This window comes from Monodelphis domestica, chromosome 4 (genome assembly GCF_027887165.1).
Source record: "Monodelphis domestica isolate mMonDom1 chromosome 4, mMonDom1.pri, whole genome shotgun sequence".
Taxonomy (NCBI): Eukaryota; Metazoa; Chordata; class Mammalia; order Didelphimorphia; family Didelphidae; genus Monodelphis; species Monodelphis domestica.
This window is the reverse complement of record NC_077230.1, coordinates 9,959,022-10,031,110: the sequence shown is the minus strand read 5'-3', so window position 1 is coordinate 10,031,110 and position 72,089 is coordinate 9,959,022. Positions and strand designations below refer to the sequence as shown.

General features: G+C 38.4%; 1 protein-coding gene and 1 long non-coding RNA gene across 4 annotated transcripts in view; both read left to right on the top strand.

Moving 5' to 3' along the window:
• Nucleotides 1-13,010: 13,010 nt before the first annotated feature.
• Nucleotides 13,011-36,888, top strand: LOC103106483 (uncharacterized). The gene is made up of 3 exons (XR_466914.3): nucleotides 13,011-13,343; nucleotides 16,189-16,266; nucleotides 35,614-36,888. It is a non-coding gene; the product is annotated as an uncharacterized LOC103106483 (long non-coding RNA).
• A 17,988-nt stretch (nucleotides 36,889-54,876) lies between these two features.
• SIK1 (salt inducible kinase 1) overlaps nucleotides 54,877-72,089 on the top strand; it is a 17,522-nt gene continuing 309 nt past the window's right edge. Inside the window, exons 1-15 of one of the 3 annotated variants that reach the window (XR_008911746.1) lie at nucleotides 54,877-55,012; nucleotides 56,066-56,284; nucleotides 57,202-57,318; nucleotides 60,668-60,731; nucleotides 61,074-61,235; nucleotides 61,422-61,546; nucleotides 61,678-61,801; nucleotides 62,672-62,895; nucleotides 63,185-63,334; nucleotides 63,898-64,020; nucleotides 64,130-64,355; nucleotides 65,130-65,405; nucleotides 66,166-66,397; nucleotides 67,109-67,568; nucleotides 68,448-72,089. The exon at nucleotides 68,448-72,089 is cut by the window's right edge and continues 309 nt beyond it. Coding sequence is in view for 2 of the 3 variants with exons in the window: in XM_001364746.4 (XP_001364783.2) it covers nucleotides 56,132-56,284; nucleotides 57,202-57,318; nucleotides 60,668-60,731; nucleotides 61,074-61,235; nucleotides 61,422-61,546; nucleotides 61,678-61,801; nucleotides 62,672-62,895; nucleotides 63,185-63,334; nucleotides 63,898-64,020; nucleotides 64,130-64,355; nucleotides 65,130-65,405; nucleotides 66,166-66,397; nucleotides 67,109-67,475 (2,343 nt within the window). In the remaining variant the exon portion in view is untranslated. Of the gene's footprint in view, nucleotides 55,013-55,288; nucleotides 55,372-56,065; nucleotides 56,285-57,201; nucleotides 57,319-60,667; nucleotides 60,732-61,073; nucleotides 61,236-61,421; nucleotides 61,547-61,677; nucleotides 61,802-62,671; nucleotides 62,896-63,184; nucleotides 63,335-63,897; nucleotides 64,021-64,129; nucleotides 64,356-65,129; nucleotides 65,406-66,165; nucleotides 66,398-67,108; nucleotides 67,630-68,447 lie in introns of those variants that run through there. The other 2 variants (XM_001364746.4, XM_016433147.2) reach the window with 2 other exon arrangements.

The following is a 72,089-nucleotide window of genomic DNA, read 5'->3' as shown; positions in this document are numbered from 1 at the left end:
CAGATTTTTTCCCAGATCGGACCACTTTGAGAACAGTGAAAGCTTGCAGCAGCTCTCCAACTTGCCCTGTTTGTGTAATTAGACAATATCCAAGAAGTATAAAAAGTAAAATGAACATACAATAACTAAAATATTATATTTTTAAAGATGTATGAATAATCACTAGGAGTGACAAAATCAAAAGGCAACAAAATAAAACCACATGTTCACGGCTAATCTATCTGTTCAAAAACCCTGCTCCACCACAGTTGCCGACAGGAAGCAAAGAGAGCTAGCCATGGAAGGCCACCTTATTTATTCCCCTGTCTATGTCAGCATGCCATGACAGGAAGTCAGTGGGCTCCTGGGAAATGTAGTTCAAAGGCACAAGATGTCCAACGACAGCTGAGATGTCTTTGAAGACTGGTCTAACCGGACCCATCTAGACCTCTTCAGAAGGTCAGCAGAGGAGAATGGAACCAAGATGGAGGAGAAAAGGCAGAGACTCACCTCAGCTCTCCCAAATTATGCTCTAAACAACTTAAAAATAACACCTCAAAATGGATACAAGAGCAACGGAATCCACAGAAGGAAGAAGTAAAACAATCTTCCTTCCCAAGACGACTTAGAAGGCTGGCAAGAAAGATTTGTCACACCACAAGAGTGGAGCGGTGTGGGCCATGCCAGGGGAGATCCTACATCAGTGAGACAGCAAGGCCTTGGCTGTGATTTCTAGATGTCTTAACCCACAGATGATAAGGGGGTCAGACAACAGGCCAAAGGGATCTCTTTGCTGGCACGGGATTCTGTTGCGTTGCCCATAAACAGATCTGGCCCAAGTCATGGATTGCAGTCCCAGGGTGAGAAGGAGCACTAGTATACCAGTGATTTCTACTTCAGGAGCACAGGGATCCTGGTTACAGTTCCAGTGTGGACAAGTGTACTTGTGGTCACTCACAGACCAGAGAACAGGCTTCTCAGTAGAGCATATCATGTCGGGAGCGCTTAAAATGCACAACCCCCCCAAACCATCTCTTAAGTGAGCTGCATAAAAAATATGAACCCGGGACAGTGCCCACTTCACGAGAGAAATGGAGCTCAACTATAACAATTTTTTGAAATTAAAAGTCAAGAAATGGGCTGGGAAAATGAGCTAGCAACAACAACAACAACAAAAGAAATTAACTATAAAATGTTCTATGGTGACAGATCAAAACACAAACTCAGAAAAGGACAACAAAGTCAAAACTGCTACATCCCCCCAGAAGATACCTTCTGTGAACCAGGGCAGGGAAGAGCAAAGACACTTATGGATGGGATTTATTATTATTATTATTATTATTATTTTGATTTTCAGGAAAGGGGAAAGGAAAGTTATCCACAAGGGAAGAATCACATATAATTCACATATAAATAAGATGAATTTATTAACAGAAAAGGAAAGGTAAGGGAGGATAAGGGGAAGGGTTTGCATCTGACTTATCCCAGTTATTAAACCCATTATCTAACTACCTTAAACTAAATACCTAAGTTTCCTAAGGGTAAGTCCAACAGGGAACCAGATTTCTCACTCTCAGAGAGTCCTTGGTGGATCAGGTACAGGAATCTAGCTGAGTCCTCAGATGTCCTAGGAAAGAGGTTCTTCCAAGTTTCCACTCTGTCCATCAGAGGGAATGGAGAATTTCCTCTCACCCTTGTTTGATGGAATACAAAGAGGCTGCTTGCAAGCTGTCCAGGAGAGATCAGATCTTCACCTTTCAGGCTTCACTTTCAGCTCCAGACTGACAGTTGGAAACCTGCTCCTTTCAACAGCTCAGAATCCTGACCCAGTGGCTCTTGGAATCCAGGCCTGTCAATCATACTCTTGCTACTTTTACCTTCCCTTGCTATGTTAGGCAGATGTGAAGGAAAGTAAATTAAACATATAAGAGATTTGTGATTTCATTTATGTACAATCTTCTTTTTCTTTTACATGGAAATGATGGTTTCATTTGGTTTTGTAAAATTTGGAATAAAAAACAATGAACTGCTATATCCAAAGCCTGAAAAGGTCAGCAGAGCATAGCTCTGCCATCAATTCAAAGTCAGGGAGTAGACTAGCAAGTAAACAATGCAAAAAAAGAATCCTACCCTATAGAACTAATAATGTCAAGGAAGCTAAAGACACAAACTAAGAAGAGTCAAAGAATAACTCCAAAGCCTCTACAAGCAAAACCTCAGAGAAAAACATCTTGATCACAAATTCAACTAAAATTTCTGGAAGAGAGGCAGTAGAAATTTAAAAAAGAATTTTAAAACTTAAAAAAAATGGAATGAGAATGTTTGAGAAAAAATAGGAAAAGAAAGGAGAATTATAGAAGAAAGAATTAGAAGGGGAACAGTTGGGCACAAGAAATGTAAGACTACTCAAGCAAAAAATTCTTTGAAAATATGAAGGAATCAAATAGAAGTCAGTAACTCCATGAAGCAACAAAAAATATTAAGACAAAGTCAAAAGGCTGAAAAGATAGAATAAGATGTAAAGTATCTCAGAGCAAAAACAACTGACATAGAAACAGATTAAGGAGAAAAAAAATTAAGACTCATTGGACCATCTGAACTATGATAAAAAAAATAGCCTAGATATTGTTTTTCAAGAAATATTCCAAGAAATTTGTTCAGAATCATAGAGCAAAGTGGAAGTACCTAGAATTCACCAATCGTTCCTGAAAGAAAACCCACAACTAAAACTCTTAGGAGCTTTCTAGTCAAAATCCAGAACCTCAATATCAAAGAAAAAATACACAGAAAATTTAAGTACTGAGGAGCAACATTCATGATCATATATGACTTAACAGGCTCCCTTATAAACAAATAAAGAACGTGGAATATGATATTCCAGAAGTGAAAGGATATAAACTTACAGCCAAGAATAACTTAGCAAAACCACATATAATGCTACAGGTGGGGAAATGAACCTTTCATGAAACAGGAGACTTCCAAATATTCCTGATAAAAAGACCAGAGTTGGGTAGAAACTTTGAAGTTCAAATATAGGCATGAATAGAAACATAAGAAGTTAAACATGAATGAATGATGATAAAGTGAGGATGAACTGATTACATTTAAATATGGAAATATGATGCATGTGTCCCCTCTGAACCTTATCATTAGGGTTCATAGAAGGAGTTCAATTGGACAAGTCCCAGGAGGAATTCTGTTGTGTTTTGATGATCTTAAGAGAAAAGTGGAAAGAGAGAAGAGAACACCAAGAAGAAGGAAAAGGAAGTTTAGGGAAAATTGTCTCAATAATCAAGGTATGCAAGAATACATCCATGCAAATAAGGAGTATGGTATGGGATGAAGGAGTTGACACCTGAATTTCACCCTCATCTGAATTGGTCAAAAGAAGGAAGAATGTACATACAGAGGGATATAGAAATACATTTTACTCAGGGGAGTAAAAAGGGAGAGAGAGAAGAGAAGAAGGACTAAGGATTCAGAAATTAGAGAGATTAAGGGAGACATTGAGTCCCAACTGAAACAAATTCTGAGTATATACAAAAATATTTGGGTGGATAGGTGGCATAGTGGATAAAGTGCTGGGCCTGAGGTCAGAAAGGCTCAATTTCCTGAGTTCAAGTCTGGCCTCAGATACTTTTTAGCTGTGTGACTCTAGGCAAGTCATTTAACCCAGTCTACTCCAGTTTCTCGTCTATAAAATCAACTAGAAAAGGAAATAGCAATATCTTTGCCAAGAAAACCCCCAAATAGTGTCATGTAGAGTCAGACATGACTGAAATAACTGAATAAGAAAACAAAACTGTTTATTCCTCTTTTTGAAGTAATAAAGAATAAGGATCTGATGGAGTGCTCATGAATCAGAGGATGGATAAATAAGTTATGATATGTAAATGTGATTGAATACAATTGTGCTGAATTTTTATCAACTTAATGACCAAATACGAATCCAGAGGACAAATAATGGAAAATGCTACCCACCTCCCCATGGTGAAATGAAGGATGCAAAATGTTAAATGAAACATATTTTTTGGACATGATCAATGTGGAAATGTATTTGTTTGACTACACATGATTTTGCTTTCTTGTTTTCTTTTTTAATTTTTATTTTCTTTATATATTTTTATCAATTACATGTAATAACAAATTTCAACATACATTTTTCAAATTTATATGATCTAAATTGTCTCCCTCTCTCCTTCCCTTTGTTAGGATAATTTTTGGGTTGTGACCTAATCTACATTAATTTGGTCACCAGGGAATATCCCAAATAGAATATCCAAGTCAGCTGGAAATTTATGGTGATTTTAATTAATATAGAAGAAAGAGATTAAGGAGAAGGGAGAGGGAAAGGGTGTAGGATTTCTCCTGCCTGGCCTGTGCCAGGGGGAGTTCAAAGTCTTCCGACATGAGGTCCCTGAAGAAGATTAGTGGTTTTTTAAGAGGATAATGTTTGGAAGGTAAAGGAGAAAGAATCAGTCTAAACTCTGATAGAGCTCAGTAAAGATATTTCTCCTGAACTAGGCTACTCAGCTTCTCCCAGTATAGTATCAAGGAAAACTTACCACCAAACTGGACAATAGCTGCCTCCACACCAAGATGCCAAAATTCTCAGCAGGCTGCCACCAGCCACCTCTCCACCACCAAAGAGTCTGGAGAGAGGAAATGCCTCGAAATATATAGACTGTTTTTACATCAGTTTCCTGCATCTCACATGTACCAATGATAGCTTAAGCTTGACTTAGGACAGCCCAGGGGGTCTGTCAATTGTTTCTGATTTGTCATTTGCTAGCTCATGTCTGTCATAGGCCATCCTCCTAAATACTTAATCCTTAAGTATGGGTGTAGACATTCCTGATTTTTGTTAGACTAAGTAGGGTGGAGTAATTTAAAGGTCACACCTTCCTACTCCCAGAGCTGGAAAGCAATTCAATTTGGGTTATACATGTATTGTGATGCAAAATATATTTCAATTTTATTCATTTTTGGAAGGTAATAATTCTATAAAACCAAAATCCCAAAACATATACCCAAATATACAAGTAAACAATCATGATTTCATCCTTATTCCTTCTCCAACAGTTGTTTCTCTGGAGGTGGGTAGCATTCTTTGTCATAAGTCCCTCAGAATTGTCCTGGATCATTGTACTGCTGATAATAGCTGTCTACCACAGCTGATCATTCCACAATATTGCAGTTACTGTGTACAGTGTTCTCCTGGTCCTTCTTATTTCACTCTGTATCAGTTCATGTAGGTCTTTCCAGCTTTCTGAAATCATCCTGTTCATTCCTTACAACACAATAGTATTCCATCACCATCATATACCACAATTTGTTCAGCCATTCCCCAATTGATGGGCATACCTTTAGTTTCCAATTCTTTGCTGCCACAAAAAGCACAGCTATAAATATTTTTGCATAAGTGGGTCCTTTCCCATTTTTTTTTATCTCTTCGGCAAACATACCTAATAGTGATATGGGATCAAAGGGAATGCATTGTTTTATAGCCCTTTGTCTCAGAGTTAGTAAAGGAGTCACCTTAGATCTTTGTCTGCCCAAGTGTTTGCTCCCCTTACCATATTTGAGTACTGGGGTGGCTCTTGCTGCCACAGCCTAGTGCCATTTTTGCTGTTGCATTGCACACCTGGCCACAGCCCCTAACTTTCTAAGTTCATCTGGACTGGAATAATAATTCACTGTTCCATTTTCCTTGACTTTCCCTCTCAGAATTTGGTTTAATGCGTTTCCTAGGTAGTTATGGAGGAGATTTGGAGGGCGCTGAGGCATAGTTGCAGGTTCCCACTCTGACAGCTTGACTCTTTACAATTGAAAATTTTAGGAGTTCTATTTGTTTCTATTTGTGTTAAAGCAATGGCTGAATCTGCATGACTTTCAACCCTGCCCCCCACAACACACACACACACACACACACACACACACACACACACACACACACAGAGTTCCTGAGTAAATATCATGCATATGGTCTGAGGCACTTATTCTTTGTCTTTTCTTCTTCCATTGCTAAGATCAATTTAATAATACACACTTTTGGGGTGAGTTAGCCAGTTATTTAAAAAAATGTCCAAAGTCTTTTGTGATGATTTGGTGTATCTCTCAGCTTCCTTTGTAGACTAGTCCTATCAGAGACTTTGACCTTTTTTTTCTTCTTCCTTTTTCATTTGCTTCTTCCTTTTTGTTCAGACCACTTCAAGATATGTATCATATAGTTGGTCAGAGCAAAGATGGCAGAATGGAGAAAGCACTCAGCTGAGCCCTCCCAACATTCCTCTCAACTTTAAACATACTTTAACAACTTAAACAAAACAACTTTAAAATAATATTTCAAATCAAATTCAGAAATGTCAGCCAACAAAAGGCTCCTGTCCAAGACAACTTAAGAGCTTGAAAAGAGAGATCAGTGACATGGGGGTGGAAGAAATGGAAGCATCAATGGTGGGACCACATAGTGGCCACAGAAGCAGCAGTAGCTCTGGGAACTCTCAAGCCATAGACCAGAGGGGTTCCTGACAACTGATCAGAAAGAGACAATAGGGAACCCCTGTGCTAGCAAAGGACACAGGACTAGACACTGTTTGGTAATTCCATTTCCACTTCGGAGTCATATAATTCATATGTCATTATTTATATATATGTCATTATATATATGTCATATAAATCATATAATTCAAGGGCAAAGAGGAACACTCTCTCAGTCAGGAAAAGTGGAGGCCTTGAAGAACAGTATCACTTCTGGTCTCAATGGATCAAGGACCCTTTCTATTAAAGTTCAGACCAAGAGAGAAGTGACCCTACTGCTCTGTGGACCACACTCCTCAGAAGCACCCAAAGCTTATAAACCCACCAGAACCAGCTCTGAAGCAGCAATATGAAAAAATATGAAGTTTGAAACAATACCCTGCCCCACCCCAACTGGGAGCAGAGCCCAACATTAACATAAAGTTTCAAATCAAGAAACAGAGAGGGAAATGAGCAAACAACAAAAAAAGAACATGACCATTAAAAGAATAAATAGATAAAAAGAAAGAGGATAAGAGAAGCATATAGGATGGAGAGCAATAATTGTGAATGGGATAAAATCACCTATAAAAGGGAAGGGGATAGTAGAATGCATTAGAAACCAGAATCCAACAATATATTGTTTACAAGAAATGCTTAAGAGAAACACAGAGAGTTCAAATAAGAGTCTATAGCATAATCTATTATCTTTCAGCAGAAGTAAAAAAAAAAAGCAAGGGTAGCAATCATGATCTCAGATAAACAAAAGCCAAAATAGACCTAATTAAAAGGGATAAACATGGAAACTAAATCTTGCCAAAAGGAACCACAATCAATAATATTAATATTAAATATACATATTCCAAATAGCATAGCATCTGAATTCTTAAAGGAAAAGTTAAATGAAGGATAGGAGAAGGAAGGAAAATTTTACTAGTGGAAGACTTCAAATTTCCCCTCTCAGAGTTAGATACCTCTAACCATAAAATAAATAGAAATGAAGAATTCTATTCTTGAATAGAGTCTTAGAAAAGTTAACTGTAACACATCTCTGGAGAAAACTGAATGGTCCTTCTGACTTCAGACTATGCCATTCTATCACTGTGCTACCTCTCTACTCCAAAAATTTATATTCCTTAACAAGTACACCAATAAAGAAAGAGCAGCTAATGAATTAGGCATGCAACTAAAAAAAACTAGAAAAAGAAGAAATTTAAAATCTCACAATTAAATACCAAATTGGAAATTGTGAGAATCAAAAGAGAGATGAATAAAATTGAAGTTAAGAAAACAATTAAATTAAATAAATAAAATCAGGAGCTGGTTTTATGAAGGAAAAAAAGCACAATAAAATAGACAAACCATTGATTAATTTGATTGAAAGAAGAAAGAAAATCAAATTACTAATATCAAAATTAAAAAGGTGAATGTACCACCAATGAATATGAAATTAAAAGTTATTGTTATTTTTGTCCAAATATGTGCCAGTAAAACTGATACCTAAGTGAAAAGGATGGATATTTACAAAAAATATAAACTTCTCAGATTAAAAGAAGAAATATATTACTTAATAAGTTAATAATATTTAAAAAGAATTTTAAAATGAACAATCCATCAATAGGTTCCCTAAGAAGAAATTCCCAGGACCAGATGTATTTTCAAGTAAAATTACCAAATATTTAAAGAAAAATAAATGACAATATTATATAAACAATTTGAAAAATAAGTAAAGAAAGAGTCCTACCAAATTTCTTTTATGACAAAAATTTATACTTATTACCCCAGGGAGAGAAAAAATTGAGAAGGGAAAAAAAGGTCAATTTAAAAAATATTTGTTTAATTAGATGATTTAGAATATTTTTCCATGGTTACAAGACTCATGTTCTTTCCCTCCTCTCCTCACACCCTGCTCCTGTATCTGATGCACAATTCCACTGGGTTTAACATGTGTCATTGATCAAGACCTATTTTCATAGTCTTAATATTTGCACTAGGATGATTTTTTAGAGTCAATCATAACCCCATTGACCCATGTGATCAAGCAGTTGTTTTTCTTCTGTGTTTCTTTTCCCATAGTTCTTCCTGTGGATGTGGATAGCATTCTTTCTCATAAGTTCCTCTGAATAGTTCTGGATCATTGCATTGCTACTAGTAGAGAAGTCCATTGCATTTGGTTTTATGACAGTGCATCAGTCTCAGTGTACATTGTTCTCTTGATTCTGCTCCTTTCACTCTGCATTAATTCCTGGAGGTCATTCCCGTTCACATGGAATTCCTCCAGTTTATTATTCCTTTAAGCACAGTAGTTTTCCATCACCAGCATATACCACAATTTGTTCAGCCATTCTCCAATTGGAGAGCATGACCTCATTTTCCATTTTTTTTTTTGCCACCACAAAGAGCACAGCTATGAATATTCTTGTACAAGTCTTTTTCCTTATTATCTCTTTGGGATACAAACCCAGCAGTGCTATGGCTGGATCAAAGGGCAGACAGTCTTTTATCGCCCTTTGGGCATAGTTCCAAATTGTCCTCCAGAATTCACAACTCCACCAGCAATGCATTAATGTCCCATTTTTGTCACATCCCCTCCAACATGTATTACTTTCCTTTGCTGTCATATTAGCCAATCTGCTAGGTGTGAGGTGATACCTCAGAGTTGTTTTGATTTGCCTTTCTCTGATTTAGGGCACTTTTTCATGTGCTTATTAATAGTTTTGATTTCTTTATTTGAAAATTTCCTATTCATGACCCTTGCCTATTTATCATTTGGGGAATGGTTGATTTTTTTCAATTGATTTAGCTCCTTATAAATTTGAGTGATTAGACATTTGTCAGAGGTTTTTGTTATAAAGATTGTTTCCCAATTTGTTGCTTCCCAACTAATTTGATTGCATTGGTTTTGTTTGTACAAAAACTTTTTAACTTAATGTAATCAAAATTATTTATTTTACATTTTGTAATTTTTTCCAATTCTTGCTTGGTCTTAAAATGTTTCATTTCCCAAAGATCTGACAGGTATACTATTCTGTGTTCACATAATTTACGTATAGTTTCCTTCTTTATGTTCAAGTCATTCACCTATTCTGAGATTATCTTGGTGTAGGGTTTGAGATCTAAACCTAATCTCTTCCATACTGTTTTCCCATTTTCCCAGCAGTTTTTGTCAAATAGTGGATTTTTGTCCCCAAAACTAGGATCTTTGGGTTTAATCATAGACCCTCTTGCTGAGGTCACTTAACCCAAGTCTATTCCACTGATCCTCCCATTGGTCTCTTAGCCAGTACCATATTGTTTTGACGATCACTGCTTCATAGTATAGTTTAAGATCTGGGACTGCTACGCCATCTTCCTTTGCATTTTTTCATTATTTTCCTTGATATTCTGGATCTTTTGTTCTTCCAAATAAACTTTGTTATTGTTTTTTCTAATTCAATAAAAAAAAGTTTTTTGGTACTTTGATGGGAGTGCACTAAATAAATAAATTAGTTTGGGTAGGATTGTCATTTTTATTATGTTAGCTCATCCTACCCATGACCAATTAATGTTTTTCCAATTATTTAGATCTAGTTTTAATTGTGTTCAAAGTGTTTTGTAGTTGTGTTCATACAGTTCCTGAGTTTGTCTTGGCAGATAGATTCCTAAGTATTTTATATTGTCTATGGCAATTTTAAAGGAAATTTCTCTTTCTAACTCTTGCTGCTGGGATGAGTTGGAAGTATATAGAAATGCTAATGATTTATGTTAGTTTATTTTGTATCCTGCAACTTGTGCTAAAGCTGTTGATTATTTCTACTAGCTTTTTAGTTGATTCCCTAGGATTCTTTAAGTACACCATCATATCATCTACAAAGAGTGATAGCTTGGTCTCCTCGTTACCTATTTTAATACCTTCAATTTCTTTTTCTTCTCTAATTGCTACTGCTAGTGTTTCTAGTACAAGGTTAAATAATAGAGGTGATAATGGGCATCCTTGTTTCACTCCTGATCTTATTGGGAATGCTTCTAATTTGTCCCCATTGCAGATGATGCTTGCTGATGGTTTTAGATATATACTATTTATTATTTTTAGAAAAGGCCCATCTATTCCTATGCTTTCTAGTGTTTTCAATAGGAATGGGTACTGTATTTTGTCAAAGGCTTTTTCTGCATCTATTGAAATAACCATATGATTTTTGTCAGTTTGCTTGTTAATATGGTCAATTTTGTGAATGGTTTTCCTAATATTGAATCATCCTTGCATTCCTGGTATAAATCCTATCTGTTCATAATAAATAACCCTTATGATCACTTGCTGGAGTCTTTTTGCTAATATCCTATTTAAGATTTTTGCATCTTTGTTCATTAAGGAGATTGGTCTGTAGTTTCCTTTCTCTATTTTTTATCTACCCGGCTTTGGAATAAGTACCATATTTGTGTCATAAAAGGAATTTGGTAGAACTCCTTCTTTGCTTATTCTGTCAAATAGTTTGTATAGTATTGGGATTAGTTGTTCCTTGAATGTTTGCTAGAATTCACTTGTGAATCCATCAGGCCCTGGGGACTTTTTCTTAGGGAGTTCTTTGATGTCTTGTTCAACTTCTTTTTCTGATATGGGATTATTTAAATATTCTATTTCTTCTTCTGTTAATCTAGGCAATTTATATTTTTGTAAATATTCATCCATATCACCTAGATTGGCATATTTATTGCCATATAATTTGGCAAAATAGTTTTAATGATAGCCTTAATTTCCTCTTCATTAGAGGTGATGCCTCCTTTTTCATCTTGGATACTGTTAATTTGGTTTTCTTCTTTCCTTTTTTTAATTAGATTGACCAATACCTTGTCTATTTTTTTTTTGTTTTTTCAAAGTACCAGCTTCTAGTCTTGTTTATTAATTCAATAGTTCTTTTACTTTCAATTTTATTAATTTCTCCTTTAATTTTTTGGATCTCTAATTTAGTTTTCCTCTGGGGATTTTTAATTTGTTCACTTTCTAGTTTTTTCATTTGCATGCCCAATTCTTTTGACTTCTGCCCTCCCTAATTTGCTAATATATGCACTCACCATTGCAGGGTAAATTTAATAGAAGAATAACTATAAGCATATATGAGGATGAATATCAGCATAATTGACCATGCCATTATATAATAATTAAAATGGGTTTGACAAATATAAGAATTTTAAAAATTATTGTGGTTGCTATTTATAATAATTAACTCTTAAGACAAAGGCTGTTAGGAGCTTTAGTAGCTTTATTACAGCAAGGTAGAGATAGTAAAGGGGGAAATATAGGAAGTAGATAGAAGATATTGCCTAACTAAATTAACTAAGTCCAGATCCCAGTGCCTCACCGAAGTGAGAGTCCCACCGAAGACAGGAGAAGAACCCTGGCCAGGGTCTCCTCAACCCAAGCGAGTCGTCACTGAAGTCAAAATCCAAAAACAACCAAGGCAGCAAAATGAAATCCAACTCAGAGACACCAACACAGAAGTCCTCCTTCAGCAAGAGCCACCAAGGCAGCAGAATGAATCAGAATGCCCTCGGCTGCCTTTTATAAGCAGTTTTCTCCATGTCACTTCCTGTCTCTCTGGTTTCTAGTTCCTTTCACTGTGGGCTGGTCTATCATGTCTCAGGAACCAATCATAGTCTCCCAGTTTGCTTAGCATGGGAGGGGGAGGGGCAGTACTTATGGTCTTTTAGGACTAAGTGTTAATGACTAAATAAGTGTGAAAGGTGGGGGACTCAAAGTTCTTCGTTGATTAAGTTAAAATAAACAGAAAGTTTAAATTCTCTTTCACAATTAACAAAAACAAAAGCATATGATTATATTAAAAGATGAACCTTTGATGAGATACAAAAACACAAACATAGGAATACATGGAACCTTAAAAAGAAGATCAATAGTATCTACCTAAAAATAAGAGCAAACATTATGTATAATGGGGATAAGCTTTAAGCCTTCCTAATAAGAGGGAGAATGAAATAAGTATGTCCATTATTACCACTATTATTCAATATTGTCCTAGAATTGCTAGCTATAGCAATAAGACAAGGAAGAGAAATTGAAGGAATAAAAATAGACAATGAAAAAACAAAGCTATCATTCTTTGCAAATGATATGATGGTATACTTAGGGAAACCCTAAAGAATCAACTAAAAACTAGTTGAAACAAGTTAAAACTTCGACAAAGTTACAGAATATAAGTTAAACACATATAAATCATCAGCATCTTTATATACTACCAACAAAACCCAACAGTAAGAGAGAGAAAGAGAAATTCTATTTTATATAACTGCAAATAATATAAAATACTTGGGAGTCTATCTGCCAAGCCAAACCCAAGGAATATGTGAATGTAATTATAAAACACTTTTCACTGTAATGATAATTGTAATGTAAGTGTAATTAGCTTAATTAAAAATAGAGTGTAGTCAGATGTAAGGTTTATAAAAGTGATTTGAGACTGCTTAGGGCTTCTTTAAGATTTGCCATGGAACTCTGACAAGGTCAAAGGAAGAGAATTTTGCAGTGTGCCTTGAGCATGTCAGTTGAGAAACCATCACCCACTTTTGGGACAGAGGCTCAAAGGTTGGTTGTTCCTGGCTTTCCTCTGATCAGCTTTGGAGAGTTTGTGGAAGATTTGAAACATCTTGATTTGAAGAAGTTGGAAGGTGTCAGATCAGAGAGCTGGAAAGTGAATGAGCAGTTCTTCAGAATATCTCTCGTGGCATCAAAAGGCAACTGCTGGGTGAACAGCTTATTACTCAGACTGACAGAGTTTGATCTTTGACTGAAGGGAAAAGAAGTTTGGCAGATTTCTATAAACATTAAGTTCATAAATTTTCTGGAAATACATTTAGTAAGTTAGAATTTATATTTTAGTTAGACAGTATAGATTAAGGAGGATTGCTATTTGGTGATCAAGAAGGCTTCCTTCCCGGGAAATATTGGGTTGGGAATTTATATAGAATTTATTAATTAAAGGGGATATTTCTTATCAACACTTATTTTCCTTTTACTTTCCCTTTTATATAAATTTTAATAGTTATAATAGACTTTATAAAACTGGCCTGACCAAGAGTTTTCTTCAACTACTTGAGCAGCCATTTTTTTCAATTGTCAAACTCAAGAGCCTGACCATATCAGTGACAACTATTGGTAATGCCAATACCAACAACCAATAAAGTTTTCAGCATCATACAAATAAAGTTAGATATAACAATTGGGGAAATATTAATTGTTTTTAGGTAGCCCAAGCCAATATTTAAAAAATGACAATTTTACTTAAGTTAATTTACTTACTCAATGCCATACCAATCAAACTCCCAAAGAATTATTTTATAGAACTAGAAAAAAAGAGTAGCAAAGTTCATGAAAAGGTCGAGTCAATTAAAAGGCATCAATGAAAAAAGCTGTGAAAGAAGGTAGCTGAGCATTTCCATATTTCAAACTATATTACAAAGTGACAATGATCAAAAAACAATCTGGTAATGGCTAAGAAATAGAGTGGTAGATCAGTGGAAAAGATTAGGTACACGATGAATAAATGACCATAGTAATCTAGCATTTGATATACACAGAGATCCAAATTTTGGTGATAAGGACTCACCATGTTATAAAACTTGCTGGGAAAACTAAAGAGAAATTTGACAGAAACTAAGCATAGACCAACAGCTAATAACAAATGCTAAAATAAGGTCAAAATGGATAAATGCTTTAAATATACAGGATGAAATCATAATGAATTATGGATAAGGAAAGACTTTATGACCACACAAGAGATAGAAAGGAGTACAGAAATTAAAATAGATAATTTTGATAACATGAGATTAAAAAGCTCCTGCATAAACAAAACTAATGCAACCAAATTTAGAAGAAAAACAGGAAACTGAGAAAAAATTTATAGCAAGTTTCTCTGATAAGAGGGTCATTTCTCAAATATATAAGTAACTTAGCCAGACTTTAAAAATAAGAGCCATCCCCCAGAAGATAAGTGACCAAAGAATATGAACAAACAATTTTCAGAAGAAGAAATTAAAGTTATCGATAGTCACATGAAAATATCCTTTAAATCACTGATTATAGAAGTACAAATTAGCACTCAGAGGTACCACCTCACATCCATCAGATTGACTAACATAACACAAAGGAAAAATGACAAACACTGGAGAAAATGTGGGAAAATTGGGGCACTCATTGACTGCTGATAGGATTATGAATTAGCATAACCACTCTGGAGAACAATTTAGAACTATGCCCAAAAGCTTATGAAACTGTGCATTACTACTATTAGGTTTGTATCCCAAAGAGATCAAAGAAAAAGGAAAAGAACTTATTTGTACAAAAATGTTTATAGTAGTACATTTTGTGTTGGCAAAGACTTAGAAATCAAGGGGATGCCGTTCAATATGGCTGAACAAGTTGGGATAGATTATTGTGACGGAATACTATTTTGTTATAAGAAATGACAAACACGATGGTTTCAGAAAAACCTTGAAAGGCATATAAATTCATGAAAAGTGAAGTGGGCAGAACCAGACAAACATTGTACACAGTAACAGCAGTAGTGTAAAGATGATCAGTGGTGAAAGGCTTAGCTATTCTGATCAAGACAATGATCCAAGACAATTCCAAGGAACCCATGATGAAAGTTGCTATCCACCTCCAGAGTGGATAGCAGAGTGAGACTCTCCTTTCAAAGTTAATATTTTCATTCAGAATGAAATCTTTTTTTCACTTAATTTTATTCTGATTTTGTGTTTTCTTTCAAAGCATGCCAATATGGACATGTTTTCCATGACTTCATATATGTTATTTACATAAAATTGTTTACTCTCTCAAAGAGGTGGGAGAGGTAGAAGGGAGGGAGAGAATTGGGAACTTAAAATTTCAAAAAATGAATGTTAAAATTTTTTTTACATATAATTGGGAAATATTTAGTGAGATAAAAAGAATTTTATAAAAGACATATCACGTAGACAATGACTAAAAATGACATTTTGTCACTGTGTCTTTCCCACACCTACTCACTCACAAAATTAACCTTGTACAAACTATATCAGGAAGTCATCAGTCCCCTGTGGCAGGATCAACCCTTTAACTCAGGGGTCTCCAAACTCTTTACACAGGGGCCAGTTCACCGTCCCTCAGACCACTGGAGGGCCGGACTATTAAAAAACAAACAAACAAAAAAAACTATAAGCAAATCTGTATACCCTCTCTGGGATAGCAGAGGCTGCAGCACTGGCTGGGATGGTCACAGCCCATCACCACCACCACTATACTGGGCAGCAGTATACACAGAGTGGATTCATCCTGTGCTCCTCTCACTGACCACCAATGAAAGAGGTGCCCCTTCTGGAAGTGGGGTGGGGGCCAGATAAATGGCCTCAGTGGGCTACATGTGGCTCATTGGCTGTAGTTTGGGGACCCCTGCTCTAACTCTTCCTTAGGCAGATTTGGCTTGGTGGAGAAAAGACCAGAGAGACATTATCTGGTTATTTGTAAACTAAAGGCCAGAATTCAAGTCCTCATTTCCTTATCTCTAAAATTTTGTTGATCCTTCTGCTATCGACTTAGGATACTGCTATGGTGTAAGCATCTAAAGCACTATGTAAATATGAATTATTTTTATTATTCTTGTTGTTATACCTCCACTTTTTAAAATCGTCAACTAAACAAAATGCTTCTTATTTCTCTACCAGAAACACGGAATATGTAAATAATGAGAATTGGAAGCTGCCATTTACTGCTAGGTTACTCGCTCCTTTTCTAGTTAAAAGGTAAGTTTTTAAGACATAAAAGGGCCCCAAAAGTTATTAATTTGCCTTTTATAAGTAGATTAAATTGGAGAGTTCTATTAATGCACAACAAGAAATTGAAGACCAGTAGAGGTGATTTCTTTTGTTGGCCATGTTTGGTATTGATTAACTATTTCCCAAAAGAGATAGGCTTTAGCATTCCATTTTCAGCTTCAGTTTCCTCATCTTTAAAAAATAAAGCATTGGACTTGATGGACTCTAAGATCCCTACCAGATCTAAACTGATGATCCAACGTTCCAAAGCATTTTGTGATAATTTGGTAAATTCAACCGCTTCTTGTATAGACTAGCTCCATCAGGGAGTTTGACCTTTTTAATTTTTGCTTCTTTCTTTTTCCTAATACAACTTCAAGATATATCATATCTTTAGATATTCATCTGAAACTTAAGTTCACTGGACTGGATACAATTCACTGAATAAATTCTTTCATATACCATATAGTAACTGTAACTTGCAGTTTTGGAGGGAGAAGCTTCAATTCATTCTAAATATTAGCAAACTATTAGAAATACTCAAAGAACATTAGGCTTTGAAAAATGTCTATATGTTTACAAAAGTTCCAATGATGGGGAATGATTTATTTCTTTAACTTTTACAGGCTTTTCAATTTGTCTTATAGATAGGGTAGCTCAATTAATATGATCAAGCTACAAAGGAAATGTAAATCATATTCTCAGTCGTATATGTTTCTATATGTTCACATAGAACTCATATTCTCCATGTTTTAATAATAATCACATCCTCTTTTGCTAATATCATCCCTGAGTAAAATATGGCATAGGTTGGGCATAGTTGACTTCTCAGTTACTTCCAAGAGGAAAGCTTATCTGCCATATTCCTTCAATGAACTCTAAATCTATATCCTTGAGCCTAAAGGATAACTTAAACATTAAAAGATACAACAGAAAGAGAATGGTTGATTCTTTCCAGAAAGTTATTTAACTTCCCTATTCTTAGCACTGTGTTTAGATATGCAAAATGACACTAAAATTTATCAGGTGAAATTTATCACTAGTGAGAGAAATTTACAATATAAGGGAAAATGAGACATAGTTCTGATGATGTTTAATCTGTCCAATCAGGGTCTGAAAATTATAGATTGACTTCAATCATCTATGTAGGAGGAAAACATACGTAATGATCATGTTTCAACCTGAGAAAAGATCTTGGAACAGCCAATTTATAATTTCACATTTCTACATCATTCAAAGGGCATAGTAGCCAAGTGCAAAGTGGGAGATTTCTCTCTTCACGTCTAGCATGTGAGAAAGTTTCCAATTCAAAGGAGAAGCAGAATCCTTACCTTCATAAATCCATCTTCTTGGCTTTCCCAGCAATTTACATAGATATAGCAATTAATGATTGGGTTCTTCCACATTCAATTAGATAGCATATACCAGAGGAACTATTCACCTTTCTCTTATTTTGTGTATTGTTGATGTGTTGGGATAAACACTTTATTTAGATCAAAAGAAAAACTAAATATTACAGTCCAAAGAGATTCTGCCTCCTGTAGTAAATCCTATTACTTACAAGTAAAGTAAGATATTCTTATATCAGGTAAAGAATAACACAAGATATTGGGAGTGCTGTTGTACTTGTTCCACAATGCACAATCAAATAAAATAACCCCTGTGCCAAGGTGCATTGGGATGGGATTCTTCTTATGGATGGAAAGTTGCCATGGGTTTTGATGTTAAAGGATTGCTCTACTGCAGAATGAATAACACAGAAATAGGTTTTGAACAATGATTCATGTAAAACCCAGTGGGACTGCTTTTCAGATTCGGGAGTGGGGAGGAAAGAGCAGGGTGAGCGGGGGGATCCTGAATCATGTAATCATGGAAAATTATTCTAAATTTTAAAAAGGGGGGAAAAAAGAAAGTTGCCATGAAGAATTGGCAAGAGCAAGAGAGCTCCAGTCTTTGTCAGGGCTTTTGGCGACTCTTTAAGATTTACGTTTCTTTGGAAGATCTTGACTTCCAGCTTTGAGAGAGGGAGAAGATGAAAGAGGCCAACCCTATTTCAGAGTGCTGAAGGAAAAGACTCTAGGAAGATAGGAGTAGAATTAGCAGTCACCATCATGTCCCTATCTCCAGCTTGCCATATTAGAGACTGTGGGGAGCTCCACTTTGGGGAAGATTCAGGACTCTGTCTTGGTTGAGTTACCTTGCTCCCATTGCTCTATATTTTTCTATATATACCTTTTTCTGATTCTGTTTTGCTAAAATTTAGATAAATGAGTTTCTTTGCTGTTCACTCCGTGTGTTCATTGTGGAAGTGGTATTTGATGGGAAAGGGATCAAGCCTTAGATATAGATTTGGTGGTCCACTTATCTCCAGTAATGATACAGTAATCATAAATTAGATTGAGCCTGAATATACCCCCTAGATTAACAGCAATATTTAAGGAAGCAGAAAGATTTAAGTCTAGCCCAGTATACCCTCCCTCTGAAGAGAGCAGAGTAGCCTTTGAGCCAGACTTCTTGCTTCCCCTTCTTTTCCCCTGGAAAAAATTGAAGTCTCCCTTGGAGAAGGGCTTGAGAAGAAAAGGCTAGAGATGTCTCTTCTGGCTATCTTTGAGCCACACGATAACAGCCCAAGCCATAAGATAGGCCTCTCTATACACAAGCCTTTCTCTCTACAATGGCATTTAGATAACCTGAAATCACTCAATTCATGTTTAACTACTATTAAATACTTTTAGCTATTTCCCCTTCAGTGCTTCTAGCAATAACCTCTATATTGCATGTAACATATTATTCATGCATTTCAGAGGAAATATCAATTATACAAATTGACAGCCCAAAAATAAATCATTGACAGTGAAATTTCACAAATTTCACCCAGGTTCACTCAGGAAGAGAAAAACACTTGTTAGGATTACCCAGAATTTCTTGTAATCTTTGAGGTTAAAGAGATTGTATTATTTTGGGCATAAAAGAATTTATCAGCACAAGATCACTATCTTTCTGTTTTAATATTAAACCTTAGGATGAAAAGAACTTTTCCAAAAAAGACTTATGGATTCAATATTGAAGGATTTTATATTTAACAATAGTACTAGTAGCACAGAATACCCACTGAGGTCTTTTTCCTCTGAATTCTTGGGCCATCACTATTTTTAGTAGACTAGAATAGAGATTCTGGACAAGTAGATGAAAGTCTTTAACACACATAGCATTTTTCATCATGAATTTTTTGCAGTTATCTTGGATCATTGTATTGCTGGGAGTAGCTAAGTCATTCACAGTTGTTTATCATACAATATTGCTGTTCTTGTGAACAATGTTCTGGCTCTGCTCACTTCACTCTGCAATGCATCAGTTCATATAAGTCTTTCCAGGTTTTTCTGAAATTTGCTAATCATTTTTTATAGCACAATTGTATTCCATTACAATCATACCCCAACCTGTTTGGCCATTCCCCAACTTATGGACAATTTCTAATTCTTTGCCACCACAAAAAGAACTGCCGTTCATATTTTTATGCAAATAGGTCCTTTTTTCCTTTATAAAAATTTTTTTTCATATATTTAGAAATCTGTAGATCTAGTCGTGATACTGCTAGTATCCATAGCTTTTTGGCTTTCAAAGTTCTTAACAAGTTGGCTGCAGCTTCATTATGCAATAACCCTATTCTCACACTCTACCACCAAACCTACCTAGTCTGAAAAAGAATTCTTTATTCCTTTTTTAATTTAATGGGGGACATGGAGGTCCTCTTACCATAGAGATGTTTAGGGATTAACCAGCTCACAGTGACAGGAAGAGAAACCATAAATACAGGAAGGAGGAACCATAGAGACAGGAAGTGAAGTAGGAGAAGGGCATGAAATGGGGCCAGCATGAGATGGTCAGACTGTCAGTTGCTGACAGTTGGGGGTGGAGGTGGGGTCAGCTGCTGACAGTTAGGTACTGGCAGTTGCAGGGAAATTGGCTGCTGGGAGTGTGTTGGGTTGGTGATTGGTGTTTACTTGCTGCAATATAAAGACAGGCCTGAGCTTACTAAGAGGGCTTTTTGGCTTTAGCCTTTAGAGGGTTTTTTGCCTTTTGGGTTTTTGGCTTTTGGTTTGGACTGTTAGATTTTTTTTCTTTCTTGAACTTTTTGGAAGGTGACTGGTCTTCATTGACAGACCTAATTGGGTTTGGTTTAAACACTGATTGGGATGCTTTTGATTGGGCTGGATTGGGTTGTAACTGTGTGGCAGTTGTTATTCATACTAGTTATAGGCAGTTATTGGTAGATATAGGCAGTTTTAGGTAGTAATTAGAGGTAGTTATAGAATAAGTAGTATAGACATTAGGAAATTTTCTTTCTCTACCTCTTGCCTATATTTTTCTCCTTTACTATATTCTTTTACTATTTCTATTTTAACTAAGCTAAATTGTCAATTGTTAAATGCTGTTAGTAGTTTTCTTTCTCTGGCTTAAAGGGATAATATTCATTTACAACTCTACTATATTCTCATTAAAACTTAACTTATTAAAAGCTGCTCTCTCATTTTGTCAAAACCTCTATTTTAAGCCTTACATTGCTTTCTGTGTTTCACTCATAGCATTCCATCTCCCACCTCTGTCTCTATACTAATTACTCCCCATGACTGGTCTCTATGTCCTTCTCACATTGTAAATTATTTATTTCCTTTAAGAAATTCTTCAAATGGTGCAGTGGATAGAGTACTGGGCCTGGAGTCAGGAAGACTTGAGTTCAAATCTAGTCTCAGACATTTATTAGCTGAATAACCTTGGGCAAGGCACTTGACCTTGTTTACCTAAAAAAAGGAAAAAGAGAAACAAATAAACTCTTAAAGCCCCTAAATGTTTGATTGAAGTGCCCCACTTTCTCCATTATGATTTTCCTAATCTCCCTAATGCCCTAACTTACTTTAAATTTAACTACCTTCATATTTATCCTGTAGATATTTGTGTATTGCCTTGCTCAAAAGAATGTAAGCTCCTTGAGAGCAGAGATTGTGCTACTTTTTTGTCTTTTAATTCTAGATCTGAGCCCAGTATGTTGCACATAGCAGCGTGTAGGGAGTAAAAATTAATGGTTTGACTAAAATATATTGGTCACCAATTCAAAGTATTATTGCTCACAGTCTAAATGACCTTTAATAGCTTTTATTTACAAAAGAGGTAGAAAGAGTGAAAGTAGAGAAATACAAAAGGGTAGAGAAGACATTAGCCTATCTAACTAAATATTGCTCTAGTACTGACTCAGCCAGTATTTGTTGACCTTCAACTGAAATTAAACTCTCTCCAGAAGACAGGAAGGGAAAGCCAGCTATCCACTCACCAAAGTTCCCTCCAAGAGGTAGGTCAAGACAATGACTCAAGCTGAAGGTGACTCCTGAAGCTGACTTCCTTGAGCCAACCTTCTTCTTGAAGTATAACTACTAGCCCCAGAAATTCAGGGCCTTTTTAAAATAGTGTCTTTTTGTCCATTCCCCTCTTCACAGGAGCCAATCACAGCTTCCAAATTGCCCAGTGCTGCCTTCTGTAGGTGTGAATTCTCATCAAAAGGGTTCACAGTTTCCTAACTGATTGAGTTTCTGAGCGTGTGAATTCACTAAGTGGTTTGTGAACTCCTCCACCTAGTTCAAGCTTGTGTTGATTCAATCAAAAGATAGACAAAGGAGCTAGTTAATCCTGCCTTCACAATCTAGTGAGGTACTAAGTAGGGGTACTTAAGTTACTGCTAACCAAAGTGTTAACTCCAACTAGGCAAAGAGAATAAAGCATTCCCTTTTTAAAAGTGTAAACTCAGAATAGACAAAGAGAACCAAGAATTTCCTTTCACAATTCCCCCTGTGATGCTTGAGAGATTAGTCTCCCCAGTGGGTCATTTAAACATAACTGTCTTATACCTCTAAATATCTTCTAGCTAAGGGTGCATACAATATTGCACTCTCTAAGAGGAAACTAAAATAGTTAGAGATAAGAGGAAAACAGAAGAGAGAAAGAGAGCAAATCAATGTTTGCTAGGGGGAAAAGCCAATTAGGGGGAAATCCCCTTTGGCATAAGAGTTTACATTTACAATAAATGTGTTCAACCCCCATAGTTCAATCAATTATATTCCAAAGTTTATTCTGGGTCTTCTGATGCTGTGGAGTTTTCTTCAGACATCTTCATGGCACCTTCTTCAAACAATTCATTTTCTGGATTCAAGGAATTAGCCAGCTTCTTTCCCTGAAAATGTTTCTCAAACAATTTTTTAAATCTTGGAATTATATAATCCCCCTCTGACTGATTAAGAAGTTTTAACTGATATAACTGAATAATCCAAAATCAGTATTCCAAATCTAATGTTCCAATAACTGATCATTTATAACAATTGTGAAAATCTGATAATGGATAATTGATCATTGATCTTTAATAACCAATATTCAATCATCTTCCTTTTGATCATGTCTAATGAGCAGATAAGAGATGAAGTGGATGATCAGGTAATCCCTAGCTATTACAAATGTTATACAAACTAAAATAATGAGGATTTATTTCAAATCTCAACATGTACAAAATTTTTATTTCTATTTCCTCAAAGTCTTTGTCTTTAACACCTGCAGTATTGTAGTACATCTATAGATACCACATGCTTTTTTCCTAGTTATAAGGAAAAGGCAATCCTCTACAACTGTCATTAATGCAAATATATTTGGGGGCATTAATCTATTGATGTTTTTTGTTTTAATTTTTTAAAAGATATTTTATTTTTCCATTACATGTAATAATTTTCTACATACATTTCCTGAAGTTATAAGATCCAAATTGTCTCCCTTCCTCCCTTCCCTTCCACATTGTGGAGATTGTAAGCACTTTGATCTAGGTTATATGTATATTATTATTATTATTATTAATGCATATATTTTATAGAATATAGTAAATAATATCAATATTCAAAGTATGATGGAGAAATCAAGTATTCCAAATGGAATAAAATTATCTTAAAATAAAAATGAGCTAAGATCCAAAATCCTATCCAACATTTTCACAGTTACCTTTTTTTCTAGTATGCTTTTGTGAAACCATGGATACTTAAATTGGCAAAGGATGTAGGTACATCATTCCTTGTTAATAAAAAGATATACTTTATACATACCTCTAAGATCCCATCAGCCTTGGGATTCCAACTCATCACCACCCACTGTCCCTCTTATTAGACAGTGGAGTCATGGATTCTTAAGCTCCCATTCAAAGAAAGAGTTCAGCTCAGAACATCTCCATATTTCTTATCTGTTTGTGTTACTTTGGGATTTCTTTGGCTTTTCTACCATGTACCCAAATCAATTTCCTTCCCTGGCCACTTACCTCCCTCCTACCTTTCAGGTTTCTTTAGTGTGTTGTCATCTTTCATTGGGATATCAGATCCTTTAGGGTAGGAACAATTTTTTTTAAATCTTTTTTTTTCATTTTTGTTCCCTTAGTTACTATCATAGTCCTTGGTATGTAGTAGATGCCTAATAAGTGTTTATTGACTGACTTGACTTTATATGCCTTTGAACCATGAAGTTTACTCATAATTGTCCAATATAGGTCACAGTTGTCTCATTTTATGTATCAGAAAAAAAATATTGAATATAAATTTATTTTATCTCTAAAGTTCAAAATATAATTATAATTTATCATTGTAGGTTTCAATAAAGTTTATTATATTAATGGGAAATATTTGAGTTTCACCCCATACTGTATTATTATCCATTAATGCAAAGTTTAAATTCTTTTGAGAGTAATTTTGGGATAAGAAACTATCTACCTTCCTGAATCCAGAAAGTGAACTGTTTGGAGAAGGCACCACGAAGATGCCTGCAGAGACCACATACAGCACCAGAAGATCCAGAGTGAATTTTGGGAAGTGGTGATTTGAACTGTGGAGGGTGAACACATTTGTTTTGAATGTATCCTCTTATGCCAAAGGGGACTGCCCCCAAATTGTTTTTTTTTTGTAAATATGGAAATCATTGGTTTTTGTTCTTTTTCTCTTCCATTTCCCCTTTATCCCCAAATTATTGTAATTTCCCTTTAGAAACTACAATATCATGTATACCTTTAGTTAAAGATCTTTTAAGCTGTTTATGTTTAAATGATCCATTGGGGCACCTAGCCTCCCAAAGGATCATCTTCCCCCTGGAAGAATGTGTAATTAGAATCTTGTACCCCAGGACTTCATTCATCTCCCAGAATCCCTTTCCTTTCGTCCCCACATTATGTTCTTATGTTTTATCAATAAAGTTGTGTGTAACTCTACCCCTTCTCTCTCTCTTCTCCCATGTGCATGACTGGGAAACTCCTCTTTACTCAGACTTTTATTTTTATCTTTTTATTCCTTTACTTCAAGTGATTATTAATAAATCTTATAAAATATAATACTTGGAGTATTGGATATTAATTTTTAATTTTTATTTATTGTTTATTTAATTCTAATCTTACACTAGTTCTTTAGTAACAAAGGAATATTTACATTTGTTGAATTATTCTTATGTTAAGAGAGCAGATTGTATTTCACATTTTGATCGTTTGGTTTTCGGCGTGTTAGTAGTGTTCATTATATTTTTTGCATTACAGTCCAATCCATGAACTTTAAACTCTAAGTAATTAAGTTAAAAATGACAATCTAGTTATCATGTAATTGAGTTTCAGCTGTATATATTTCTGAAAAGCTACTTCTGTCATGAGTAGATAAAATGCCTAAGAATCTAGATGAGCTAGTCAATGAGTTTTATCATTCATGATTTGGTGGGTCGTATAGAAGGAGGTTGCTTTTCACAAGTGCCCATAAGGATGTTTATCTCCAAAAATATAACAGTAATCAGTATAAACAGTTACAGATGTGTTAGAGGTCAAAGATACTAATTCAATAGTTTGAATGAGAAAGGAAATTGAGGCAATTGACTATGTGTACTCCATGGAGAGACTTAATATTGTCTCCTTGACAAGAATCATCAATAATCAGGATTTATTAAAGAGGTATCAGATCAAGGTCGAGTTTACAGGGCTTAGAGTAACCGCTCACAAAATAAATCACTTATAAACTTTATAAGCAATCATTGCAAAATGAATACATTCTAAATAGGTCCAGTTTTCCTAAGTTCAGCTCTTAAGCAAAGTCTCCCCATTCTGATGCTCAGATATTGTAACCTGATATTTATCACCCAATACAGTGATAAATTACTTGTATTTAAAAGCATTACTTTTTAAAACTCACATACTCTTCTATAAAAAATTAATTTGGAACTTTAAAACAATTTTCTAATTACCAGTCAATAAATACTTATTAAATATCTGCTATAATTATATAATAAATGTTAATAGCTAACACTGAGATAGTACTTTAAGATTTGTAAAGGGCTTTACAACTAATTGTTTTTTATGAGAAACATTCTTAGGAAGTACATGTTCCCCATTCTGTAGAAGAGCAAGCTGAGACAGGCAGAAGTTATGCTACTCTCCCAGGATCACACAGATTTTAAGTGTCTGAACTTATGGTTCCATGTTCTATCCATTGCACCATCTAGCCACCTACTTAATTTCAAGATTCTATGCTAAGCTCCAGAGAGTATAACTACAATGGAATCATCCTTACTCTCCAGGAGCTTGATTATCATTGTCCATTTTTTCAGGTTAAAATAAATATAGAGCCTTCTTGTTTCCACACACATACACACTTACCAGAGGCAGATAAAGTTGGCTTTTGTTTATATATTTTTTAATCTCTATCAGAAAATTATTTTATAGGCATTGCTCCAAAACACAGTCAGGGTTTGATAAGGTGTCCAACTCTCAAGGACATTCTTTTTTCTTTTTTTCCCCAAGGTTGTTCTCTTGATTTAAAACTAGAATCTAAGCATTTTAAACCAGAACAGTCACAATTGTTTCAAAACTCTATTCAGTTTAGTCTTACATATAAGTATGGAAAAAAAGGCTTTAGACAGAGGAAAACCTCCCTTAAATAGAACACATCTTGGTTATGTTCATTCAAAGACCAACACACTTGGAACGCAATAGCTACAAGGTATAGCAGTTTTCAAATAAAAGCACTCTTCTTTCCCATCAGATTGAGTCTGATCGAAATAATCAATCTTTAATTTCAAAAGATAAAACGAATTACCGCTATTTCATTTACTTAAAGCTATTTCTCCTTCTTTTAGAATGGGTATTATCATATAAAATAAATCTTGGGCTTTCCTATTTAATGAGTTATTTCTTCCTTTCATTCTGAGTATCTAGTTAAGTGAATGTCAATTATGTAACTTCTGAAGATTTGAACCTAAATTCTTATTAACTTTAACCAAGTTAAAAGTTATTTGCCCTTTTACCTGAACTAATTACAGCATATGTATAACATATGATGAGATAGACATTCCCAATCCATTCAAATAGAAAATATTCTCCCAACATGCGGGCCATGCATGCAGGTTTTGAGATTTTCCTTCTGCATTCCTATGTAACTGGCAGGAATTTTCCCCCCTCAAGTGTAACTTTTAATTTGATTTCCCTCCCTCTTGTCAAGGTGATTTAACTAACTGGAGTTTTTAAAAGGGGGAGAGAAATGTATTTTAATTTGAAACAGTGGCTAATTTCTCTCTTTCATTTTCAAAGGCAATTTCTATTTATTCTGTAAATTTTTATGGTTCATGGGCAAGTTTATTTTTAGAAGCTTCTGCCTATAAGTTCTATTTGTTCAGAAAACTTAAAATCTTAGGAGAATAATGTATCAGATAGATCTGGGTTTTCTTTAAGGGGGTCTAGAACTTCCTTAAATAGAGCAATAATGGGCTCTGGAATTGATGTAATCATATCTGATCCTCTCGAGGACACAAGAGGAAGACAGAAATTACATAAGGGCCTCTCAGCCTGTTCTTTGGGGAAATTCTTCTGGGGTTAATTCCAGATCCAAATGGAAAGGTACAGATAATAGAGACACAAAGGGACAAACCCCCCAAGTAGTATGGGTGATAAAACCATTTTTTTTTTTCTTCTGGATTCCACTTTGGGAATCTAGTGACAAACAGAAAAAAACAAAAAACAAAAAAAAGGACCCTACTCTGCAGGAACCACCTGGCCCAAACAAAAACAGAAATAAACCAAAAGAGGAATAAAATTCTTAATAAGCATCTATAGGAAAAAAAAATACCAGTACATCAAATCTAGATTTGAAAGTCTACTGGAAGCTTCATCTGAAACACCTTAAAAGAATTTCAGTCTTTCTCTCATATTAATGTTGAGCTCTAAGACTAAAAGGGGGAAAAAAATCTGTTTTCTTCCTTCCTTGGATTTCCCCATCAATCAATTACCATCAATATGATTTTTTAAAACGGTATTTGGGGGATAGCTCCAAATTGCTTTCCAGAATGGTTGGACCAGTTCACAGTTCCAGCAACAGAGCATTAATGTGCCTGCTTTCCAACAGCATTGCCAACATTTGTCATTTTCCCTTTTTGTAAACTTTACCAGTCTGTTTGGTATAAGTTGGTGCCTTAGAGTAATTTAAATTTTCATTTTAATAATTGTGAGTAATTCTGAGCATTTTCCATATTTTAATAGCTTTAATTTCTTCCTCTGAAAACTGCCTATCATATCCATTGACTAGCAGTTTGAAAATGGTTCTTATTCATATAAATTTTAATTAATCCCCTGCATGACTCAGATGAAATTGCTACAAAATTTTTTCCAGGTACCTGCTTCTCTTATGATTTTAGCTGTATTCATTTTGTTTGTGAAAAAAAACAACAACTTTTTTTTAATTTCATGAAAAAAGAACAATCTATTTTATATTTGTGAGTATCTGCTTTAGCTTTTGTTTGGTCATACTCTCTTACCTTATCCATAGATATGTATTTTTCTTCCATGCTCTTCTAATTTGCTTTTATCACACTTTAGATATAAATAATGTACCAAATTCTGAACTTATCTGGATATATGCTGTGAGCTGCTGATCTGTGTCTAGTTTATTCCAGACTGCTTTTCAGTTTTCCCAGCAGTTTTTGTCAAATAGTGAGTTTTTGACCCAAAAGGTGGGATCTTGGAGTTTGTCAACCTGTAGATATTTATGCTCTTTTCCCTCCACATATTGTGTGTCTAATAACTGTTCCATTAATCAACTGCTCTATTTCTTATCTGGTATCAAATTATTCCAGTGATTACAGTTTTGTAATATAGTTTGACTCCTTTCTTAACATTTTGAAAATTGATTCTTTTAATATCTTTTGTTCTTCTAGATGAATTTTGTTATTTTTTCTAGTCCAATAAAGTAATCCTTTGGTAGTTTGATTGGCATGACATTAAATAAGTAAATTAATTTAGGTTGAATTGTTATTTTTATTATATTATTTTGGCCTGCCCATGAACAATGAATATTTCTCTATTTAGATCTTTCTTAATTTGTATGGCATGTTTTGTAATTATGTTGATATAGTTCCTGTGTGCCTTATAAAGTAAACTCTCGAGTATTTAATACTATTTGTAGTTATTTTAAGTAGAATGTCTCTTTGTATCTCTTCTTGATACTTATATATAGATTGATACTTGATACTTATATATAGTTGATAATATATAAAATTGATGTTTTGCTGATCTTGTGAACTGTTTTGACTAGTTTTTCAGTTGAACTATAGGGCTCTCTAGGTATGAGATCATATCATCTGCAAAAGTGGTAGTTTTGTTCCCTTACTGCCTATATTCATTCCTTCAGTATCTTTTTTTTTCTTATTGCTATAGCTAGCACTTCTAGTACAACACTGAATAATAATGGTGATAATGAACAATCTTGCTTCAACCCTGATCTTATTGGAAAGACTTCTAGTTCATCCTCATTACAGATAATGATTGCTCTTAGTTTTAGATACTGATGGAACTTGGGGCAGAAATGGAAAGCCCCAGCAATACCTGTCCTGCATGGCAGAACATCAGAACTTTCTGTTCCTCAGCCTGTCAGATCTGAGACAAATGCCCAACCTGACCACATCATGCATGGTTGAATATCAGGACTTTCCATTCCTGAGAACTATACCTGTCCCTCCCAAAACAACCAACAAATCTCCAAACCCTGCCCCCATCTTCCACTCATGCTTTTTTTTTCTTTTATACAAAGAAAAAAGTGAGAATGCTAAATCTGGAAACTGAGAACTCGCATCTAGGCAACAGAAAGCCAATAAAACAGTTGCCAAAGATATCTTATAACTTCAGGATTTTCCTGTATCCTCCACTCCTAGAGACTTAGAATCCCCACCTCTCTCAGGAACATCCAATGAAGTTGATCCAAGTAGCTCACCTTTGCAGTCCTCACTCAGCCTCTTTACTGAAAGGAGGCAATGAGTCACCTGTCCTCTGTAATCAAGACTATTCATTGTTTTGAATCTGAGTTTAATTGCTTTCTAGTGGCTTTTTTCAAAAAAAGTTTTACATTATTGTGATCATTGTGTACACTATTCTTACAGTTCTGCTAGTTTGAAAAATTCATTCTTAAAGGGCAATATTATGTTACATTCATATAACATTCATATTCAACTCTTCTCCAGTCTATGAGCATCACTGTCTTTCCAGATTTCTGCTATTCAGGAATTATTTTTAAATAACTAATATTATTTCACTCTAAATCAAAAAGTTTAAAATGACACACTACAAAGATGGAAAAGCCAGAGAGAGGCAGAGGCAGAAGGACTCAGGAGTTAGAAGTTTAGATTCTACTTCTAGTTCTGATTCTATCATTAGCTGGTTATGTGACCTTAGACAAGTCACTTTGACTTTCTGTGTCACCTTGTCCTCATTTATGGTCAAAAGGTGGGTAAATGCCAAGTCATCCATCATCCTTACCTCTCTTTCAAAATTGTGAAGAACATAGAACGTGAAAAATGCAAAGCTGTATTATGAATATGATTCATATTGTTATGTTTTTTAGATTGAGTTCAAGTAAAATAGATCTGGGACACATCACTATCCTGCTATTATTTTTATTTTATTTATTTATTTTTATATTTATTATTTTTCTTTTTACATTTCTTTTTATATTTATTATTTTTCCTTTTACATTTCTTTTTATTTATTTATTTATTTTAGATTCTGTATATAATTGTGCAGGTGGATAAAATAACTAAGTGACAATTGAATAAACATATTATAAGACCATTTGAAAGTATTTGGGACATCTTTAGTAGTACATATTATAATGGGGATTATATGTACTTTATCATGTTTCCCCATGAATTTTTTTCAAACCCTTCCCTTCTCCCTCAGAATTGATATTAAGTATCAGTTCTAAGGCAAAAGAGCAGCAATTGGGGTTAAGTTGCCCAAGGTAATACTTCTAGGCAGTACCTGAGACCACATTGGCACCCAGGATCTCCCATCTCCTGGCCTGGCTCTCTTTCCACTGAATCACTTTAGCTGCCCCTTCCCTCATGGTTTTGATTTGTCCTGCTAGTTCAGTTAGGTGACCTAGTGTATAAATATTTGACAATTTCAGGAAGTCTTGAGTTCAAATTCTGCCTCTATTTACCAGCCATATAAACTTGGCCACTAGTTGAACCTCTCTCAATATCCTCATTAATAAAAATAGGTATAATAATAGCATCTATTTCATAGAGCTGTGAAAATTTAAAAAGGTAATACACGTAATATGTTCTGCAAACCTTAAAATACTTTATAATTGTTAGCTACTACCATTATTATTACATTTTCAAAGCTTTTCACCCCTTGTAGCTGAGAGAGTTTGAATTTTTGGTGTAGTGATATCTCTTTAAAATGCTGTTCTTGAGCTTTAATATTTGGGCAATTTGGGCCAGTGTTTCATTTGTTGAATTCTCATGGATACTTTGAGATTTATATTTATGGTACATGGATTTATTGTAAGTTCTTTTTAATAAAGACAGCAAATTTCTGGTATATAAATCTAATCACCATCTTCTGTCTTACTAGGCATTATTTTAATTATCTCCCTCATTTTTTCCTCATCCTTTTTATCTTTCAATTAGAATCAGTCCCGAGACAAGTAGCTATACTATTATTATTTTTACACTGAATGTTCTGTGAAATATTGCGCAGGTGAATAAACTAACTTTCTTTCTAATTGAATGTAAGTATTGGGATAGATCAGCACATCCTCTGTGGATCCCACTGAAAATACGTTCAATACAAATCCAGTAGCAGACATGCAAATCTTCCCATTTCTATGTGATCCTGATTTCTTTATTCTGAAACCGTTTCATTCCAGCTCTACTGAGTATGATAGGTCACTGGCGTGGTGACATCTAGCACAATCTTGGGCTTAAGTTTGTATGGATCCGTGTTTTGTCTGGGTAGTAACAAGCAGTAATACTCGGGATTCAAAACAGTTTGTTGGCTGAGTTATGAAGGTTATTTTGAGGTCCATATCGGGAATGTAGTGATTTGTTGTCCATCAGCCCATAAAAAGTGATGAATTTCTCAAGCAGAAGTATCAAACTCATTGCCTCTGCCAGCAAAACTAGATTAAAGGGTAATTGGAGAACATCTAATGAGAGAAATAAAAATACAACATAGATAATGTTGATTTGTGGTTTTCTAAGTCAATATATAGCTGTTGGGATCCATTTCTGCTTGAATTTGATATCACTATTCTGAAGTGTAATTTTAGCCACCATAGTTGGATTTGGAGTGCTAAGTTTTTATAGCCCAAAATGTATCACACAGTTTCTAATGCTGCCTGACATAACCGGAGTTGATCAATAAATCTAGGTCCTTAAGGATCACCATCCTCCTTTTCTAGAAGGTGGTAATGACCTGGTCCTGATTTGTCAACCTAGGCTCCTTTATTCCCATAAGCAATCTGTATGAGCCTACCTAATGGTCCAACTGTTCTTTGTCAACATTTTGTTGAATGAGTTTATGTGGATGGAAGGCAGGGAGGACCTCTTCTTTCCATCCTTGGATCTTAGCCATGTCATACACTCCACTGGAAGGCAAACCATGTTCAATTACATTTGACAAATCCAATAGCTTGTGCCCTTTGTAAGCCTTGGATATTTCTTGGTAAAATGAGGTCTGCTTGTTCCAAAAGGATTTCTTTTTTTTTTTTTTAAACCCTTACCTTCCGTCTTGGAGTCAATACTGTGTATTGGCTCCAAGGCAGAAGAGTGGTAAGGGCTAGGCAATGGGGGTCAAGTGACTTGCCCAGGGTCACACAGCTGGGAAGTGTCTGAGGCCAGATTTGAACCTAGGACCTCCCGTCTCTAGGGCTAGCTCTCAATCCACTGAGCTACCCAGCTGCCCCCTCCAAAAGGATTTCTTTAAGGTTTCCACCTGTTTATCACGTGCTGTATGAATGCTTAACGATCCTTTCTTCCTTTTTGGAAAGGAAACGTTGATCAGACCTGTGTTTTGTTAATATTGTACCAGATTTTGTGAGACCACTTTGCAAATCCATTAGGATTAATTTTATCATTTTCAAAGTATATATTAAGACCGATATTCTTTATGTGTTAGATACTTCAGACATTGAATTTTTTTCTTCAAAGATATTTTCTTTTTCTTATTACTTGTAATAACAATTTTCAACATACATTTTCTGAAATTATAAGATCCAAATCATTTCCTTTCCTCCTTTCCTTCCCCCCTCACAGAGATGAGCAATTTGATCTGATTTATTCGTGTATTATCATGCAAGCCACACTTCCACGTTAGTCATTGTTGTAAGAGAATACTCATATAAAACCAAAACTCCCAAATAAAACCACAAATAAATTAATGTGAAAGATAGTATGCTTGACTCCAACAGTTCTTTTTCCGGAGGTGGATAGTACTCTTTGTCATAAATCCTTCAGTATTGTCCTGGATCATGAACATTGAGCTTTGATTTCAGTGTGTCAATAAGTCTTTTACCATATTTAGCCATAGTATTCTCCATAGAGCTTTCTGTGCAAGGTTTTTTCCTTTTCAGTTTCCCCTTCTTTCATTGGTTCATTTTGACTTAACAGATTCAAGCTCAAAATCTTTGATCTCTATTTTTTCGTAGTATACATTAAGATTTTTACATTGCGCTAGTTCAAATGCCATTTCCACTCACTGGAAAACAATTCCATGAGTTAGAGGAGCTCTTTGATATGTTGCTGTTTCTGGAACTGTATTGCTTGATGTCATCAAGGTATTTCATGCTTAATAAGAATTTATATATAATAGAATAAGAATTGATTTGATTCATTTAACTTAGAAGCCATGCTTGGTTCTATTTAAGAAAAATCATAAATGGATTTAAGGTTAGGTAACAAGCATAAGGGCTTAAACCGTCTCTTTGAATAATATTAAGTTTTATATGAATTCTTGACACTATTATGTGGCATGTTTCTCTTTTATTTGTTTTATAGAAATTCTTACATTTTGTCTTAGAATTGATAAAAGCATCATTTTCAAGGCAGAAGAGTAGGAAGGGTGAGGCAACTGGGGTTGTGACTTGCCCAGGGTCACACATCTGGCAAATGTCTGAAGTCACATTTCAACCCAGTTCTTCCTGACTCCAGGTCTCCCTCTCTAGCCACTAAGCCACCTAGCTGCCCCTAGTTGGAATGCTATTTTCCATGAGGACATCAAATATTCTAACCTCACTATACATGCATACATACCTATAGGTGTATTTGAAACATGCTAACTACATTCTCACTAAATAAAAGTATACATACAGGTCTATAGGGCAAGAATGGAATTTTATGTCTATGTACGTATTTTATGTGTGTATCTCTATATATATACTTATATTTTTCACTACATGAATAAAACATGAGAAGAGAACTTCAAAGATTTGCAATAATCAATAGAGGCAGTGTAAATGTTATGACTCTAAGGCTGACTTATTTAATAATTCCAGAATTGATTATAAGTTATTCTTTATACCCCTAGAACTTTTTTTGGAATGTTTTTGTTGTCATCTGAATCAAAGTATATTGATGTATCCACAATGCTATTATGTGCTGTAGCATATATTATCAGTGATGAATTGTAACAGAGATGGCATAAAAGAAATCATCAAGGACACAGATGATCAAATAGGGACGAGATAGAGCACTCGACCTGGGATCAGGAAGAGATGCCTTGTAAACCCCCTTTCCATGCACATGTAAACTTAAGAGCTCACCATTTAATACACATTACTGGGATAACTAGAAAATAGTTACTAGCTGAAATTAGGTATAGAACATCTTACACCATATACCATGATAAACTTTGAATGACATAAGGCATAATATCATAAACAAATTAAAATAACAAAGAAGAAATAATATTTTAGATTCATGGATAGACTAATAAGGGATTTACAGAATTACAGGAAATAAAGAACAATTTGATTTCATAAAATTTAAAGATATTTGCTGAAAGAAAACTAATAAAGTTAAAATGGGAAAGAAAATAGATAACAGGGAAAAAATCTTAGCAGCAATTCCTCTTATAAGGGTCCTACTGGAACTATGCACAAAGGGCTTTAAAAGACTGCCTGCCCTTTGATCCAGCCATACCTTTACTAGGTTTGTACCCCAAAGAGATAATAAGGAAAAAAACTTGTAAAAATATTTATAGCTGTGCTCTTTGTGGTGGCAAAAAATTGGAAAATGAGTGGGTGTACATCAATTGGGTAATGGCTGAACAAATTGCGGTATATGTTGGTGAAGGAATACTATTGTGCTCAAAGGAATAATGAACTGGAGGGATTCCATGTGAACTGGAACGACCTCCAGGAAGTAATGCAGAGTGAAAGGAGCAGAACCTGACATTGTATATGGAGACTGATACATTGTGGCACAATCAAATGTAACTGACTTTTCTATTAGCAGCAAAGCAATGATCCAGAACAATCCAGAGGAACTTAGGAGAAAGATGCTATCCATATCCAGAGAAAGAACTGTAGAAACAGAAATGCATTAGAAAAATATATGATTGATCACTTGGTGCAATGGGGATAGGATTGGGGTTTTGATGTTAAAAGATCGCTTTACTGCAAATATAAATAACATGGAAATAGGTTTTAAACAATGATACATGTATAACCCAGTGGAACTTGCTTGTCGGCTTTGGGAGGGGGAAGGAAAGAGTGATGGGGTTGGGGTGGGGGGCCATGAATCATGTAATCATGGAAAAGTGTTCTAAATTTAAAAAGGAAAGAAAAAAGGCATTAAAAATACACAAATAAATAAAAGGGTCCTACTTCCTGACAGAGAGGTGATGGAGTATGGATATGGATTGAGAGTTAAATTGTTTAGGCATTTCCCAGTGAGGGCTTTGTGTTTCATTTGATTGAACATATTTGTTACAAGGGCTTTTTCTCCTTTCTTTTTTCTTTTCAGTGGTGAAGGAGGATAGAGCAGTAAAATGGAAAGAAAAAAGAAGTTGGTTTAATAAAAATATACCATTTTAAGGTATTGAATGGGCAGAATGTCTTTTTAGTTCTAGAATCAATCAAAGGTTTTAAATTAGGTGTGAACAATTCCTGGCCACTTCCATTAAACTGATCAATTAGTCAAACGTGTAAAAGTAGAGGTAAGAATGAAGGAAGTCAGATGAGACCACATAGGAAATTGCTTGTGAGGTAAAGATGCCCTTTGTGGTCCTGCCCTTTGGAGCTTGCATAAAATAGCAAGCCAGCATTCCAGTAGCATACAAGCCTAGTGCTGAAATAGTTCTAGTTAAGCCCCTGAGGGTGTGTGTGTGTGTGTGTGTGTGTGTGTGTGTGTGTGTGTGTGTGTGTGTGTGGTGCAGGGTGGGGGATAAAAAGAAGGTGCTTTTCTCCTTAGATGTCCAAATGAATGGAAATGCACTTACTGTCTGTTTTGAGCAAATGGAAGCTGGAAATGTCAGAGATACAATCTTTATGTAACACAAAAGGAGGATTACAGGTCTCTGACATAAGAGGAGAGGGATTACTGTCCAGTTGACGTAGGAAAGGGAGGCTTATGGTGCATCTGACAGAGCAATAATTGTACAGAATTATTTGTAGGGTTAGAATAAATGAATGAACTGAGTGGGTGGTTCTCAGAGAAAATCATGTGTTACAACAGTTCTCTTTTATAGAAACTTGGCACAGGGTAGGAAAACAGGGCTTTATTTACTCTAAGAAAAGACACCTGAATTCTTAGGTGGTTAATTCATTAAGCTCTTTTACTTAGTGACTCAACAGTGTGTGGACGCAGGGTTTTTCCCACAGATAAAATATTGTGCAGGCATCTCTCTACAAGCTTGGAATGAGAAACTTTAACATCTGAAAAGCCCCAATAACCCCATCTGTCAAAATAGTTATTCTATTCCCGAACAAAACAATTGATACAGAATAGAGGAATGGTTTGATTTTTGTTTTCCAATGAATAAAGCCAAGAAAGGGTCATGATGTGGCTACTCTTACCTCTTCATTTAATATCTGTAAAGTAAATCATTGTTGTCAGACCAGTCAAAAGAGCACTAAATTCATACTGGGACCTGAATTTGAATTACAGCTCTGACATTCTCTCTGGGATTGTGAGAAAGTCCCTTACCTTCAGAGCACATTTTCTCACTTGTAAAATGGGGGAAAGAATGGTTTTTATTTCCTTATCTTATAGAATCCTTGTGAGGAAAATGCCTTGTAAAATTTAAAGTTTATCATTAAATAATCAAAAATACAAATTAAATAAATAAAGCATATTACTAACATGTATCATCATAGCCATTCTATTTATAGGTTTCTCCATTAAATCCTGCTCTGCTGTCTTATGATGCTATGGAAAAAACCCTGAGATAACCTCTAAAATACCGTTCCCAAAATCTACAAAATTTGCTTTACAGTCTTTAGATAGAAACCATAAATCAGTCAGTCATTCAAGGACCCATCTAGCTGAGTTTAGAGAGGCTCAGCACCATGTTAGCTGTATGATCATGAATTATTTGGTCACAGCAACTCCTGAAAAGTATTAAAATGTAACTGACATGTACAGTATTTTTATATTTACAAAACTCTTTAAGTACATTATCCCATTTGATCTGCACAAATGACATATGTAGTGTAGTTGACAGAGTGCTAGAATTTGAAAGCAGGAAGACAAGGGTTCAAATACTGCTATAGGCACACACATTCTCTCCTTTTACAGCAGCCTGGACTAGACAGGAATTGAGACCTTGCTCTATTCCTGGAGTTTGAGATCCACCACTGCTTTTTGCTTTTGAACTTCTTCCTTTTTAGTACACTGATACTTCAGGGCCTCCCTACCTGGCCCACCATCCTGTGTACAGGTCTCCTCATTCTGTTCTTGATTGGTGACCCAAAACTGAGTAACAGACAACCCCATCATAATGTCCTATTATGAGTCTGGCAGTGTCTAATATGGGTCTGGGATGCCACAGCAGCAAACTTCTGGCCTGGATGACCCATCCCCATTATCCTCAGACCTTTCTGTTTTCCTTTGTTAACCTGGACTGGCCAGATGACTCACTGTGACTTTTTTTTTTTTAATTTGCACACCAAGATTCAATTTGGTGCATTTTCTAGGTCTGTATGGAGGAGTTTAGTCTATGAGAATTCTACTGCACTGCTTTCCCCTAGTCCATCATCTTCCCAATGTTTCTAATCTGTTATTACCATCTAGCGATGTCAAACACACAAGTCCTGAATAGACTAAAATGTAAATGTAAATTAGGTAACAAAATAAATTTAAAATGCAATAAAACATAGATAATGTTAATATATGCTTTTTAGTACAACACAAAACCAGCAGGGATCTATTTCTATTTAGTATAACACTATTTGTAAACAATGAGTTAGGGAGTATGAAATAATGAAATTATATCAAAGTGAAACACATGGATTTGAGTCCCATTTCTGCATCCTTTACCTTCCCTCCAAATACACTTAAAAATGGACAAGTTATCTTAGTTGTACCATAGAAATTCTAAGACTCAGTTACTTCAAATGAAAATGGGATAATATTATTGTGCTATAAGAAATGACAAATGGTGATTTCAGAAAACCTAGGAAGATACATGAACTGATACAAAGTAAAGTGAGAATTAGGAAAACAGTGTACATAGTAATAGCAATATTGTATGATTTAGCAACTGTGACTGACTTATTGAGACCAAGTGTCCAAACTGCAACCCTTACACCACGCATGAGCCACCTCCTTACCCCAGACAGGGGAGGGAAGAATCACTCCCATTGAGCTGCTGGGAAGAGAGGTGGGTCCTATGAGAAATGTCCTCAGGCATGGTGGAGAGGGGGAGGGAAACAGCCCCCTCTAGCATTTGTGCCATAGGTTTGTCAACACAGAATTAGCTATTCTCAACAATACAGTGATCCAAAACAATTTGCAAGGACTAAAGATGAAAACTGCTATCTACTTCCAGAAGGACTGATGGTATATGAATGCAGATTGAAAAATACTTTTTTGTTTTCTTGATTGTTCTTAGGTTTTTTTGGTCCAAGTTTTCTTTTGTAACATAACTAATATAGAAATGTTTTGCATGACTACACATATATAATCTATATCAAATTGCTTGTTTTCTCAAGTTGAGGGGAGGAGGGGGCAAGGGGAGGCACTTTGTAACTCAACATTTTAAAAATTATTTAGAACAAAATGAAAATTTAAAAAGTGATAATAAAATTATACTGCATATCATAGATGATTATAATAATTTCATACATGGATGTGACCATAGTTCTATTTTTCAAAATTTCCCCTCAGCATTATAAATACTTTTGGTTGAAATTTTCTGAATATTTGGAAGTGGGACCTGAAATGTTGGACCAAATTTTCATTTCTTAATTTCTTCTTCTATAAAAAAAGAATTATAATATGAAATAAGAACAAAGATAAGTGGGGAAGTGTGATCTGGAGAAGGAAATAAGATAATTGATAGAAGAATACAGTGTAGCATTGAACTGGATCATCAAGAGATCAAAATGGAAAAGGAAAGTCAGTGTAGACTGTAAGGGACTGGAGGTCATGGATAGGATGAAAAACAGGGTAAAGGGCTATAAAGCAGAAGGAAAGATAGAATGACAATAGAATGATCAGAATGGAATGGTCATCTAAAGGAGTTTCAGGGTTCATAGATGTGGATGTGAGATGAAAGGATGAGTTTGGAGGAAAGATAAGTTCACTTTGTCTATGCATACATATCTTAGATGGGTGCTACAGACACTCAGTTCAAGATGTCTGCAAGGCAGCTGGAGATGCCATTATAGGAGGTCAACAGAATGTTTGGGGCAGGATAGGTAGATTTCAGTATCATCAGCATAGAGATGGTAATTAAATCCATGAACATTGATGAGACCATAAAGTCAGTAGTTTAGAAGGAGAAGAGAATGAGGGTGAAGGATAGAGCCCTGTGGGACGCATATGGTAAGTAGGCATGGCCTTGATGAGGATCCACCAAAGGAGACTGAAAAGATTTGGTCAGAAAGGCAAGAAGAGAACCAGGAAAGAGTGATGTTGCAAAAACCTAGAGAGAAGAAAACATCAAAGAGGAGCATGTAATCAACAGTGTCAATGGCTCCAGAGAGGTCAAAGAGAATGAAAACAGAGAAAAGAATATTGGATTTGGTCATTGCTGACTCTGGAGAAGGCAATTTCAATGGAATGATGAGGTCAGAAACTGGATTATAAGTGAATGAGGGAATGTAAGATGTGAATGAGAGGAAAGTGGAAACACCTGTTGTAGGTGACCTTTTTAAAGAGTTTGGACACAATGGGCAAAAAAGATGTAGGTTGATAGTTAGTGGGGATGGAAGGATCCAAGGGAAGGTCTTTGAGTATGATGGAGACACAGGTAATATTTTATACCAATTTTCTCACTATACCACCTATACTAAAAGCTACTCAAGTCTGACCAACTAATATCAATTAATAAGCAATGGGGGCCAAAGGGGTGCCATCCAGCCAGGCTTAGAGATAGGAGGGTCTGGGGTCACATTTGGCCTCAGACTTTTCCTAGTTGTGTGATCCTGGACAAGTCACTTAACTTAAGCTTAGCCCTTACTCTTCTTCTACCTTGGAACTAATACACAGTATTGATTCTAAATTAAAAGTAAGAGTTTAAAAGAATGTTTTAAATCAATGGGGGAAGCACATCACTTGGGGCACGTAAGCTATAGAATTAGAAAACCACCCTCTATTCCCCTTCAGTATCGCCTAAAATGCTGAGGTTTTCTCTGGGGACCACGTTGGAAGTTTGAGAGGTGGTTCGGAGAATTGCTCCAGATTGTGTATTCTGGAGAATAAGAACCAATAGAGAATATTTTGAAAATATAGAGAGGAAGGAATGTCAAGGAGAAAAGGTGATTGAATCAAAGATTGCAGAAAAGTTCTAAAGACTGAGGAGTGAGAAAAGAATATTTGATCAGATTAGTCATTTTGAAGAGAGCTATCCAGTTGAATAATCAATTCAGAGGCCAGTCTGTAGAGAATTAAGAAGAATAAGAGAAGAAAGGGAGTGCAGAGATACCGATTGTAGGAAGCCTTCTCAAGAAGTTTAGCTATGGGGGGCTCAGTGGATTGTAAGTCAGGCCCAGAGATGGGAGGTCCTGGGTTCAAATCTGGCCTCAGACACTTCCCAGCTGTGTGACCCTGGGCAAGTCATTTGACCCTCATTGCCTAGCCCTTACCACTCTTCTGCCTTGGAGCCAATACACAGTATTGATTCTAAGACAGAAGGTAAGGGTTTAAAAAAAAAGAAGAAGTTTAGCTATGAAAGACAGGAGAGAGATTTGGACAGTAATTAGCAGGAATGTAGACCAAATGGGAGTTTTTGAATATGGGAGAGGGATAAGTATGTTTGCAGGGTAGAAAGTAAGATATTAAAATGAGAGAGAACAGCAGAGTAACTCCTTGGAGTGATTGTCTGCAGTGCACACAACCCAGTACCACCTGTGGCCCTCCCTCACCAATCTCCATTCCATGCTGTAGGTCTGAAGGACCAGAGTTCAATTCAAGGCATATTGAGCTCTTTGCTGTCCACCTGAAGATGCTTCCCACCATGAAGCACCTGTTCAGTCTCTACCTGCTGGGCATGCTGTTGTCATTCCTCTCCATCTTCCTTAGGCTGATGGAATCCTTGGGGGGACTACTAGAAGATTAGCCCTTCTGGAGTCACTTGCCCAGCAGAATCCAAGGGTTATCTACTAATCTACTTAAAGGACTGCCTGAGGAATACCTAAGGTCCAAAGCTTTGAGATCATATTTAAACAGTCTCTTCTACAGGTGGTGTTTTTGTTCCAAGAATCTGACTTGAACCCATTACGAGCATCATCAGATTGTGTTCCTGGAATCTCGTTGCAGGCTGGTATCCAGCCCATGCAGCACAAAGGAACATTCCCGTATCAGGGAGTTAAGAAGCCTTCCTTACCTTGAACTCATCGACTTTTGGCTGTTCCTTCTTGCTTTGGACAGATGGAGAAGAGATCAGCCCTCCCTAACAGGGTTTCTTAACCTTCAGTCCACATGTGGACAGATTCATCCAAGTCTGCGAACTTGGATAGGGGGAAGATGACATCTTGATTTTCACTAATCTCTGACATTTAGCATTGCCTTCGATTATTTAGAAACATTCCGAGAAGGGGATCCGTAGATTTCACCAGAAAGAGGGGTCCTTGTCCCAAAAGAGGTTCAGAACTCCTGCATTGGCTTCATCAAATTTTGAACCTGGTTGAGGGGAAGAAGTTGCATAAACATGTCCCTTGAAACTTCCACTCTGCTTCTAGCCCCTTACTCCATTCTTATTTGTGTCATGATTGGGGAGCATCAGTAGTGGGGTACAGACTATTATGTGAGCAGGGGAGCTGGACCTTTACTTGGGAGGGAAGCTGGGGACCTCTCTGGGGGATGGGGCCAGTACAGAGACAGTCCTGGCCATCTTAGGAGAGGCATTGCCCCTCCTGGGAGTGGAGATGAATAGGGAGAAGCTTTGCTCTCTAAAATGGAATTGTCATTGGAGCTCACTGTTGGGTCCGGCCTCTGAAAGGAGCTCTCCTTCCAGGTCAGGGCAGCAATTGGAGGAGGGGCAGCTGTTTGATTTCCTGTTCCATGGAATAGACCAGGATGTTTTCTATCTTGGTTGCCTTGTTTTCCCTGCCCCACCCTGTGGGGAGATACGAGATAGATGTGATGATAGCCACCATTGGCTTCATCGATTTTCTTAAATTAATGCAATGAAGATAATATCTCTTTTAAAAAGAGAGCAATAACCATGGGAAAATATTCTAAATTAATTAAATAAATATTTTTAATTAAAAAAGTGAGAGAGAATGGGGTTGATAGAAGGAGTGATCTGCTGGAGAAGACAGGATGGAATGGATTAAGGAGACTTCTGTAGGTAGAGAAATATGTCTGGGAAATGTAAACCTCAAAATTTCTTAGACTTATAAATGTTGGAAATTTCACCATTGGGAAATTTCATACTTGAAAAATTTCCTATTGATAGTGGGTCTTGACTATTGGAATGTGAACCCCATTGGCATGGGAGGTTCCTCCTCCTCCCTTCTTAAGATTACTTTAGGACAGAAACCCTTTGCTGAACAATGGAAAGGACTTTGACCTATGCTTAAACATAGAACAGGAATTTTGAAATTTCAAAAAAAAAAAATTCAAAAATTCTTAGATTTTAAATTAAAATACAGAAAGGAGGGTGGAATAAAGGAGATAGTGGCAAAAGGCACCTGGGAAATAGGAAATAAGGAGAGGAGAAGAAGGAGCTCTCGTTGAATGGCTTTAATTTTTTTGAGTAAAATATGAGGCAATTTTCTTAGCTGACACAGTGATGAATAAGGAGCCATGAAAGGTTTGAAGAATGCAAAGATTTAGAAAAATTAATTGTAGTGAGTGGGATAGTGAATTGACTAGTGAAATATAAAAGGATTTTATTGCCATAGGGAAAGTCTAGTTGAGATTAGTTTGTTTGGCACTACTACACAAAGAGTAACAGGCAGTAGGAGTAATACAAGGCTGGATCTTGGCAGGGCAATATTGGTAATAAAAGAAGGAAGCAGGGTACCAGGAAGAAGAAAACAGTGTGAACTAAATCTTCATCAAGAGCTCAGGCTGGCAAAGGTAGAAGGACATGACCAACACAGAAGTAGATGGCCTGGGAAAGAACTGGGAGGTGGAAGGATTGAAGGAATAACAAGATTAAGGGTTGTAAGGCAGAGGAATGATGGAATGGAATTATATTATGATCAGATAAAAGAACTTCCGAGTTCATTTACATGGAAAGAAAATATCTGTGGGTGATATCAAGATCATAGATATGACCGTCTTTGTTTATAGATGAAGTAGAATGGAAAAGTAGATAATAAGAAAAAAGTAAATTGAAGAACTAGGAAGTGAAGATGTTTGAAGGATTAGAAGTCCCATGAATATGATGGTGAGAGTTGGAAAAGAGAGAAAGGGAGACAGGCTCTTTGAGATGAGTAGAGAAGAGCTCTCTGAATCTTGATGGGGTCATAAATACAACCCAAATGAAGCTCAGAGGAGTGGATGCTGAGATAGTGGCAGAGGAAGAATCTAGAAGTGCAGATGGAGAGCAAGGAGTATTCGGACTCCTTTACTACTACTACCAGTGAGCAAGGCAGAGGTACGAGTAAAATTGCTAGAAAGAGTAACCAGGGATACCCATGTTATCAGGAGGGAGCCAACTTTCACTGGATGTGAGATGTTGAGTCAGGAAGGAAGGGAAAAGTTTTAAGATGAAAGCAGATTTGTTATTTAGCAAACAGACTTTCTAGTCAGCATTAACCCAAGGCAAACACCATGTGTATGTTAAAGAAGACATCAGCCTGGAAGGAAAAAGAGCTTGATAAAGAAAGACAGAAATATTGAATATTTGGGAGATGTTCAGCTCAAAATATATCCCCAAATAGCTAATACCCCAAGCTACCATAGTCAGCAAAGTTTAAAGTCCTTTCATTTTAAAAAATAATACATTAATTGATGCTTCTATCTTCTTTTTAGCATATATTTTCTCTAGAAAGGAGTAATCTGCTCTTACAAATATGACTCACATAAGGAATAAAAGTGCTTGATTCATGTATCTTGACTTTCCCACTTATCTTGGTTCTCCTTTCATATTATTACATTTTTTAAAGAAGAAAGGAAGAAATTAAAATTCAGTCCAAGGCTTCAGGCCCCACTTCCAAATATTTGGAAAATTTTAATCAAAGGTCTTTATAATGCTGAGGAAAAATCCCAAAAATAGAGCTGTGATCACATCCATGTATGAAATTATTGTAATAAATGTCCATACCTTTTCTTCCTTTGTCTATTTTTCAGTATTAAGAATTAATTACAATAGGCCAACATTATTTTAATCGCATTCCACAAGCAATATGGAAAATTATGAGCATTCTGGGCATTTGATCGGTTGGGCATTCCACGGGCATTATGGAAAATTAGCTCTTATCTCATAAAGCACACAGAAAGATACAGTTAGTTTAAAGAAATCTTGGCCAGAGCCCAACTAAAGCAAAAACCCAGGGGTTTTGAAAGATAAAAATGGAAAAAAAAGTTAGAAAGTTAGAAAATATCCACAATGAGAATTTTTAAAAATTATCTTTTTAAACCCTTACCATCTGTCTTAGAACCAATATTGGGTATTGGTTCTAAGGCAGAAGAGTGGTTAGGGCTAGTCAATGGGAGTTAAGGGACTTGCCCAGGGTCACACAGGAAGTGTCTGAGGTCAAATTTGAACCCACAACCTCCCATCTGTGGGCCTGACTGAGCCACCTAGCTGGCCCCTACAATAAGAATTTTTAAAAACAAATTGTTTCCAACATCAAGGAAATGAGACTTTCTTCACTGAAACCATAATCTCATTCTCTCATGTGCTCATAGAGGATAGAGAAGTGGCATTTATAAAAAACAAAAATGAGAAGTCAAATTAGAACAAGGATCCACAGAAGAGAACTCAGCTGAAAATAGCACAGTTGTGAGGGTGTTGAGAAATGGAGCCACAAAGCACCTAGAGGAGGAAGTACCAAAGGCATGCAAAAAAATTCCCAGATCATATTAATATCCCTCAAAAAGTTGGACACACATATTAAGGGCATCCTTATTGGGGATAAAGTAAAAGGTGGAGTTTTGCAAGTTTATTGCCCAATATGTCTTTACCATCACTAATTGATTAAAAGATCCAAGAATACATCTTGCTGTGCTTATTTTTGTCGATAAAACAAATAAAGGTTTGACCCGGGCAAGTAGAATGCCACTTTAACGGTGGCAAAGAGACAAGCTGGACCTCTCCCTAGAACTGATTTGTGGAGCTCTTGGCCACGTCTGAGGGACCATGTTATTTTGCCTCTATGCTAAAGTTGGCATTTGGGGATGATGCCACAATTCCTTGCCTTTCTTGTACATCTCACTAAGATGGGGCTGGATGAAAAACAGCCTGGTTATTGGTTCAAGAACTCTCTGTTGAGTAGACCTTAAGGCAAGGCTTTTTCAACTAGCTATTGTGGACCCCTTTTGCAACCTGATGAAGTCTCTGGAACCCTCCTCAAAATATTTTTAACTATATAAAAACACATCTCAAAATACAGTTATCAAATTTTGTTTTAAAAATCTGTTCACGGAGCACAGGGTAAGAACCTCTGCCTTAAAAGGACCAATTCTGCCCTGTTGGCTTTCTCTTCCTTCCTGCCTCTAGAACACGTGCCTAGAATTCTCTCTCTTTCAGATTTCCTGTGAGAGATGAAAGGAGGAGCACTCTCACACCCCAGTAAAGTTGGCCATTGCTCCCACACACGGGGCAGCTAAGGAAAAGTCTTACATGAACTTCCGCCCGAGTCTTTTTTTTTAGTATTCCAAATTTTACAAAATAAGCATTTCCATATACAAAGGGAAAAAAAGATAGTACACAAATGAAATCACAAATTTCCCATATGTTTAGCTTACTTTTCTTCATCTTTATATAATACTTCCCATCCACAAGTGTCCCAGCTTCTCCCCATCCTCCCCATATCCCAAAAGATATTGTCAAGGTAGCCGATATGTACATGTAAATTGTCTCTCATATTTTACCTCTCAGCAGGTAACATGGACAATGTAGTCTTCCAGCATCAATTCTGTGGCTGGGTATAATGTTCTCCTGGTTCTACTCATCATCCCATATAGTTCTTTCCAAGTTTTAAAAAGAATTATTAGTTCATCGTTTCTTCCTGAGCTTGAGTCTTGGGCCTCTGGCTGCCTCTTTGGCTTTGTATATCCTTCCATGAACAAGACTAAAGAGTTTTGGAGACAATTTTGTATGTGCAAGCAGTCTCCAGCTCAGCTCGGGGCTTCCTTAGTTAACTCTACCTGCACTAAAGGAAACTCCCCCAACAGTTGCTAAACCACTTCTTGGAGAAGAGGATCAATGACAGAAGAAAATGGAAACCCTAAACCTGGTCCACTGAACTACAAATTATGGACCCTGAGAGTGCAGACACAAGTTGATGGGCAAATGCCATTGGAGAAGATCTGAAAATTCCTTCATATATTTTAAGTATCAACCTCTAAGAAGAGTATAATATCAGTTATGGGTTATTGCTTCACGTTGAATTCTCCAACCTCTGGTAGGAAGAGCCAGAGAAGGAGAATGTCAGATTTAGGAAGGAAGAGAGAGCCCCGACACTGAAATCATGTCTTGTAAGATCTATTGAGTGGGTGGCTCTTCCTAGTTTAGTGGCCAAATCCTCTCTGATGCAACCCTCTTTTCCTGAAGACCAAGGAATTGTATTGTTCCCAAATGCCAAGTCTTTCAGCATTGAACCCAAGAACATGTGTCCCAGCAGAAATGAACCAGGGTCCTACCCAAAAGGCTCACTGATTTGATTCCTTTCCTCCAAAACCCCATTACACTAGCTTAAAGTCTTGCTTCCAACAAGGTATCTCTCATCCATATATCAAAGTCATGAATATCAAGAAAGAGATCAGATACGGAGACACACATTGGCCAAGGTCTTCCCACCTTACTAGAGGAGATCCTGTACCAAGATGTGAATCTGGGATGAAAAGAGGTACAGTGTTATGAAATAGAATGTGCATTTGCTGCAGGAAGCAACATTCCAGAGCAATACCGGATTCCACAGAGAAACTCATTTTAGAGTCTTTGTTCCTATGAGAATTATCCAAGTCCTTCAGTTTTCTATAGCCGTCAGAGGGGCAACACCAACCTGGGCATTCTAGACTCGTTTTTAAAACTCAAAAGATAATAAAGAAATTTTCTTTAAGATTTAGTTGGAGGCAGTAAGGTAGCATAGTGAATAGAGCACTAGGCCTGGAGTAGGGGGGACCTGGGTTGAAATCTGTCCTTAGATACTTCCTAGCTGTGTGACCGTGAGCAAATCACTTACATCCAATTGTCTAGCCCTTACCGTAAGTCTGCCTTGGAACTAATACTTAATATCAATTTTTAAACAAGCTTTTATAAAAAATAATTTAAAAATAAATAATAAAAATAAAACGAGCCTTTAAGGGTTTAAAAAAAGATAACTCCTCAGGTGAACAAGGACTCAAATTGTTGATATAGCTTCCTGGATGCCCACATTCACCTCTATCTATAATACTGTTCATTAGTTTTCTTCTTTTTGACTATTGTTCTCTCGGTGTCTGGTTTCATTCTAATCCTAAATTTGAACTATTGCACCAGCCTGAGTTAGGTATGACTCAGAACAAGAGCCAGCACCAAAAGAGGGAAAATGGATCTTCAGTGGAATGGAGGGCTTTTAAGCATTACTAATGAAAGAACAGAATAGAGAAAGGACTTTTAAATGAAAACAGAGTAACTTGAAAAGTTAAATAAATATGAGCAATTGGAAAGAGACAAGTGGGAAGAAGAGCTTACATCCTAACAGGAGGAGAAGAGCTAAGGATCCCCCCCAAACCTAGTACTGACTCTTCTAATCTATGATATGTATGCCTTTGATACCTGTAACACAGGGGAGTCCAGATAAAAAGCATTATCTCATTCAGGGATAATTCAACAAACTTTATTGCTATTCACTAGGAAAGGAGGAAATCTATTGCTAGCAAGAATGGTCTCAGTGTGTGGCCACTATGGCCAAGGGCAACATGGGTTTGTGGGGCGCGGGGATGGGGGGATGTTATCCATGCTCTGTTAATGGCTCCAACACCCTTGGAGCTCAACTTTCTTAGATGTAATCTTAGACAAAGAGTATTATACCAATGGGTGACTGCCCTGTTATCTATAGGATCAGCAAAACTCTAATGAGCTTGAGCATCTTTAATGGGATCAGGAACCAAATCTCTAGGACAGGGGGTCCCCAAAAGTTTTACACAGGGGGGCCAGTTCACTGTCCTTCAGACTCTTGGAGGGCCAGACTATAAAACACTAACCCTAACTGGGCAACCGTATACACAGGGCAGAATCCCCTCCCCCAGATCGCCACTCACCATGCTGACAGCTTCCATTGTGCAGCCACATGATCCTTTGTGTGGTGCCTTGTTCTTGTTCAGCTACTCTCAGATCAAGGCGCTATGCAAAGATTATGTCACTGGAAGTAGTGTTGTACATGAGTGATGCTCCTCTCACTGACCACCAATGAAAGAGGGGCCCCTACCAGAATTGCGGTGGGGGCCAGATACATGACCTCAGGGGACCCCTGCTCTATATTCTCTGGGAGGTCAGACGAATGAGGACCAACATCTGTAGGGGCACAGGCACAGGCACAGGCATATCTTTTCTGCTCATTTGGTCAACCACTAACTCCTGCAGAATTTGGCTCACTCTTCTGGCCCAGGATTTGCTCAGGTTTGAATGGGCCATTTCCATTTTATAGTTGACGCCTCTGACCCTTGTCATCCCTTGTGTGAAGTGGGTCTTAGTCAGACTCTGCTGGAGTAAGGGAATTTCCAGCCTCATCATGAAAGGAATATGCTTGATCAGAATTCTCTCTACCTTGTTCAGGGGCCCAATAACAGGCTAATAATTGGTTTTCAAAGAGAGTATAATTGATAGTAGGAAGGAGTAACCAAGGTGGGTCATGAGCTGCTACCTACCCCACAGTTAATGGGAGGAGGCTGGCAGGAAGGGTGGACTGTGGCCAGCTATTATGTCAGTCTAGCCTGGGAAGGCAACTTAGCAAGTCTATGCCCAAGATACATTCTTTAGTGGGAGTTGCCATAACTCCATTGGATAGGCTAGAACAGTTCCACTCTGGCAGTCCCTTGGGTGCCCCACGAGGTACCTCCCAAAGCCATGGATAGGAATTCTCTTTCCCTTAACACGGACATCCTGGTATTACAGTCATTTGGGCCCTGGTGTCTAAGAGATGCAGAAAATGTCTAGTTCACCCACTAGGTCACTTTCTCTTGATCTGTGTACATGGTCTGTGATTCCCTGGGGCAATAGCCAGCCTGGGGATCATACCCTACCCTATTCAGTGCATCTGACTTGAAGGGAATGAGGTTGGGGGAAAGGGCAGATATCTGAGGTGGGGTCTCGCTTTACCTGAGGAGGGAAGGGAGTCAGGGAAAACTAAGCTGGGAACTGGGGTGTTCAGTCTAGCACAGCACAAAACTCCCGGCTAGCGTTTCTTCTTCATCTTTATCTTCTGAGAGGCTCAGGGTTCCCCTGAGGTCCATTCTAAAGGTGACCTGTCTTCTCCACCCTTGGTAGCTCTTCCTGATCTTCCAGATTAACCCACTTTCTTGCCTAATCCGTCATTGTTTTCTGTAGTCTCCTTTTAACAAGAAGAGACCCTTCTGAAACTCTTTCTTCTACATAGGGTAGTGTTAGAGGACTGAGAGCTATCCCTCGATAGAACACCTCGAGGGTGTTCTGGTCTTGCCACCAAATCACATAGCCTTTCTAGAGGAAGCTTTGGGTTGAGGTTCCTTTCTCTGATTCCTGTTTACTGACTTCCCGCTCCCAGCTGTCTCTTAAGGGAGTCCCATTCCTTATTCCAATGGTCTCTTGTCTATTAGTAAAACATTGCAACTCGGTCTCTGTCTCTAGTCACTTGGAAGCGGAAGTTTCCGGATAACGATTCCAGGTTGGACAGCGATTCTAGGAGGGTTCCTGGAAATGGAGGGAGGTTGGCCATTCAGGGGACCTTGAAGCTCCTCATGCATCAAGCCCGTGCTAGGGTACAATTATTTCATCAGGGGAGGCATATCCATTCAGGTTATCAGGACTGAGCGCTTTCTGTCTCAGGATAGCAACTGCTTCTGTGGAAGTGGAGTACTGCTTGCCTGGAACAATTGAGGGATTCTCCCTTAGTGAGATATGCTTGTATCAAATGTATGATGGCTGCATAAAGTCATTTTAAGGGCAGCTTGTTGTCCCCGTTCTATCTGTAGGGTAGCACTTGTATTAGTCAGGAGGGGGTAAGTGGATAAATGGATAAGCCCCCTAGGGCGATCCACTTATCTTCCACAATGGGGATAGACTGGGCATCTCTGTCTGTAATCTGAACTATGCAGGTTTCTAACGAGTGGCCAGGATTCTGCTATTGTCTGTCACTGGGATTAGTCACATCTCTTTCACCATACATCTCTACCTTTAGCCACAGCCTGCTATTTTACAACTGGTCATTACCAGGCACATTACAGCCATTTGTGCTATTTGTGAGTCTGCTCTATTACTTCCTCCTCTGTCTGGGAGAGTGCTTCTATCACTGTGAGAAACCAAGGAATAGAATTCTTGCTTCCCTTCGGGTTCATTTCTTGCTCCATCATTTGAGATCCTGGGAGGTATGAGGGGAAAAATTTCCTGACTACTGAATGCTCTTGTAACCTAAATCTCCTAGGCATCTGGCCACTGTGCCCCATGGGGAAAGATTCCCATCCTTCAAACACTTTATTAGCCCTTCCTCGTTTTTGTTTTCTCTACAAAGTTGATTTCTGGAATTTCTTTTTCATCTTGTATTTCTGACACAAATTTGTAGCACAAGGGAATCCTGATGAAAAGTGGAGGGAAAAGGAGGGAGAAGAATGTCTATACTCTGGTAGGAAGCTTTGAGATCTAAACCTGACTGTCATTTTAGACAAAGAACCAGTATGATGCCAATGAGAGACTGCCCTGTTAGCTAAAAGAACAGGAAAATGGAGGTATTTTCTAAATGAACTAATGAGGCTGGAATGAAGAACAGGGAAATAGAAATGAAGACTAGGAAGGTAGGAAAGTAAGCCCTAATGGTACCATTAGCAATAAGCTAAACTAGAGACTGGAGTCACATCAGTCAAATTGTTTTGTTTTTTTTAATTAGTCAATAATACCTAAACTCAGGGGAGATAAAGCAGAGGGGGAAATCATCAGTCAATATCTTTAATAAACAGTTGACACAAAATTTAAAATACTAGCAAAAAAGCTACAGCATATTTAAAAGAATATAGGTTATGACTAGATTGGATTCATGACATGAATACAAGGTTAGTTGATTATAAGAGAGACTAAAAACATAATAAGTCATATTAAAATATAATAAATCAAATAATAAAACTGCGTGATTATATCAACAGTTGCTAAAAAGATTTTGACAAAATTCAATACTTGTTTCTGTTTTAAAAATTAGGAAGTATATGAATAAATGGATTTTTCCTTAATATAGTAAATAATGTAAATCTAAAATCAGCAGCAGACAGTATATGCAATAGACAAGTTGAAGCCCTTTCTAAAAAAGATTAGAGATAAGTAAAAAATGCCAATTCTCATCACTGTTATTTAACATAGTGCCAGAAATGCTAGATAAAGCAATAAGATAAGAAAAAAGATATTGAAGGAATAAGCATAGGCAATGAGAAAAATAATTATTTCTTTTTTGCAGACGATATGATGGTGTATTTAGAGCAGGTGTTATACTCACTGCCGACTGGTGGCAAGGGGCTGGAGAAACTAGAGTACAGCTGAACTAGATTAAAATGTAACTGGGAAATATTTAACAAAATAAATAAAAATACAATACAATATAGATAATACTAACTCCTGGTTTTCTAATCAGTATGTGACTCACATGGATCTATTTCTATTTGAGTGTGACATCACTGATATAGAGAACCCTAAAAAGTTACGTTAAAAAGAATTGAATCAATAAATTTAGCAAAAATGTAGGATATAAAAATAAATCAACCTGAATATAACATTTTGCTCTATTGCCAACAAAGCCCACCAGGAAGTGAAAAAGAAATTATATTTTTAAAAAACTGAACCATGAATAAAATATTTGGGACTCTATCTGCTAAGGCATAAATGGGAACTATATGAATGCAACTTCAAAAGTCTTTATAGAAATAGATCTAAATAATTGAAGAAATGTTAACTCCTATGGAGGTCATGCCAATATAATAAAAATAATAATACTATTTAAATAAATTTATTCATTGAGTGTTGTACTAATCAAGCTACAAAGGATTATTTTAGATATCTAGGGAAAATAGTTTAAAAAATTCATCTTGAGGAATAAAAGGTCAAGAATCTTAAGGAAAATAATTTTTAAAGTGCCTGGTCTGGTGGGGAAGAGAGTTCTCATAATACCAGATCTCAATGATACAACAAAGGAACAATTATTGGAATTATTTGATACTGTTTTAAAAGTAAATTGTTTGGTGGAACAGATTAGGTACACAACAAATAGAAACAAATGAACCTAGTAGCATAGCATTTAATAAACCCAGAGAGCCAAGTTCCTGGAGAAAAGACTAACTTTTTGACAAAAACTGCCAGGAAAATCTTAAAGTACTCTGGCAGAATTTACATATAGATAAGCAACTCACATTGTATACTAGGATAAATGCCAAATAGGTACGTGATTTAGATATATGTGGTCACATAAACAAACTAACGATCAAGGAAGAAATTATATTTCTGATATTGTCTTTCGGAGTTGTCTGTCCTTTGCTCCCACTGGCACTACTGCTAGCTTATCAGTTCACCTTTTAAGACACTCACTGAAATCCAACATCCTCTGGGTCCTACTAAAACGGAAGGTCCTTCTTTTAGGGGTTGGGGAGGAAACTTGCCAGAGGGCAAAGCAGAGATTTCTCCTTCTTGCCCGGAAGGTTCCTTCTCTGGAGTTTCAGCTACAATTCTATATCTCCAATTCTGGAAAGTCTACCATCCAGGCTAATTCCATGGCCGGAAGAAGGGCATCACAAAATCCCTAGCCAATCAGAACAGATCTTTTGTCTTATTAACTGCATCAAACGGCTTTCAAATACCTTTCACACTTAGTCTTAAGGCCTATTACCTATTGATTGAGACCATGTTGTCACCTAGTTAAGGTATGGAGGCTAAAATGGTTTCAAGAAAAAAAGTGTTACTGAAAAAATTTTATTAAAATGCATGAGAGAACCTGACCATAACAAATTACATTAAGTACAAACCCAGAAAACGATGAAGTCGAAGCAGCTACAAGAAAAGCCTCTAAGAAAAATATGAATTGTATTAAAATGCACATAAGAGAATAAAAATAAAAGGTTATAAAGAATCACAGCCGAGCAGGACATCTTTGAAAGTAGCATGTTGAACTGATAATACATTTAGAAACAATTTTTATGTGATAGATTCCGTTTTGTATAGCATTCTTTTTCTGTTCTACTTTGCATAAAGAAATGCTCGTTTTATTTGTTATTCATGTTCAGAGTAAAAGTAAAATTTAAAAAATATTATCAAACTTGGGGAGATTTTCCAGGGATGCCCTTAAAAATATTCTCTTGTAAAGACCTCGAAGCTCATTTGCAAGTGCTGCTGAAATTCACGGGTTAAAAAATTTACTTGCATCGCCTGGTATATTCAGCAGGATTTCCAGCTGGGGGGAGGAGGGGTTGGGAGTGGAGGATAAAACTCCGGGACCACAGCAGCTGGCGAGGCAACCACTCCAGACTCCGCAGAGGGCCAAGGGCTGCCCGCTCCCTCCTTACGTCACCGCCCAGTGGTCGCCTGGGAGACGGCCCCATCAGGGCGCGCGTCAGAGCCGCCCGTCTCTTGGCAACGGGCCTCTCTCTCTCACTCTTCCTCCCCCCCTTCTTCCTCCCTCCTCCCGCTCGATCACCACGCCCCCTCCCCCGCTCGCTCTCGCGCGCGCTCTCTCTCTCTCTAGCACTTGGCCACACGTCGCTCTGGCGTCAAAACGACGTCAATGGGAATGTATCAATTTGGCCCGGGCTCCTTACTGCCGGGAGGACGAACCAGCTAGCTAGTGGAGAGTGCGTTAGTTGGGTGGGGCGGAGCAGACTAATGAGAGGGGGCGTGGCCCCGTGTAGTAGCCCAGCAGCAGGGACGTGGGAGGAGGCGGGGCGGGGTGGGGGTCGCCCTCTGGGGAGGGATGGCGCTGTCAGTTCTCGGTGGTGAGCGAGCCCTGCCGGGCTGGGGTTTCAGTAGTGACAGGCAGCGGCAGCAGCCCGCACGTCAGCAGCAGCCCCGGCCACCCCATGCTCGGAGATCTCAAGCTCGGACCAGCTAACACTCCCCTCTTCCTCATCGAGGTTCGCGACCACGGTCCGCTCCGCTCGCCAGACCCTCCCCGGTACCGGCCCACCGGTTCGAGAGCCGGGGCTAGAACACGGAGCCGCTGCAGCTTCTCGCGACCTCTCGGGACCTGGGCCGGCCAGTGGCAGCCCCAGTCGCTTCCTTCGCCCGGCCTCAGACAGGGGGTGTGCCCTTCCCAGCTGTCTCGCTCCCTTGCCTGTCCTCAGGACAGCGAGGTGGGCTTTCTGCAGTCTCGCCTTGCAGTGTGCGGGGGTCGCCCACTCGTGGGAAACCCTGGAGGAAGAGGAAGAGGAGGAGGCCAAGGTGAGGCGCCTGGGGGGTCGCAGAAGGTCCTGCGGTTCAGGAGCGGCTGGGATGGGGCTGTCCGCGTGCCTGACTGTTTCTCCCCCCCCCCCCCCCCCCCACTGGCCCTGGGGAAAGAGGGAGAGAGGCTGCCGCGGGGGTCACCGGCCCCCTTCCAGGCTCCTCTCGGGGGCCAGCCTCAGCCTTTCACTGCCCCACGCCCCAGTACCCCTCTCGGGGGCCAGCCTCAGCCTAAGGCTTTTCCACGTTATGGGGGTGGGGTGGGAGAGAGGGGGGGAAAGGGGCGGGAATAATCCCTGTGAGCAGCTCAAGTTTGTTGCATCCTCTCTCGGGGTGCCCCAGGATTGTGTGGGATGCAGGTTGGGAATTCCTTTTGTTTCCATGAGTAATGGTTGGGTGCTTCCCTTCCCGAGGTGTGTGAGCATGTACGTGTCCCTACGGCTGGATGTTAACTCTCGTTAATGCCTCTGGGTGAAACTCCAGGGTGCACGTATGAGAGAGAACACATGTGTAGCTCCGCTTTGAAGACCCACCAGATTGATTAGGCAGCTCTTTGACAACTGCATTTTTTTTTTTGACGGCGGGAGGGACTGAGTCCAATAGTTTTTGTCCTTTGATGGCTTCAGACTTTCAGGATTGTGGAAATGCTGGTTAAAGATTGAGATTCCTCTTTGTTGTTCTGTGTAGGGCTGATAGCATTTCCCCTCCCTTCTGAAACACTGTTTGGGTTTGGGGAGATGGGGGTGGTTGAGGGGAGGGAATGAACCAAGATGCTGATCTCATACATTGAAATGTTGCTAGCAGTAGAGTTGAAAGGATGCATGTCTCTGTGGAGAGCATCAGCCTTAGAAGATGCTGTCATTTGGGACAGATTCATGTCTTTTGTTAAAGGAATCGGGGGTATCTGGGAATTTGTTAACTTGTTTGAGAAGAAAATATTTAAAACCTAGCTTCTGAAGCTAAGGCTCCATATTAAGGCAAATTAGGCAGAGGTGGAATTTATGGCTACATATGTGCTGGATCCACCGTTATCACATCTTTTTCTCCATGTAGGTGCAAGCCATAACAGAAGAAAATTGCATGAAGGTTCTCTAAGTATCTCTAATCACAATCGAAGCCATGGTGATCATGTCAGAATTTACCTCAGTCCCCATTTCAAATCAGACACAGCAAAGGCCCCTCCGAGTTGGATTTTATGATATTGAAAGAACCCTGGGAAAAGGAAATTTTGCTGTGGTAAAACTAGCCAGGCATAGAGTCACCAAGACCCAGGTAGGTCTGAGGTTTGTTCTTTGCTTTCATAGACTAACATGTGTAATCTTTCCTTTCCAAGAAATTCTTCCCCCTCCTTTTCAAAATAGTCTAGGACCCAAGGGAGAGGCTGTATAGTATTCCTCATAGTAGTCTGGGAGGGAAGTGTTATAAATGTTATTATATTCATTTTACTGACAAGGAAACTGAGGTCAAGTGACCAGGACTAAATAACTAGTACTTGCCTTTTATTGTTTTGAGGGAGGGCACAAATCATAACATGGGTGCAATAGGAAGTATTTAAAATTTTTAAATATGCCAATTGGCCCTTATTGACAAATCATTTATTTGGGTTTTTAAAAATTCTTTGGAGATACTTTTATCTGTCAGTCAGCAAACAAGAAGTTAAGCTGAAGATATGCTCTGTGCTGGGGAAAGAGTTCCTGCTGTCAAGAAGCTAGAGACAGCATACAAACAATTATGTACAAACAATATATAATGGAGGGAAGGCACGGGCATCAAGGGAGTTTGGGAAAGTCTGCCTCTGGCAGGTGGGATTTTATATAAGGCTTGAAGGAAATTAGGAAAGCTGAGGAGACAGAGAATTCTAGGCATGAGGGACAGGCAGTGAAAATGTCTGTAGACTAGAGATGGTTTGATCACTGACTTGAAAAATATGTAAGGGCTGGGGTGGAAGGTATTAGAAGACAAGAGAGGTCAGAGGAGACACTAAACAGAAGATTTTATATCTGACCCTTTAAGGCATTTGCAAAGTTACAGGGGTTTTTTTCCTTTCTCACTACCATTACTTATTGTGTATTAATGAGACTGATTTAGAATTCAGCTGCAAAAATTGAATTATGTAAACGGTGCTGTGGACCACAAAGGATTTTATGTGCATAGTAACATTTTTTTTCCTTTTCCCCCCTAATTTACAGGTTGCAATAAAGATTATAGATAAAGCAAGATTAGATCCAAGCAACTTGGAGAAAATTTATCGAGAGGTTCAGATAATGAAGCTTTTAAACCATCCTCATATTATTAAGCTTTATCAGGTGAGAAATTAGTTTGAAAAACAGATGCATGATAGATGAAATTGCACCCCCTGCTTTTAGTTGCCAGTAATCTTTATCTTGCAAAGAGTTCTTAAAGCAAACCAAGGGGACCACAACTTCCTGAAAATTTTTAACAAAATTAAAAAATACACTAAAACATTAGATAATATTAAATTTTTAAACTGTCAGTATGCAATCTTAAGGATCCTTATGTACAGATTAATGACCACCTTCTTATTTGTTACAAGAAAGGAATATTTGTCAGCTATCGGTTAACACAAAATAAATACTGTTCTTAGTGACAATAAGCCAGTCAGTCATCGTAAATTGACTAAAAGTAGACATGATATTTCTCTGTAAAATTATGCAAGTATTTACAATTTCTTATTTTGCCATTGGCCAGAAATATTTAAAGTTAATTTTAGATTTGTCTAGGAGTGCATGTTTTGTAGTCATTAGCTCTATACCATAACTAATATGACACATGAATATCTTTTTTGAGAAAAATGGTTTTTTGCTTTTAACATATTTCTGGCTTTGAGTTTTTAGGACTTAAAGTTGTTATCTTTACTTGTTATAACTCCTAAACCCATATTAGAGAAAAAAGTAGTTAGCATATATTGGTAGGAATAAGGACTAGACCTATAATTTTATTGAGATATAGTCCAGGTAAGGAAGCTCCCTCTACAAATACAGGTTAGCATTTTCTCTGCAACTGATTGCCTTAGAAGAGAGTTGCCAGCACTGAGTGTATAGGGTCCCACAACACCGTCTGCGCCCATTTTTTAAGGATTGAAATGTTTGTGTTTATTACAATACATATAACAATAACACAATAGTCTTAAATTTTTGCATCTTTAACCATGGTTTGTTACAGAATTGTTTGTTAAGCATAGACACATGCTACAGAATTTCAGGTTTCATTTTGGTTCTCAAGTAATTTCAAATATTGTGCCGGCAGGTTGGTGGATGAGATAAATTACTCTTCCACAATTTATGACCTAAAATTAAAATATATCTGTTCTTCTGAGATGCAGCCATTCCACACATATCAAAGAACAAACTTACCCACTATTTCATGTTTCCAAATGAGTGAGGGTGAAGATGTGATATTAGAAAACGATTTTATTTTCAAGGGAAGGAGTGGAGTCTTCAGGTTATTTGTTAAAGGACTTGAAAGTAGGTTTTTCTGGCTTTTTTTCATCTTTCTAGCCACTTGGGTACACTAATTCTTTAGTATGTATTGAACAGGAAGGCAAATTTGAACATCCTTTGTAGATGAATACATGTATCACAGACATGCAAAGTTAAATTAGAAACATCTCTTTGCAAATTATGAGCAGTAAGGGCTAGGCAATAAGAGTTAAGTGACTTGCCCAGGGTCACACAGTTGGGAAGTGTCTGAGGGCAGATTTGAAGCCAGAACTGCCTTTTTCCAGGTCACACTCTCTATCCACAAGACACCTAGCTGTCCCTCAGACAACTTAACTAAAAAATGAATAGCAGTAATAGAACATTAATAAGGCTGCTATGAAACTTAAAAAAGACTAACTAGCCTTTTAAAATTCATGGAGCCACTCTTGGTCATTTTAATTTTATAACAGCAGTTGATTAGATTTGTGTTACCAGTGTCTCCAGGATACTCTGTGATATATGTTGTCCCAATTGTTGTGACTTGATATTTGTAACCATTTCATTGGAAAGAAGATAGAAATTATATTTTGATTTTACTTTATTTTTCTCCTGTTCCTTTATCTAACTTTTTTGTATTGAACTAGTATGTTTAATGCAAGGAATAGCTTAGATGATAGATTTTTTTTTCTACAGGGAATTTTCTTTCCTTGTTTTAAGAATCTCTCTCTACCTGTTGGTTGAGACTCAGAAATTAGAAATAGAGCTCCATAACATAACAGTGACTTTTTGTTGTTGTTATTCTGATTTCAACACCAGCTGGCACTTTTCCCAGAACATTTCAGAAATGCCTTACTCTTTCCCTTTAGTAATCTTGAACTTGATGTATTTTTTCTTTTATTCCTTATTTCTTTACTTTTCCTCTCCTTAAATGAGTAAACTGAGAAGACAAAAGCAGTGTTTCCTTAATCCTATTTAATACACATGGACTTTTTAGGGTGTGGGTTCAATTTTTAATATTTTCTTTCCACATTTGCTACTTTGTATACATGGATAGTTTTCTCATTTTTTTTAAAGCAAAATCTTCATTCTCTTTTCATAAAACAAAAAATCCCATTCTCTTGCTTCCTCTTTTTTCCCTTAAGGGTAACAATAATAGTGTTTATGTTTTACTTTTTTCAAAGCCTCCTTTTTTTTATCTTTTCTGGGGGCTTATTTTATAATTACATCTCCAGGCATAAAGATGCCTCTAAATTGTTAAAAGGAAAAATCCAATTCTAGATCAATAAATGGAGACTTAGATGTATTATTGACACTTGCCATTGCCATTGACGCACATTGAGCAGAACACTTGCACAAACAGTAAGGCATTGTTGGCAAAGACTTAGTTTATTATGTCAGCAAAGCAAATGGGAATGCAGTACTTGATAGCTATTATTTAGTTTGTGTAGGCTGTAAATATCAACCTAGGTAATAATCTCTTGTTACTTGCTAGGTTTCTGTGGTAGGAGCCATTATTCTAACTCTATCCCTAGGTAGATTAAGCTGGTTTTCACTTAAAAGGTATTGAGACTAGCCTCAAAATTTGGTTCAGGATGCACTGGTTTAAATACAGGCAACTGGAACAACGTTGAAAACAGCTGTGAATAGCCTAGGCCCACAGTGATAGAAAACTAGGAAACTTTAAGTCAGCTAAATCTACTTGTGGTACCTGCAGCCCCAACCCTCTGCTATTGCTAGGAATATCTCCTTTTGTTAACTTCTAATGACCTACGGTGTCTCATTTGCTCCACTATCAAAGCATTATTCCAGTGTCAAAATATAGCCCACCAGGGAATTGCCTTCAATCAGGTGCAAGTCCTAATAATTTCATCTTCAAAAAAGAAAGTTATGAATTGTAACATCCTATAATGGTCAAAAGTAATTGTGATTCCGTGCAGAAAAGATGACATCTTCTAGAAAATACATAAAATGATTGAAGCAGATTGAAGCAGCCTTTACATTTTCCAGAATATTTAAAACCAAACCAGTTCTTGGCTAAAAGAAACCTAGTACACAACAGCAAGCATCTTTCCACTGACAAATAGCTTCTAACCATGGTCCCCTTCTTTTGTTTCTGCATGATGTAAGCGATTAAATATGCTTTGTCTCCAGAAATGAAGAAATTGTGGATTGTTCTATTGGAAATATTGCTAACTGATCTCTGTGTATTTCTCAGGTTATGGAAACAAAGGATATGCTTTACATTGTTACCGAATTTGCAAAAAATGGAGAAATGTTTGGTGAGTTACTTTATCTGGTTACCTTTGGTAGGGAGGAAGAAATTCTAACTCATCCAGAAAAACGTCTGTAAGGGAAAGGGAGAAAGAGGCTGGCCATTGAGTCTCCCATCCTTTGGGCGTGTACAGGTTTCTACTTGCTGAATGAATACCCATGTAGGGAGTCTGGACAGGCCCAAAGGATTGGGACACCCCTTGGCCAGTTCTGTCATTACACATATTTAAATAATATTTTCAATATTAGAATTATCAAATTTGATTGAGTACTTCTTTTAACTGAAGTCATTACTAAAAATTCAAAGAAATGTACATGCATATTTTTAAAGCTAGTTTATTGATCTCTAGATTATTTGACCTCCAATGGGCATCTGAGTGAAAATGAAGCAAGGAAGAAGTTCTGGCAGATTCTTTCGGCGGTGGAATACTGCCATAGTCATCATATAGTTCACAGGGATCTCAAAACCGAAAACCTTCTTTTGGATGCCAGCATGAATATCAAGCTAGCAGGTAAGAAGAGTCACGTGTTTTTAAATATTATAGAACCTGGGCTAAACAGTGGTCACAAATGACCACATTGTAATGTCCCATGTAATTCTTGCTCCTAAGTACTATGGGTAGTTTTCCTTAAAATGTCTCACCTCTGACATTTCAGCCTTAAATTGTTCTTTTCCCCTCTATCTCCTTTTCTTAAAGATTTTGGATTTGGGAATTTCTACAAGTCAGGAGAGCCCTTATCTACATGGTGTGGAAGTCCTCCATACGCTGCCCCAGAAGTTTTTGAAGGGAAGGAATACGAAGGGCCCCATCTGGATATCTGGGTGAGAGAGCGAGAGAGTCTGTGTCCATGTGCATGTATATGATATAATCAAGCATTGCCACACTGTTGGGTGGAGTGCATCGTGTGGCCTTCACTGACCAGGATGTTGTCTTGTTACTTTTTTGTTAACAGAGCCTTGGTGTTGTGTTATATGTCCTTGTCTGTGGCTCTCTTCCTTTTGATGGGCCCAATTTACCAACTTTAAGACAAAGAGTGTTGGAGGGCCGCTTCCGTATCCCTTTCTACATGTCCCAAGGTATGTAAGCTCTTTCTAGACCCAGGAATCCTTTGGTTTCGTAGGGCCGTTGCTTATTGTGGAGGCGTTGACATTCGCTTCCTGAAATACCTGCTCGGTTTTCTTTTCACCTGAATTTGAGTCCATGAAACGACACCTATCCAGAGAGAGACCGTTTTCGCTTCCTAGAAAACAACAAGACTCAAAGAGTATTTTAAGGTCCCATTCTTAGAAGGGAAGCTCTTTTCTTGGGCATTCTTAGCGCAACAAGGCAATAAAAAACGAGCCTTTTCAGGGGGTGGGAAATGGCAAATACGTTGCTCATCTGTAACATGAAGTGTTCGACTAAATCACAAAACGTGCAGATTTAGACCTGGAGTTGGTTAGTTAGTTTGGACCTTCAAGTTCTCTTAGCCCACGTCGTCATGTCACAGATGGCTTCTTTAGTCTCGCTTACTGCTGGGATTGAGCTTTTCCTAACGAAACCGGGCCTGACATTTCAGAGTCAGATTTTTTCAGAGGTTCTTTGAAATGGGTAGTCAAGGCCAGTTGAGGCATTGGTCGTCCCCTCAAACACGTGGCCTGTTTGGTGGGCCGAGTGGACCGAAGCACTTTGGCCAAGGCTTTCCCCCAAGAGCGCCCCGTGAGGAAAGCCAAGCTGAGCGCGTCCGCGGCGCTCCCGGGGGCCAAGTCTGATGCTCGCAGTCAGAGAGCTGGAGTTGACCTTCCGGTGCTGGCTGGAGAGCAAAAGGAGCCCCGCAGAAGAGCGCCGGTGGGCTCCTGGGCCGATCCCCAGTTACTGGGGGTCGCGATCGTGCACCGACCGGTCGCTGGTTAATGCGGCTCTCCGCAACGTCACCATTTGCTCGTGTGCTTCTTTTCCCACCTCAGACTGTGAAACCTTGATCCGCCGCATGCTGGTGGTGGACCCGGCCAAGAGAATCACCATCGCCCAGATCAAGCACCACAAGTGGATGCAGGCGGACCCTTCCCTGCCGCGGAGCCCGGGCCTGGCCTTCTCTGTGCACAACTACAGCTCGAACCTGGGAGACTACAACGAGCAGGTGCTGGGGATGATGCAGACGCTCGGGATCAGCAAGCAGAGGACGGTGGAGGTGAGCCTCCTCCTGCCCCGGCACCCTCTGCACGCTTGGCTGCAGCACCTGCTTTTGGACTTGGCCAGCGTTATGGGGAAAAACAGGAGGGCCCAAGGGCCGACCATCCTCCATTGGGGGGGGGGGCGGGGCGGGGCGAGTCTCCTCTTCTAAAGCACCTTCCCAGGTGCCCGGAGTGACCCGTGAACAGTCTTAAAGAAAGTTCCACTGAGTCACGTCCTCCTCAGCTCGTGCTGACTTGTTATTCCAGCGCTGACCTCGCTACACGTTTCTCTATTCTTTCTTCCAGTCATTGCAGAACAGCAGCTATAACCACTTTGCTGCGATCTATTACCTCCTCCTGGAGCGGCTCAAGGAGTACCGGAGCACTCAGCCGGCCACCTGCTCGGGGCCCGGAGAGCTGCCAAGATCTAGGAGCTCGGACCCGAGCCCCCTGGAGGTGAGAGCCTGGAAGGCTGTCTTGGCTTAGTGTCTCCTCTCCGTCTTGACTCAGGAATCCTTAGAACAAAAGTGTTAGAGCTCTTGAACCACAAACCCGAGTGCCCGAGGAGTAGGACTCGGCCTATCCCGTCGAGGGGCGGCCGTCTTTTCCCCTCTGCCCAGGGTTCCGCCACGCAGCTCCTCCTCTTCAGCACGTCTGTCCTGACACAGCTTCGGCTCTGCCTGGTTCGGTTCTGAGCAGGACAGAAGCTGTGCCTGGAAAGGAGGAGGGCGCTGCGCCCGCCCCCCCCCCCCCCCCCCCCCCGCCTCCCCAGACACCCGTCTAGATTTCTCCAGCTTCGCAGGATGTTCACAACATCCTTCACAGCTTGTTGGGGATCATTATCCACGTTGGCCGGCTTACCCTGCATTCCCCACGCGTGAGGTAGACTTGGAAGCCCGTCGTAGTCATGGATGGGCAAACGTCAGTGATAGGGGGAGGCGGCAAAGACGTGGGACCCCCTTTGGGTGCCCCGTTCGGGGCCTTTTCCCGAGTGTTCTTCTTTCTCATCCGGTCTGTAGACGCCTCCGGAAGGCCTCGCTGCCGATGCTTTCAGATCCTCTTTGCTGCCCCAGCACCCCCAAAGCCTGGCCCCGGCCGTGTTGCAGGAAGAAATGGATTTTGACTTGAACCACCCTCTGCAGGTGAGCTCTCAGCGTCAGTGGCTCCAAGCTCCACTTGGAAGGTTCAGAAAAGGGGATGGGCGAGTGCTGCGCCTGCCCAGCCTCTGAACGGCTTTGTGTGTCCTTACAGCCCCTCTTCTTCTCCGCGGACCCCAGCGTCAGCGGCCTGCTCCGAAGCGGCTTCATCTCTCCCAACAGCCTCCTGGAGACCACTATCAGCGAGGAGGTTCGCCAAGATCAAGACTTGGAGGAGGAAGTCAAAGCCCAGCACCCCGGGCACCCCCCCAGCAGCACGGCCAACAGGAGGCACACCCTTGCCGAGGTCACCAGCCATTTGTACCAGCGCAGCCCTCCGTGTGAGTCAGCCCGCGTTGCTTCTTCAGAAGAAGGCTTAGCAGAATTGGGAGAGTCCAGCCGGCCGAAGCCTTGTGTTTTACGTTATTAGTAGAGAAAACCAAAGTGAACTTCAGTCTTTTCCCTGTTTAACCTTTCTTTTGGTTTCCGGGTATGACTTTTAGGGGACAAAAGTCACATTATTCTGTAGCTCTAATAGGATGACACGTTCCCATCCATTATTATTGTTCCCCATGTATGTTTTGGGGAGGCATTGTGGGAATGTAGTCATCTCTGACAGCCGGTATGGAGCACGAGGCCCAGAGTAAGGAAGACCTGAGTTCACATGTGGCCTCAGACACTTCCTATGTGGCCCAAGGCCTGGCACTTCTTCTCGCTTCCATTTCCTCAATTGTAAAGTACTAGCACCCACCTTGCAGGACTGTGTAAGGATCAAGTGAGATAGTGTTTGTAAGAGCACTTGTCACAGTGCTTGACAGAGTACCTGCGGCTCTGACTCGCTAAGAAAAGATGTCACAGCACTGTGGGGCACTTCCGCGCCGGACAGACAAGATCTGAAAGTGACAAGCACATTCTGTAGCCATGAAGCGCTCCTTTCCCTTGCTCAGGACTTCTCTTCCTCACTTCTAACCTCCCCCAACGAAATAGAGGGTGGTCCGCCCGAGGGCTGCCCTCTTTGGGTTACCAGGAGACCAAGTATTCAGAGCAGATTAAATGCCCTTCTTGAAGGCTTCAGTGGGCTTAACAAGCCCTTGATAATGCTCTTTGTCTTCTAGGCATAGTCATCTCTTCTTGTACCAGCCCAGCCGAGGGAACCAGCTCCGATAGCTGCCTCACCTCTTCTTCCAGCAATGGGTCCGGAGGTCTGAGTAGCTGCCTCAATGGCCAAGTGCTGATGGCCGACTCCTCCGATGTCAAACTGGCCTCTCCTTTCCTCGTGGCACAATGTGACACCCCAGGCCAGAAGTTAGAGGGAGGCCTAGGGAGAGCTGCCCTGCTACCTCTCAGCTTTCAAGAAGGAAGGAGAGCTTCCGATACCTCACTCACTCAAGGTAGGCCCTTCCAAATAATACGGGAGAGATTCGGGGGTTTGCTGTCCTTAGAAAATGTCTTTATACACACTTTCTCATTCATGTAATACTATCCCCGTTCTCTAGATTGGAACTGAAGGCAAAGAACAACTAGATAGACTTGTCTAGATTCTTGCAATAGGCCAGAGAAGGCAGTAAAAATACTCTCAAAGATGGTCCTGGTCATAGACCTTCACCTCTGAGAGTCCCACATTGAATGTTTATTAGAATATCTCAATCTATTTTGATTTACCTACTGAATAAAAAAACCAACCCTTCGGGCAGTTAGCTATTATGAGAACATCTTCATAGCTTAAAATAAGAACTCGGGTGTATACTTATTTCATGGCTAGCCATGGCAGAACTCCACATTCCTGGACTCCTCTTCCTGCCTTTTTTACTTTGGCCACAGGATGTCTCGGATTTCCCTGGGTGTTTTTACTTGCTATTTCTAATTTACATGAGGTTCTTTTAAATGCACGTGCTGTCCTGGTTCTTGGGCTCCTCAGAGCCTGAACTAGAATCAGATTTGCAGCCATAATCCAAATCTTTGCTAAAATGTAGATCTGTCATTAATTTAGGAAAAGACATAGAAATCGTGCATGTAACCAAACAATACTAATCCACCCATCAAACAATTCCTGCCCCTTCTTGGCCTTTTCCCTAGAACTGCCTAAACTAGTTTAAATATTGGAATTACAAGCAGAAGATTTAAAAATGTCTTTATTTTGTCTCTCCCCAGGCTTGAAAGCTTTTAGACAGCAACTCCGGAAAAATACTAGGGCCAAAGGATTACTAGGACTAAACAAAATTAATGGGCTGGCTCGACAGGCGTGTCAGGCTTCATCAGGGCGAGCCACCAGAGGATGTCTAAACTCTTCCCAACACTATCAGCCTAACCCTTGCCTATACAGTAGCGGAGGAAAAGGCCGGGAAGGTGAAAACCTGCTAGAGGAGGTTCTTCACCAACAAAGGTAAGATAGCTCATCAGAAACACGTTTCCTGGGTATACATTGAAGTTGGTAAAAACTTACCTTTTACCTCCATTCTCTTCTATGTTACCTTGCTTTATATACTATCAAAACCCAACTATCTTCCCCCAAGGGAAAGGATGGTCTGATTTGGAGCCTACAGTCTATGGAAAGTTGGCAGGAGGCAGATAAAGATGAACCTATAAAATAAGATGAGGGGGAAAGACTGAGGAAAAAAAGCAGGAAATCAGCATTCATGTAGCACCTACTCTGTGCCAGGCACTGTTCCTAGCCTGTTATAAACATCTCATTTGATCCTCAAAACAACCCTTTGATATAGGTGCTGCTATTATTCTCATTTTATACCTGAGGAAACTGAGGCCACACAAGTTAAGTGACTTGCCTAGGGTCACCTAGTGAGATTTGAACCCAAGTCTTCCTGACTAGGCATATTGCTCCTTCAAGTATATCATGAGTTTTTGTAAAAGCGTGAAAATTTCAAAAAGATGTAAATATCCAAAATAACTCTGGTGTTTGTTATTCATGGTATTACATGTCCTGGACTAATATGCCATCAACTTCACAAGGAACGTTTTAAAAAATGTTTTCTAAATTGAAAAATTGAAACTTTGTGTCTTTAACGTGTGGTTGAAGCATTCAGGGGCAAACTTCAAAGAAATACCGTCATTAACCTCCTTTTCTGCCCTGGTTTAGGTTGCTGCAGTTACAGCATAACACATCAGTCCACCTGAGCTGTCCTCAGGCTCCCCAGCTGTCACAAGCACAGTATGTCATCTCTGCCTGTGATGAAACCTACCCTGCGGCCAATCCTCTCCTGACTTGTGGAGCGCACCCCCACCTGTTCAAGGGCAGCGTCTCCCCGGTGTCTTCAGCAGCCCAGCTCCTCGATTCTCCCTTGGGCATCCACAGCCACCCCTCTCTGGCCACCCCTTCTTTTCCCCAACAGCCACATTTTGCCATTTGGTCTCCGAGCTACGATCCAGCAGTTTTGCACCAGGGAGACTATGAGATGGAAGACCTTACCTCTCCCCAAGTGGGGAAATTTGTGCTGGTTCAGTGAGAGACCTCTGCTGTTTAATCTAGTCTCCCTTCCTCGGGACTTCTAGTGTCCAACTGCATGGATTGACTGATTCTTTGAAGCAATAATTTTAAAGTACGTCAAGTTTTAGACTCAGCCAATAACTTCATAGAAATGATAAAAGCAATACATCATGTGTTTTCGCTTTACATTTTTTTTCTTGCACTGAACAAATATGTAGATGGACTGAAAGCTTTTTGAAGAAAAATACTGCAAAGGAGAATTCTTTCTGGGTTGATGGGGAAGGGAGGGAAGGCGGGGAGGCTGGGGCCAGAGAATGACTGGTACTATATTTGTCAGACAATGCTGCTCTGCTGTTATGCAAAACTTTCCAAGCTGCTGGTAGTGCTGACATAGAAGGGGGAAGGCCATTCCGAGAAAAGGAACTAAGTGCTCTCTTTTTCACAACATTCATCACGAGTTTGTGAAGATTATTACCTCTTAAAAGCAGTGGCGTGCAACAGTTGGTGCATTGATGGAAGAAATATGTGAGCATTGCTCTGTGTGTGTGTGTGTGTGTGTGTGTGTGTGTGTGTGTGTGTGTGTTCACATAGGAGTTATTTTCTCTTAGTAATTCACAATTCCTCACTCCCTGAAACATACACTTGAAGTGAAAGCTGTGAACCTGCTTTATATTTGTAAAAGTTCCAACAGTGCAGCAGCAGCCATCTTCACAGTTACTGGAACAATGTCCTCTGTGTCCTAAGTTGGAGGGGTTTTCCCTTATTTTAGATAAGAAGTTTAGTGAATTCTGCTTAGAATTGAGTTTTAAAGCATTTCTTTAGGGGAAAGTGAGTTTGCTCATACTGAAGGGATAATCTATAGGCTTTTGATTTCTCTCCCTTAAAAACTCACAAAGGTGTTTTGTGGTTGTTTTTTTTTTTTTTTAATATGCCTGAGTGCTCTGCATTTTAGTTTTGCTGCTAATTAAGTTTTTGTGTATTTCATTATCAGGGTTCAAACAGAACAACTTATTTGGGGGAAAATGTGCAATAACCTGAGGCTATGATTATACTGAAAAAAAATAAGGAAAATAGGACAACAATCTTTTGGAAAGGAATTCAACTTTTTCTGAACAAAACCTCTATCTTGGAGAGAATTCTATCCAAAACAGTACAACCTTAAAGGTGTGTGGATCTCTTTATTTTTTGTTCTAGGTCAATTAGTGTCTTTTTGGGTCCGTTTTAAAAACTTTCAAACCCACAACAAATACTGTATGTATATAGACAAAAAACAAATGGATACACAGCTTATGTTTTAGATTTTGTACTACATTTTTGTGTTTTGGGTCTGTTTTTGTTTCCTGAAACTATAAACAAAGCTGGGGTTGGTTCTAGTTCATTTTTAAGGAGTGGTATCAGGGGCCACCCTCATGTTAAGAGACAGAGAAAGGTGTGTCCTCCATTTTGGGAGCAGGTAATTTGCAGGAACTTAGCCAGGTGGCTAAAAAGTGCTGCCTCCCTCTGCTCATTGCTTGAAGGCGTCATCTCTTTCTCAACACAGGGTGTCTTTGTTTAATTTTGGCTCTTTTGAAACCTGTGGTATTAAGCAAAAGTGATACAAATGGTAAAGCCAAAGACTGGCCAGAATAATTGGTGGCAGGGAGAAAAGGTGGTTTTATGAGATTGTTCCATATCTCCAGCTTTCCCCAATTTGCCTCTCTTCAGAAAGTTCTAAGTATTCATGTTTTTGAGCTCGCTGCTGTTCCTCAAAACTTCACTGTGAGGGGAAGCTACTGGAGTTAACTCTTGCTGATCAACCTGGTGCCTTGAAGTCGAGAGAACACCAAAGTCTCCTACTGGGTTGTGAATCAGTCCTCAAGAGTGGGAGAGAAAAGAGAGAAGCCAGACTTTTCTGTCCCCTCCCCTCCCCCAGGGCAGCAACTTTACTTGCCTCCATTTTTACAAAAGTAGCAAACCAATCTAAATGAAATAGTCATTTTCCCTTTTAAAAATCATTTGTTCTCAGTCTAGATCAAAGGCTACAGCAATGTTTTCATTTGTTTCCTGTTCTAAGCAATGGCAAGCACTTTATTTTCTTGGTATTTTTTCCCCATTGCTATAGAACCTTTTTGAAATTGTTTGGCTAACAGAAAAGTCTCTCTGAATTTTGCAGATTTTCTTGACAGTGTTCTGCAGGCTGCAATGCAATAGGCTATTTAAAGACACTACATGGATCTATTATGATATATGTATATATATATATCATATTATAAATGTAATATATATAGTGGGGTTTTTTTTTACCATGACTGAGTCAATTGTTTTATTTCTTATCTTAAAATGAGAAATGTATGCCAAAATAATTAATGTGTTTTTATTTAACATTGAAATAAATCTTTGGGGGGAAAAACATAAATGTTTCCCTTGTGGTTTTTTAGAACTTCTACACGTGATTTCCTGTTCAGTGCTGACTTATAGATTATAAAAGATGATAGGGATTTTACACATGCTCTGGGTTCATACATTTTTCTTTAAAAAAGAAAAAAGTGTAGCTTTCACCTACATTTAAACTTTTATGTAAATTGAAATCTATGAATAGCATTCCATATGCAGGTGATGAAATACCCTGTAGTGTCAATAAGTAGAAAGATCAGCAAACCTATAATAGAATATCAGTCAAATAATAAATATTTATTAAGCACCTACTATGTGCCAGGCACTGCTGAGCACTGGGGGTACAAAAAGAGGCCAAAAGTCCTTATCCTTAGGGAGCTCACTATTTAATGGAGACAATATGCAAGCAAATGTATACAAACAAGCTATCCATGGGACAAATGGGAAATAACCGAGAAGGTACTGGGATTAAGGGCAGTTGTAAAAGATTATGAAAAGGGAATTTTAGTTAGGACTTAAAGGAAGCCAGGTAGGTTAGTAGGCAGGAGAGGAAGACTGAGAAAATTCCAGACTTGAGGGACAGCCAGGGAAAATGCCCAGAGCCAAAACAAGGAGCATTGTTTGTGGAACAGAAGGCCAATGGACCAATGCCTATGGGACAGGAAGATTAGAAAGTTAGGAGGCCTCTGGATTCTGAAGGGCTTTGACAAAGTGCCAAACTGAAGATCTTGTATCTTGAGGCAATAGGGATTCATTGGAGTTTATTGAGTAGGAGACAGCCAGATGTGTCGGAAAATCACTTTTAGTGGCTGAATTGGAGTGGCGCACTTAAGACACCAGCAGGATATTGCAATAGCCCCAATGAGGAGGGTTGCACCTGGGTAGAGGCAGCGTCCAGAGGAGAGAAGGCATATTTGAGATCCTTTGCCAAAATGAAATGGACACACGTTGGCAAGAGATGAGATATGGGAGTCAAGATAGTGAGAGAGGACTTGATGATGCCTCACACAGGTTAGCGGACAGAAGAACTGGGAGGATGATATTTCCTCTTCAGTAAGAGGGAAGGTAGGAAAGGTTAGGGGGAATGATAATGGGTTCTCTTTTAGACATACCGAGATTAAGGTGTCTTCAGGATATCTGAAAGGCAGTTTGTTAACTTGGAGGTCAGCAGAGAGATTGGGGCATGATATAGTAAATATGAGAGATTTCAGCATTGAGAGAGTAACAAAATCCATAGTTGCTGACAAGATCACCAAGAGAGGTAGCCTAGAAGGTGAAGAGAAGAGGGCGCAGGACAGAGCCCTAAGCGACATCTCTGGTTAGAGGTTAGAGGACATGATCTGGAAGAAGATTCAGTGAAGGAGAAGTAAGAAACAGAGAACCAGGAGAGAGTGGAATTCCAAAAACCTAGGAAGAGAGACCAAAAAAGAAAGAGTGATCAACAATATTAAAGGCTGAAAAGAAGTCAAAGAGCATGAAGATTAAGCTATGGGATGTTGTTTAATCAATGACAAGAATTAACATAGGCCAACTTGACTTCTGGGTCATGTGAGCAATAAAATGGAAGTCTAGATATCTTCTCTGGCCCCTACAGTCTCTCAAATCTCTCCAAAACTAAAAAGTACACATCAGAGATAAGACAACTTAAACCATCTCCATGGTCCAGGACACCCAGAATAAAAAGGAAAAAAAAGTTTAAAAAAATCCTGAACTAAAGCCCTGAAGCTCATAGCAATGCTGTACTAGCAGACTCAAAGATACCACACAAGCTTACAACAAAACCTTCCCCAACCCCTGCCTCTTCAGTTTTTAAAATGTAAATTTGTTTGTTACACTAAAATACCAAACAACTACCTCCCTCTCTCCTTCTCCCCATTAGAGAAGGCATAATTTGACCAAAAAAAGATTTGTGTATATAGAAAACCATGTCTTGCTTTTTTTCCCTACTGATTAATTCTTTCTCTGAAGGTAGATATATACAAGTCATCCTTCAAACAGTATTTCTGTTGCTGTATACAAGGTTCTTGTTTCTGTGCATTTCTCTCTTCATAATTTTGTATAGGTCTTTGGAGATCCCTAGTTCTAGGCTGCAGAAATTTGGACTCAACAGCCAGTCAGCATTGTTGCAAAGTTTTAGTAGCTTTGAATTGTAGGTGCCAAAGCAGTCAACCCAGTAACACCAAAAGCTTTGAATTGTAGGTGCCAAAGCAGTCAACCCAGTAACACCAGAATTAGCAAAGATGGTAGTAGGGTGAACAAA